Source organism: Larus michahellis, chromosome 2, assembly GCF_964199755.1.
Source record: "Larus michahellis chromosome 2, bLarMic1.1, whole genome shotgun sequence".
NCBI lineage: Eukaryota > Metazoa > Chordata > Aves > Charadriiformes > Laridae > Larus > Larus michahellis.
This window is the reverse complement of record NC_133897.1, coordinates 97,671,316-97,743,404: the sequence shown is the minus strand read 5'-3', so window position 1 is coordinate 97,743,404 and position 72,089 is coordinate 97,671,316. Positions and strand designations below refer to the sequence as shown.

The following is a 72,089-nucleotide window of genomic DNA, read 5'->3' as shown; positions in this document are numbered from 1 at the left end:
GTCAATCATTTCCCCAAAAAGGGGTAGAGAGGTGGGGGGGAAACAGTTTGCTTTGTAGTTAGTTAGAGGCAATAGAAGTTCACGCAAGTTTTCCTTTTAGATTTCCCCTCCTTTTTGGAGGTGACTGCAGAAGCTGGAGAACAGGCATACTTAACAGTTTCAAGCCTTCACGTGGGCATCTTCACTAGTAAGGTGGACTTCACAGTTACCGAGAGGGTCTCTGCTGAACCACTCTTTTATCATGAGGGGAAAATACTTCACAGGCAGCCCTCTGAGGCCACTAGGTCTGCTGCCGGCTTTTCTCCACCATTCCCAACCTCCCTGCTTCCATCTGTTTTCCAAAATGTGCTTTTGAGAGGTGAAAGGGGATACTTTTGTCTGTGTATGTTGCTGTCAGTGGTCACAGTAACAGCTGATTCCACAGCATTTAAAACATGGTGATGCCAGTTGTACATTTAACAGCATTCAAAGCCACTATTAGGACATTTCTTTTGCCAACGAAAAGAATATAAATGCTCGTTCAGACAGCTTTGGAGTCAGGTGTGTGACGTGCTGGATCTGAGAAGAAAGCATTTCATTTTCAGCCCTGTCAGCCAACAAAGCCGCACTGAGCTTTTCCAGTCCTTCATATCCCAGAAAGGTATTACACTGAGCTAGCGACTGGCCTTGGAGAAGGAAGGAGTGAAACCCAAGAGCGGAGACTGACACTTTGCATGACCCTGGCTCGACGGAGCCGCTAGCATGCATCAGCTTTGCCAATAGCTGCAAATGGGTTCCTCTGGAGCCAGCTTCTTGCTTCATGTAACACATAAGATTATAACCATAACTAAACTAAACTTCAACAAGTTAGGATTTTTGGAAACACTTTTGATTCACTTTTACCCTCTGAAACCCTATTGCTGTTACTGCTGAAGAGAATCCAGCCGTTGTCTGAGCAAGAGTTCTGGCTTATTTTCCAATTTATTCCTAATCACCTTGGTTTCCTTCGGTTTGTTTTGAGAAGAAAGAGAGGAAAGTAATGTTCACAGGTGCCAAAGCACCTCAGTTTCTGGAGGACCAAATAATTCCATGACTCCTGTTACTCCTCTTGGACAAGTACGAAAGAGCGGGGTTGCTGTGGGGAGAGAGGTTCTGGCCTGGTAGCCCATGCGCTACCAGAATAGCCAGCAGATAGCAAGATGGTAAGAGAGAGCAGTGGGCAGCTGTCAGGAGCATCAGCCTTTTATGAGGGAGAGCAGTGAGCGGACTGAAAGGGAAGAACAGTGTGTTTTGTGATGGTGGGAGAGGAAGGACACAGGCAAACATAGATGTGGGGAGAAAGGTGGGAGCTTGAGGTAAGCAAGGGAACGGAATGGGAGGTGGGATTGTCTGGTCAAGAAAACATGACTTTCACTGGAGTTATTTGTCTGTCTTCTAGTGCTACTAGAGCCAAGTCATCCTAGTAGGTTTCCTCCTCAAAATTTTGAAGCTTCCCCATTAAAACTCCCCAAGAAATTTATCTCACAGAGACACTAAGGCTTCCTGAGTAGTGATACTCACCTGACAGAACTCCTCCTACCTTTTCTTCTGTAGACTTTCATTCTGTGTGTTGGTCCACTTATCCCATGGTCCTTACCTGAGAAAGACTTGACCCTTTTGAATGTGTCAAGAAAACACTTCCAAATTTGGTAATCAGTTATTGATCCTGATGGTGTTCTGTAATGCATTGTGGTGTTGCCCATAAGATAAAACTGAAAAAGTGGGTGTTGGTCTCTTCAAGGCCTTGGCTCAGTCACCCTACCCCAAATAGTCCCTCTTGCTGAGGGACTGTGCTGACGGCTTCCATGCAGGGAAAGTCTCTTCATCAGATAAAGCAAGTGCAGAAGCTGGGTGTTAGCTCCTGTCCCTCACTAACAGGACATGGCTAGAAGGGCACAGAGTGTTGGGTCTGTGCGCAGCTGGAGCAATAAGCAGCAAAAATGATTAAAAAAGATAAACCATACAGGGGGAATGAAGTGATGTTTGCCCTTATCTTATGGTGCAGCACTCAAACACTGCGTAGCCAGATCATGGACTGCCTGCCTGGGTTCTCACAGCTTCAGCTTCAGGGTCTTCCAGCACCTCAGCACTGTTTGTAACGCTTCTGCCTGGGTTTTACAAATAAAACTGTTCTGTGACCTCTGGGGTTTTGGCACCTTTTGAAACTTTTTTCTTTTAATTTTATATTCCTAATAGGTTAGCATTGCCATCATTTCTAACCATGCTTCCTAAAGGTAAAAATTCTGCTTTTATTAGGGCAAGTGCCAGAACAATATCTTGACAACCTGAAAGCTCAGCTGTTTGTGACTGTTTCTTCCAGCACAAACTCATTTTGAAAAGCAGGGAGGCTGGCGAGAGTAGCCGTCTTTAATTTTCTGTCAGCTGCAGAATCCTATTGCAAAGATGTGGTAACAGGTAAGGGCAACAGCAGAGGGAAGTCATCTCTTGGACAAAGAGGGTGTTAAATGTTTCCAGACACCATATAAGTGGCAATTCCAGATACTGTTTGCAACGACTGCTTAGAGTGACAGCTATGATGCCACCATGGTGAATGAAAGCAGATGCATCTAATCATAAAGCCACTATGTCCGCTCCAGGAGAGTGATCACAAACACTAAAACTTCTTTCTAAGCATGGTATACTAGTAACAGACTGTTAATAAGTTTCTTTTACTTAACTCAAAAACAGGCATTACCAGTTAACAGACATTTTGTGATACTTGTTTTAAGGGTTTTTCCTTTATTTCAACACGTTCTTCCTATGTAAGTGAAGAGAAGAATGTAATAGAATTGAATTTCTACCACATTTTAGGCAGAGAAACACAGTGGGTGAAAGAAGCAGGTATATGTGCTTTTATCTGGGAACTAGGCAAGCCATTTCTCAGCTAGTTCTGGTTAACAACTAAACCCGATAAAATTATAGGGACAGGGGTATATTGTGGACAGCCTCCTCCTGAATGGAGGTCACTTTTTCTGACGTGTAGATATTCATCAATATAGTCATGTTGTTGTCCCAAAGTACATCAGGGTTGTGCATTAAAAGGCCAGTGTTTCTGTGAGTTTTGGGAGGACAACACTGGCATGGTTCCAGATTTTTAATCACAGCGATGCCATGCCTATAAATAAAGAAACTGAACATTTTATTTAGAGAAGACTCAAATGATTATTGGTATGGTACCAAACCTTCATTGTAAGGACACTGGAATTCATTTAAATGAATCTTGTTTAAATGACTAAAATGAGCATGCTTTTAAAACCGCATACAAGGTGCTTCTGAATGTTGCCACTAAGACTGCAGACTGTGAGTCAGGGTACATCTGATTTTTTGTTAAAATGTCAAGAAAGGAAGAAGAGGGATGGTAAGACAGGAAAAAGAACATCCATGGTTGCTTTGCTTAGCCCTCGGGACGTAAACCCTTTAGCGTATTGTTCTGAAAAAGCTTTCAAGGGAAGAATTGACCTCATTTGTGACCTCTGTGACCCTCAGTGATAATCACAGGGCTCTGCTCCTTCAATCCGCTTAAAAGGTAGCAAAGGCTTGTTGTTGTAAGACCTCAGGAGAAAAACATCTTTCTTTCTTCTTTTTTTTTTTTTTGGTGCAAAACAACACAAATGGTAATGTGTTACTCCCTGAAGGATGGGGTGTTGACACAAGCACCTATCTGCACCGTGGGACGGTGGAGTGTTGCGGGAGCTGAGGTTATATTCTTGTGTTTAAAATGGGAACTCGGTCTTACGTGGAGATAAAAACACAGGCTGTTCCCCAGGCTGACCTCTGTAGAGCTAAGATTTTATAAACTGAAATTAAAGTGAGCGCACCCTTCTGAACATGATATGCCATTCTTCCGCTTCTAGTCCGTTGCAGTTACGTCGATGAGGTGTAGCTACTGTAAGCTGCTGGTTGTTTCCCATAGTCTGAGGACAATTTAGTCATTTACTGGCACAATGGACCTTAAACAGAAGACTCAGTCTTTTAGAGTTAAAGCTTGTGAGCACTACTGAGCACTTCCATTTCCTCCTTTCAAATGTATGATCGCTGCTCAAAGCCCCTTGTGGGAAATTCTTCATCCTTTTTTATGTGAGCCTACTAAGAAGATCCTGGCCTGAGTCCATCATCAAGTTAATGTATGAGAGATATGATTTCATCTGTCTAATTTGTGTGCCTGCAAGAAGTCATTTTCCTAGGAGTACCAGAGGCAGTTCTAGGCAGCCGTACCTTTAAGGCCTGTGCTCCCTAATTTAAAGATAAAGAAAAAAAGGCAGTTGGTGGCAATTCATGCCTTAAAGCTAGTACTTCAAAGGACAGAGAGAAACCTTTAGTGTCATAAGTCTCTCAGGACTCATCCCCATGTATAATACCACGTGTTTATTCTTGAAATATCTTTTACTTTATATGTATAAATATATGTAATTGCTGAAAGGGTGAAGTTCTGTGGACTTCAGATAATGAAGCTATAAAGAAACCATAACACCTAGCATTCACATTATCACCATCTCAAAGTGAAAAATACATAAAAGAAAAAAAAATAAAAAAGCTGCAAATTTCTCTAAGTCTTGGCTCAAAAACTAGCTCTGGAGTTTTTCAAAGGCTTCTACTAATAAAAAGTTTATATAGCTTTTTTTTCTTCTAGTAAGTTCTCATTTCTTAATGGCTTTATCTTAAGAGGCAACTGTTAGAGAGCCTCCACCACCCTCATCCTATGGGAAAAGAGATGACTGCAACCTGAACTTCCAGCCTCACATCGTCACCAAACGCCAGGTGTTGTGAAATGAGCCGAGTGCATTTACGGAGCATTTGAAGACTGCGCAAATAGAAATGAAATAGCTGAGTGAATTCAGAGAAACAGCCCTGAAAAAATGATCCCCTGCCCTGGTCTTGACTGAGTCCTGCTAATACGTGGGGCAGGAGCAGGGTGGGTCTGGGCCAGGCAGGACCCGTACCTACATCCCCAGCATCGCCAGACTGCAGCTCCGGTGGGCTGCTGGATAGGACCCCATCACTGGGTGAGGCTGATGCTGCTGTTCTGTGGCGAAAGAACCAGGGGGACCTTATAGCAGCCTTCCAATACCTAAAGGGGGCCTACAGGAAGGATGGGGAGGGACTCTTTGTCAGGGAGTGTAATGATTGGACAAAGGCTAACAGTTTCAAACTGAAGGAGGCTAGATTTAGACTGGATATTAGGAAGAAATTCTTTACTGTCAGGGTGGTGAGGCACTGGAACAGGTTGCCCAGGGAAGTTGTGGATGTCCCATCCCTGGAAGTGTTCAAGGCCAGGCTGGATGGGGCTTTGAGCAGCCTGGTCTAGTGGGAGGTGTCCCTGCCCAGGGCAGGGGGGTTGGAACTAGATGATCTTTGAGGTCACTTCCAACCCAAACCATTCTGTGATTCTATGAAAGCGCTCCAGTCTCCGTTCAGAGAAAGCTCAGCACGCGGGTTAGCCTTAACTTACCCATCCTCCTATTTGCAGCAATCTAGACATCCAAACCTTGGCTGCAAAGGCTCCGTGAGGAGTTAGCGAGGCTGGGTGTGATGCTTGAGCTGGCTTGCTTGCCTGTGACCCATATAAACTGCAGTGTCAGCATTCCCGCAGCACACAAAGCTAGAAATCACTGTATCTCCTTCTAATGAATGTACGCTCTGTCCACACTTGGCAGGTTTCTTCAGTTCTGCCGGTTAGACTAATAAAAGATATTATCTCTCTCTGTGAGTTTTACCTCGCTTATATCCTGAGATTATCACGGCTCTGCCACTTGGAGGTCAGATGGAGTAACTCTTTGGGATTAGGTAAAGCAACGGTGATGTCTGAAGAAATAACTTGAGAATTATGCTCTTAAACCAATATAAACTTTTAAGGCGAGGGAGTGGGTCGCTGACGTGCCTTTGCAGTCCCCGGGTGTGCTCTGTTTTCATTTAGTAACACGATGCACTGCCAGAGGTTTCCCACCAGTGAACCCTTTGGCATCACGCTACACAGTGTTTGTCCCTGCGGTGCGTGCTCTGCCCGGTCTTGGGCAGGGGCAGTTGTTTCTTTTATAAAAACCTGCCTATTTTTGCTAGGCTTTGAAGGAAGCCAGTCGTCTTAGAGCAATACCAGCATGATCTCTTGAAAGCACTTCGGTGGACTGCGTAGGACTTTGAAAGCTATTGTGTGCATTTTTTGTATGGATTTTGCCTCTCTCCACTTCTTACTTGCTAAATCATAACAAATCGAGGATTGTGTTTCATACTCTTTACCGACTCGGTCATATTTTCAAAAGCTATTTATTTTTAGTATAAACAAATGAAACAACCTGCCTTGCCTTTTCATATCTACAACCCCGCTCACTCCTATGTTTGCAAAACACTGCAGCAGCCTAACAAAATACAGTGTGTGTTGTTTCATTCTGCGACCCAAAATACTCACCCATGTCCTCTAGCCCAGCCATCCCAGTTTGCTGCTTTTGGCTATGAGCGTTCGATGCTTTATGGTTGTTAACTATTGTATTCTGTATATGCACATTATCCTGTCCACATTCCCTTCCAAGGCAGTTTCCTCTTCCTTCATCATTTTCCTGCACCTTTTCTATATTTTTGGTTTTGTTGTTTCCTCTTATCCAGCACCATTATCTGTTGTTTTAAAAAGCAAAAACAGCACCTTGCTTCTAAGATTTTCTTTCTTTTTCTTTTCTGGTGCATCTCTGTTGGATTTAATATTTATGAGTCCTCTTTTCCTATGTTTTATTTGTCATATTTCGTTTCTGAAATAACCCTGGATCATGTCCATTCCAGAGGACATGTGCTATTTCTGTTGTTTTTACATTGCAGTCTTGTTCGATGCATTTCCCACTTCTGTCTTTGTCCACTTGATCTTTAGCAAGAAACAGTAGTTTGCAAGAGTTATGGTAAAGATTCAGCTAAATGCCCACTATTATCTGACTAAGAAAGGGTTGGATTTCCAGGCATGTTCTTTCATTAGGCAGTATGTCTCAATATTCTGGTAAAAGTCCTTACGGTACAATGTGTCATATAAATGGCATCCTGCTTTTCCCTTCCATGCCAATATTTGTTATCCATAAAAAAACCCACAACAAACCACCCAAAACACCACCAACACCAAAAACCCAAAAGGAAATCAAAACCAGCTCTCAGTGAGTTTAATGCAAGTTAGCAGTAGTCCAACCTCATACAGTGCAACAAGTTGTAATGTCAGCTTGAGGATATGAAGGTTTCTTGCAGGAGTGGTTTCCTTTGAATTGAGTTAGGGAGTTGGTGGCTAAAATCACTTACCCTGAGTTACAGTGAGTTGCAGAGGTCTAAGCCACATTCAGTGTTTGGAGTCCTCTGCATGGAGAAGGCCATAGTCAGATATCAGGTTTCATTGGTGTCTCTCCGATCCTCTCCATTTCTTAACATTTATTGATATATCAATAAATTGGTATATCAATATAAAATATATTAATATTGATCTCTTTGAGTTACCAAAACAAAGCCCACGTTTCAAACTTTTTATATATGTGTCACAAAACTGCTGGAGTACATAGAGTCTACCAAGCATGTGTAATAAGTTAGGAGAGGGAGGAGAAGAAGGAGGGAGTTGTCATCACAAATACGTTTCCAATTTGTCCATTAATACATACAGCATTTTGAGAGATTTGTAGTAAGCATGCAGACTGAAAAGTCACACCAACTTATACAGAAAACTTTGAAATATTTTGTAAAACAGTTGTGAGCTTGAGTTTGTAAGCGGTGGGAAAGTTAGTCTCGTACCAGCTCACAATTGATTGCAGAGCAATGGTGTTACAAAGTCTGTAGATGTAAGTCAAGAGGAATGATATGGAGGCTGCACTTGCCAGAACTGTTTTACTAATGAATTCTGAGCAGAAAACAGATCGTTTTGTAACACACAAGCCCTCTGCAACTTCACTTAAGCAGTAAAAGCAGAGATCAGTGAAAGGAATGACTGAGTCCTAGCTATCTTCCATCCTGCGTCATTTGCACTGGTGATAAATGAGAATGAAACTGTCACAGTTTGGATCATTCTGCCCATGCCTCAGAGCTGCAGCAGGTAACACGGGGTGTGATAGACCAGCAGTTTCTGCACCAGACATTTACATTCATTACACCTTGCCTTGTGAACTGTGCTTAATCTTGGAAGTGGGATCTCTGATTCTGGATCCCTGTTTCCAGAGAGGTGAGGTGCCCTAGGAAATAAAATTGGAGTTCCCTGTTCATCCTCTTTGTCCCATTCAGTTACAGGGACCAAGAGAAGGTGAGGTGCAGTGGCTTTCTTTTGGTTTGTGCTGTATAGCCCAACCAGACATGCCAGGAGATTGAAGCCCCCCACTAGCAAAATGCTTACTGGCCTTTACTGGTGGAAGGGGCAGAAGAGGGGCATGCCATGCAAGCGGCATCGCGCTGACCTCGGCGAGACCTGGGGTCGCTGGAGAAATTTGCAGAACAAGGCTGAAAGTCAGCACATCCTTCCCCCTGTACTGTGGGACTTATGTGTGGCGGGGGTGACAGTGGCTGTATGTGCAGGCTGGTACGCTAAGTTTGCTCACCAGGTATCTAAAGATTTTGTAAAACTTGAAGGCTTCTGGGTTTCATTCCAAAGTACGTTTCCCGTATCTCAGGGCACAATTTACATTTATTGACAAGTCTTCTTGGGAGAGCTGAGTAGAAATTGGAAGTGCCTTGTGAGGACAAGAGCAGTTTCTCCTCACCAGAGCCCAGGTCAGGGCCAAGGCAGCCAGAGGAGATGCAAGCGGCTCAGCCTGAGTGGCTCTGCCCGGCTACCAAGTGACCAGGCAACCGGCCTCCCCTCTGTCGGGGCCGCTCTGTCCTCCTTCCGTCACCCCACGCTTCCAGGGAAAAATAATTTCATACAAATTTGAGAGGAACATCCAGTTAATCAAAACACAGCAGGCTGCCAATGCAGCCTCAGCAGAATGGTGCTATCACACACCGTGGCACTTTCAATTCTGCTGCTTCATTCTCTTGACAGAGATATTAACAAAAAGAGGAAACGGGCTATTACCGTGACAAAGGCTTTGACAGCGCAGGGAAAATGGCATGTTAACTTGTCATCAGGCAGGCTGGAGCTGGCTGGTAATAACTGTGCTCCCCGCTCTGTGCGACTCACGGCACCCGAAACCTTCCTCGCCGACGGGTGGGTTTGTCTTGCTGTGGAGCAGGGCATGTCTTTTCCATGCAGCGATACCCACCTGAGTGCTCAGCCACAGCAGCCGAGAGCCCCACAGGCTATTAAAAGACCATCTTCAGTCTGTTTTGTTTCAGATCTCAAACCCTCCAGGTTATATCCACTGATGTACGCATCGAGCAAGTGAAAAGTTACACTCAATTTAATGGACAGTGCTTTTATTTTACGGGGCAGTCGACTTGCACTGCACATGTCAAAATACTGTCACCTGCTTTTATTGCGAGCAGATGTTGGAGTGTGTTTGACTTGGAAAAACCCAGGAGAATCAGAATTAGCTACGTTAATAGAGGTCATTTGGTAAACTGGGTGTATTTTAGTTATTTCAAGATCTAAGTCAGATGGCTACAAATAAAGATAAGTTTTCTCTGGGGCTCTAAGAAAGCTCTGGAAGAATGGCCATTCCTCCGGTCGTTTCTCCCTGTTTGAGTCCCGCCAACGATCAGCTTTTGAGAGGCCGCTGTGATTGCTCTCTCGGATTCCCACACCATGGGTCAAGTGCTGTAGCAGCAGCACGCATCGTTAGCTCTGAGGCAGTGCCTTTGGCTAAAGGTGCACTGGGCAGCACCTCCCCGACCGTGATCTCGTGTCAAACCGCTGCTGTTAAACTAGCCAGAAGATGAGCAATTGGACAGTATCCTGGCCAGCTTTCAGTTATGACTTTAATTGCTTTTGCTGTTCTCTGGAGTCCGATGTCCAAAATAATTTTCCGGATCTCTTCTCTCCCAGTTTATTTAGGTCCTGAATCCCTTAAGCCAGGAACTTCCTTTCAGCCCATGGGCATAACTGGGCTCACTGTCTTCTTCATCGGTGTGAAATGTAACAGAGTCTATCTTTGTGTGAAGGTGATGTAAATAGAAAAGGTAGACAAGCCTACGGATGTTTATCATGCCTGACAAAGCAACAGAAAAAAAAAAAAAACGTTTATAAGCTCATGTTCATTGGAGGGTGTCTGGTTACCCAATCTTTTTAAGTGATTTTTCTGGAAAACAGAGCAAATGTAAGCAACTGGTAAGTCCCTTTTTTATTCTTTTCCCTTAGTAATGGAAGTTGGTTTGATTAAGTCAACCCAAGCCAGGTTGCTGGCCAGGCCCTCTTCCCCCTCCTTGTATTCCTGCTTCCTCTACTGTGCAGGCTCTGATGCACAGCTGGCCATCTCAAGACATGGTTCGCGGAGCTGATTTCTCTCAAAACAAATCACTGGCCCCCAGCTGCTTGTTCCTGACCCCAGAGCAGCCCCATGCTAATGCTAGCAGAAATATTTCTGTGACCAGCCAGCAGACCAAGTTGGGAAACTGATCCAGCTGAAAAATAACCAGGAAAACATAATGCGTTTTTCCCCCAGATGAACCAGTTTCCTAATCTGAGGTGCCGAGCTGCTGCAAAAATACATTTACTGGAAGAAAACAGTACAGGGAGAAGAAAAGGATCATTAGAGAAAAGGACAAAGTGAAGCTGAAGACGTGCGGGTTGAGCTGCGTCCTTGGAGCTAGAAGCAGATCTAGGCTAGGGGAGAAAGCAGGGCATTGCGACAGCTCTGGCTCATCCCGGGACGTGAGGGGACTCTCCCACAGCAGCGCTGTGAGCAGACACAGATCTCATTGGGAGACCTGGTAATAGTTACACGCTCGGGTGCGAGGTCTTCAGAGCAGCTGTGGGTATGAACAGGGAGATGGTGATCTCAATTAGGATCTCTACATAACACTGCCTTGTCTCCGTGTCACCGCTGGGGACTCCCAGCTGTGGGCTTAGGGAATTAGATGCATTAGGACTCCCAAGGACTCCTGGAAGAGAGGAGGCTGTGCCGTGGCTCCCGGCTGTGGCCAGCCAGTGGCTTTTCTGCTGTCCCCGGGGTGTGAGGGAGAGCTGCTGTTTCTTGCTAGGGCACACAGCTGTTGGTTTCAGTGTGGTTTTTCAGGCTGCGAAAACAGATAGGAGAGGGAGGGAACACGATCAGAGAAAGGTTTTTGAAAACATAAGGAAGGAATAGGAACAGCCTTTGGCACAGATGGGAGGAAATGCTTCCATCTGGAGAGGAGTTTGTCTCTGCCATTAAGGTCTGCTGTGGTGCCACCACCTCCCTTCTGCCCCCAGAGCTCTGCGGGGCAGCACGGGGTGGTGGGTGTTTGGCTGCTGGCCACGGCGTCTCCTCCCACACCCTCGGTGCCCCGAGGACTTCCCGAAGTTTCCATTAGCCCTTGCAAGGAGCTTGGGCTCGCAGCAGTTTTGAAAAAGGAACCAAGTGGCTGAAAACTAGGTCTTGCCTTCTTTTGGCAGCTGTGCTGGCTGCTGGTCTTGTCCTCTTAATACCACCCTACTCCACCCCGACACAACTGTGGCTGAGGCAACGACGTCCAACCTAACAATCAGAAAGTTCCTGCTCCACGTTTTGTTAAAAAAAAAAAACAAACAGAAAGGAGAGAGCTAAGGTTTGGCTTTTAAAGTTTTGGGTTTTTTCTGAATGTCACTCTCAAGAAGAAGAGAAAGTTTAACTCAGAGGTAGAAAATGTTAATGATTGCACAATTACACAAATAACAAAGTAGGAGCCCATAAGATGTATTATAACATGAATGCTTATCTAGAAAGTATGTCACGATCGTACAGGAAATCTGCCTATGGCAGAGTATTTTCCCAGACTGCTAAAATTCAAGAGATAACTAATAGCGTTTTCTTTTTATCTAGTGTTTACTTATACCATGAAAATAAAATATAGCACAGACAACATTGACTGTTCAGAAATATAGCTACAGCCATCAATATAGGAAGAAAGATTGGTAGGAAGCTTCTCCTTCCTTGAATGTGACCTTTGAGTGGCTGCAAAATATTTAGCGATGTTGACACTCATGGTCACAGTGAAGCTTCATCGTGAATGTCTTCTGGAGATGAGTGAAGCTGCTTATGATTCAGAAATATTATTTCAGCATATGATAGGTGCTGTTTCCAGACACCACATCAATTACAGCTTTTCTCACAATAAAGGTTTTCCTCACAAGAAAAAGCATAAAGACTACACAAACCATCAACCGAAAAATAAAAAGTCCTTATGTTCTGAAAAAGAAACGACAGTGTCAAATGACGAAAAGTTTACTGGGGAGTTTTATTTTACTCTGGATGAAAGGTTTGGTTAGGTATAATAAATGCTCTGCTAGCAAGTATATTCTCTCGGCTTTCCTGCTGACACTGTATCCCCTATTTTACTTCTCTGACCTTCAACCTAAAACTTCGTCTGTGTGATTTTGCCTTGTTCTGTAGCTGCTTTAGCTTGTTGCAGAAACTCTGCCTATTTCTGGTTAGCGATCCTGTGCCGCCTGCAGCAGGGAACACAATCAAGGGAACACGATTATGTGGGAACACAATCAAGCTTTCACCATTTATTTATTCTTTTTCTTGCATTTGTTACTGGCCCTTTCTGTATAAAAACCAATTTACAAGTTAGTCATACAAAACCTAAACTTACCTAAAGTTGTTGAAAGAAATTGCCCTGATGGCAGCGAGTATCCATTGTCCTGCCCTGCTGACTAAGGGTTATTCATCGCTGCAGGAGGGTGTGAGGTTCTCAGAAGAAAAGGAGACGCCGCTGCCTGCCACCTCCGCCCCAGCAGCCACTGCCAGAGGCCTTCGGGATGCTCATTCCAGGTGTGTGGAGGAAAGTTAGACTCGTAACAGCTATGAGACGCTGTAAATGTGGTGGGAATATGGCCACGTGGCAACAGGAAAGTCTCTCCCCTCAGGGTAGTTTGCCAAGGAGGAAAGCGGTGCACAGAATTGCTGGAGCTGGCATCCACAAGAAATGTCGCTTTGAGGTATGCCGTGAAAACCTGAACGGAGCAGCCCGCCTGTCTGCATATCAGTAAATAAGCAATTAAGGTGGATTTTGTTTTGATTTGTGTTTGGGGTTTTTTACACAATCGGTGCATCTACAAGGGCTTGCGTGCTGATGGTCAATGAAGCTATATTTACATGATTACTGAAATTACTTACTCAACGAGAACGCAGCCTAACCAATTCATCATGGTTTAAATTTTAATTCAGTGGAAATGTAACCTCTGGAAAACACTGTTCACATCTATAATTAATAGATTGTTGTGCACCATAGTTTACAATTTGATAGACTTTCCTCAAACTCCGTGAAGCAGTGTTTCATGTTATCTCTTTCTGAATTCACAGCAGTTGTAAACAGCCTAGCTGGTTTTGCACAGGGAGGTTCATTTGCAGGGAGATGCAGATCCCGTTTACTGTTTGCCGTCTAATACAATTTAGGCACAGCAGCACAGCATTCCCTTTTTCTCCTGACAGTGATTCTCCCTCCAAAATGAGGTTCTGGCAGTCTGCTTTCGTACAAAGTAGACTCAAATGTAATTATGCTGCTATGACAACTTAGTCTTATGGCACTCACACTCCTTTTTCTTCTCATCTTTGTAGTGCTGCTATGAGTAGAAACTCATTCTGTTTTTTCTTCTTCCAGTATAAATAGAAATGCACGTCGATGAATTCTAAGTTGTACTGGTGTGAGGTCGGGGTCAGCCCCTGTATATCACCCACTTCTCTCTTTAAAATGGGGGAGCGAAAAGCAGGAAAAAAATGTAAGGTGCTGGGTCCCCCAGCCCCCACAGTGCGTGTTGACCACCCCATCCACACATCTGCGTGGGGAAGGAAACCTTCTCTCTTTGAATCTCCATGATCATGTGGGAAGAAAGCAGCCACAGCCACATCTCTCCCCTCCTCACCTTCCCTCAGGAATAAGCCGCATCATTCCCTCAGAGCCCCCCCGTGCAGCGGTTAGGCCTTGCAAAGGGCTCCTGTGCATGCTCTCACCCAGGCTGCCGCTGGGGCTGAGGTGGCTTACGGCATGAGAGCCAGTTACTGCCACGCGAGGAGGCTGCGTTGAAAGAGAAAAACACCCAAACCAACTTTTGTGGCCACTCCACAGTGCCTCTGACGGAAGGCAGGCAGAGGGTCTGGGCTACGTATGGGAAGAGCCAGTGAGGGGAAGCTTTCTCGAAGGGCTGCACTGGTCGCTCAGGCTGATGGAGAGGTTTGCTGCTCCGGTGGGAGAACATCATGAGAAATGTCCGATGGCTGAGGAGTGGTCTATGGAGAACGGGCACCCGCCTTCTGTTCCCTACCGCCTGTATGGTGTTCTGAACTTGCTGTCTCCTTCTGTGAAAGCAGAACCTGTGTGCCACAGGTTTTAGCTTCCCCTTAGATCTTCTTGTCCAGCCTTTGAGGCAGGCAGTAGAAAGTGTCTTTCAAGGGTCACTTCAAAATTCGGAGCCTGGTGCAGGCACGCTAATGCGGAACGCCTAGGGCCAGCCCTGAGGGAACATGTGGTTTTGTCATCGAGACATCTACGCTAATTGCTACCAAGGCCAGAGGTTTTCCATGGGTTTACCTTTGATGAGTTATGTTCAGCAAAAACTGTAAGTGTAGCCAAGATAACTTAATTTGCAGTGACACCCAAGGAGCTGTGGAGAGGTGCCAGAGGGGTGATAGAGAGCATTTTAGTTTCATGTGGCTTCCTGAAGCTCCCCAGAGCACACTGAAAAGAGTCCAGCCTTTTTTTTTTTTTCCTTTTTATTTAAGGCGAAAAATATTCCCTTTACAGCTGTGAAAGCAACTGCATAGGCCAGAACAGAAGGTGTTTGCGGTAGAAAGACACACAGGCTTATCCAGAATATTTTGACCTTTTTTTTCCTCCCTGAATTCTCCAGGGAGGAGAGGGGCTGGCATCAGATGGCGGGAGAGAGACCCAGGGCTTCTATTTAATTTCTTCCTTCTGACCCGTGCCCTGGAAGAAGTAGGTACTTCTGTTCGCCTGACGTCCTCTCTGTCACTTAGGCTGAGACCTGAGGTCAGAAGAAGACCGTTCCCAGTCGGCATGGCTGAGACCAGACCCGGGGAGGGGCAGGAGGGACTCTCTGGGTCACCACCTCTGAAACAGGCCCTTCTCTGGAAGCGATGACCCACTCCTTACCAGCTCCAGAGCCCCTATTGCCCCTCACCCCCACTATGCTCCCTCTCCCTCCTTGATGCCAGGTGGTCACCTTGCAGTGGAGGTGTACTTCTCCAGCTCCTCCTTCCCCACTTCACCCACCCAACCTGCCATTTTCAGAGCTGGGGGTAAAGAGGGTGAGCACACCGGGTCTTACAGAATCACAGGCCACCTCTACAGCCACCTGGGGCGCTGCAATACAGCCTCAAAAACCAGCTAAGGAATAGCAAGCACTAATGGTGAAGAAGTTGTGGGCCTGTGTAAACCGTGTGGATTGTCACCTTGCCTGTGCAGGGCGGTTTCTAGGTATAACCTTCCAAAGCCCTGGAGCAGTGGTGGGACCTGGTTCCCCAGATGAGGGAACCGTGACAAAGGGCTACAAAGATGATTAGGGGACTAGAACATCTCTCTTATGAAGAAAAGCTGAGAGACTCCGGTCTTTTCAGTCTGGAAAAAAGAAGACTGAGGGGGGATCTTATCAATGCTTAAAAATACTTAAAGGTTGGGTGTCAGGAGGATGGGGTCAGGCTCTTTTCAGTGGTGCCTGGCGACAGGACAAGAGGTAACGGGCACAAACTTGAGCATAGGAAGTTCCATCTAAACATGAGGAGGAACTTCTTTACTTTGAGGGTGGCAGAGCACTGGCACAGGCTGCCCAGAGAGGTGGTGGAGTCTCCGTCTCTGGAGACATTCAAAACCAGCCTGGACGCGTTCCTGTGCAACCTGCTCTAGGTGACCCTGCTCTGGCAGGGGGGTTGGACCAGATGATCTCCAGAGGTCCCTTCCAACCCCTACCATTCTGTGATTCTGTGACAGCCACAGTGGGTCTGGACCTCTTCTGACATGCTCCCCCATCCCGAGTGCTTGATTCTGGGTGATTCTGGGTGCTGCAGCACTTGTGTCTCCTTCCTTGGCTTGGCAGCAGGGTCTGTCAGCATGGGCATCACCTACATCCAAGGGTGGCCTGGAGCCCTGTATGTCTGGTAACACCAGACACAGAAAAGCTGCTTTCAAAATGACATCTGGAAGCCCTCTCCCTTCCCCTCTGCCCCTGCCTCAGAAACAGAGAACAGACACCACCGCAGGTGTTTTTCCCACATCACTTCTGTGGCTTTGAAGCAGCAACCTCAGAGATGTCTTTTCTGTGAAGAAACACCTCCTTTTCCGCTTGCTTCTTGACATTTCCATGGGTGAACTGAGAAGGTTCTGGCCTCTATTTTGATCAAATACCACAGATTTCGTGTACAGGCTGGTTGCCCTGGAGCTCACGAGAGCATATGAGAGATTTCTTGTCTGAAATAGAGACCCAAACTCAGCACTGACTTCACAAACACTGTTTCTGTCTCAAGCCCCACATTTGCTTGCGCACGTGTTTCTGGTGAGCCATGATGCTGTCTGCTAAGCACCTCCTGGCTTTCTCTGGTGGGTGGCTCTTTTGCTGTCTTGCTGTCTAGACTTCTTGTGTCTTGCAGACCAACAGTTTTTCTGAGGGTCTCACAAAAGCCAAGGCAGATCCCTGACAAAGTAATGTTGGTTGTGGGACTTGTCTATAGCTGAGTGAGATGAAACTGGAAGGGGAACTTTCTGTGTGTTGCCATTGCCCTACTGGTAAAACAATTGCCAGCTATGGCCTTCCTGCTGTAGAGGTTCCTGGGAAACCTTCCTGGGGCAAAGACTTAATGCATCTCCATGCACGTGGCAGCTGTTCTCCTCTAGGCAATCAAAATGTTCCTGAGACGATTTTATATCATGCCCATATTCTGCCCAACATCTCTCCCCCGTCTTGCGCATACTGCTCTCTATACCCCCCTGTTCCCAAAGGATGGCCTGCTGAGCACCAGTCTGCTTTACCTCTCCTGCAGTTTGTCCTCAGGTCTGAGGGTGCTTGTCCTGGTGCACGTGAGGCCTCCCAAGTCAGGATCCATATGTGCCTCCACTCAGTAGCAGGTCACTGCTGTGCTGCACGTCAGCCCCGGGCACTGGCTGCTTGAGCCTGTTCGCCCATCTGGCTTCTTCCTCAGAAGTAAAACCCCTTCACCTGCTTCTGTCTGAGATGAAAACACCTGAGCGTCTTCATTACTAAAAGTAAGCCATGTTCACAAGAGAAAAAAAAAAAGGCGTATGAAAGCTTTATGTTCTCACAGTCTCTATTCTTCCACAGTGAACTGTCTTGTGCCATCAGTCACATCCCCGCAGAGAGTGCAAAACAATGCCCAGCGCTGTCTCTTGTATTTACTCTGTGAAGATGCTAATGACTGTGGGACCAAAATGAACTGGGTCTTCCCTGAGGAGACAATACCATTTTGTTCTGAGAGACAGGTGATAACAGATGGGATGCATGTGCATTTACTTTCTTGTGTGCGCTTCTCATTTCTTCTTTCCTGTTTTCTTACAGAAGCAAAGTTAACAGTCACTTATACCAATTGATTATTGTCGGCAAGACAAATATTCCCTGTTTTGAGGGTTTCATAAGAGAAGAAATGGGAATCACACTCTTCCCTGTCTCTGTAGCTCACATCACAGTCTCTCAAGAAGCGGTGGCTTTCTTCCAGGTGGTGCTCATACTTCATCTTAACAATAGCAATTTGTGATCGATAAATTAGAAGTCAAGTGATTCAGCATCATAAAAAGAGTTTGGACATCATTGAGATTCTTGTTTCGTTCCCTTTGTTGGCTTATATAGTATAGTAGTTGAACAAACAATGTTTCCTGGTTCTGATTCCATATTAGATTCTATGGCTCTGTATTTCACAGCTACCATAAAAGTAGGTACAGCGGTGATGGGAGCCATATAAGTACCTCAATAGATGATAAAAATATTGTTGCTAAGTCCTTCAGGGTATGCTTTGTGAGACAAGACACTTAATCTAAAGAATAAGGGATTGTTAACTTTTACTATATAGCATATGCAATAGTGCAATTTATTAGTCTAGTGTTCAATACAGTAACTGATGTGCTGTTTAAGTATTTTTTTTTAAAACTTGTGAGATAAAAGAAGTTCCCAGACTTCCTGCCTCAGTTTTCCTGTTTGCAATATGCGAACGCTGGTGCTGCTAAGTGAAAGTGCATGTATAGCACATATGTAACGCACAGGTGAAACGTGATTCACCTATGTCCTTGAAAAGGTTTGGGTTTTCCCCGGATCAGTAAAGGACTGGCTTCTAGTTTAGCTACAGTCCCGTAACTGCAGAGAGTGGACACTGCTTACAACACTCCGCAGCTGCTGCGTTTGGGAGGGTGCAGGAGAGCCGGTCAGGGCGACACGCACCGTGGCACTTTTCACGCTGTCTGTAACAATCAGTTAACAAAGCACTCTTGTGTCGATGTCCAAAGCCGTCCCCAACAACATAACCTGCGGGAAGGACCGACACAGTCCCTTTTGGTGTTTACACAGGCCCTGAGGCGGGCTGGACCTCACGCGTTGCCACCTGTGGTCGCTGGTGTGGGGAGCTCACTGCGGCCTGGACAGCACACCGACGAGGGGCAACCAAAAGACAGAAAAGGAACATAAAGGAAGGAAAGAAGGTGGTGTTACCACCGAGACGATTCGGCAAGCCAGTCTCAGAGAGCTGTGCATTCACTACTTGCCATATATAATAGTAATTAGTAGAAAGTATTGACAGCCTTTTTTTTTTTTTTTAATGTACATCATCCATCACAGTTTTTTATTTTTGCATTTACACTCAGTTTCTTTTTTAAACTGAGTATGAAATGACAGGTTTAGCCCGTAGCTGCTTTCGACGTGCTGGGAGGGGAGGGTGCTATTTCTTTACCTTTCCACTGTTTGAGGGAAAAGCAGTCGTTCTTTACACGAAATCTGCATCAGTGGCAGCTTTTAAAGATTTCCTTGCTTGATGTCTGGATTCAGTTTTTAAAAATTTTGAAGTGCCAGCTTTTTCTGCATAAAAGCTGCTTATCCCTCAATTGCAAGAACTTCAAACAGTTTGCTGACAGCACCTAGACAGCCCCAACTGAAATTGCTTGCGATGGTTATAGCTTCTCTTGGCAAGTGGGGGAGATTAGGAGCAAAATCCTACGGTGAAGAAGATCGTTACGCTCAATTCCCTCTCTGCTGTTGATCTCTCCACATCTTCAGGCACGATCGCCACTTTCCACACGTCCCCGCCTTGCAGGGCGCGTACATCGCCGCTGCACAGATCCATCTGCAGGAGCAGCCTGTCCCTCTCTGCTCTCTTCATGTTGGATCCCGACGCAGCCAAGAGGCAGCCTGGGCTCCGCGGCAGCGCTCACACGTGCCTGGTGGTTGTCTCACACTGCTTCATGCTAGCTTGCAAAGCCAAAGTGGCTACTTCACGCATCTCGGTGTTTGACATAAATTCATCCCTCCTCCATGCCTCCAGAGTAGGAGAGGAACACAGAGCATTTATGCTTTGTTAAATCGGCACGACAGGCAGTGAGATGCATTTTAATTATTTTCATCTGGGTGTGTGCAGCATAGAGGGAGAGTGTATTGATTTTTCTGTTTATTTTCCCACCTCTGAATGAATAAATGTAGAACCTTTACTCTATATGGTACTTGGAGGTGTAAAATTAAGATACATGTTGATACCACCCCCCTGTTTGCTGGGATCTGAAAGGGAAAAGCCACTACAGGAACAGGGCCCTGGAACAGTTAGGAAGCGGATCCCTGAAACTGCAGCATCTACAGAACTCCTGAGTGCCTTTGGCAAGACGAATCCAGCTGTCTGTGTACACGGCCAGCTGTAATACCAGTACCAGGGTCCACAGCATCTCTGTCTCTCCATCCATGCCCCATTTCTACCAGAATAAGCAGAGGCTGTGCAGGTCAGTGAGTCTGGGCAAGGAATTTATTACTGAGGGGGTTTGAAGGCAGCTTTTGGGTGCAGAGCTCCACATATTAGAAGAGAACAAGGCCTGAACTGACATAACACAATTTCAAGCGGTAGTTGCTGTGATCCTGCTGTGTCTTACCAGCCGTTCGGCAGCTCAACTCTGCACGCACGTGCAGGCAGTGGGTATCAAACAAACATTGCAGGCTCATGGCAAGCCGTTTGCCCCCTTTCTAACACAGTGCGAGCACTGTGTGTCTCAGGAAATGGAAACTCCTTTCTAAGAACTGGCTCAATCTCAAAATACTGTTTGTATGGGTCCCCATTTTAGGAACCATGTTTCCACCTGGCTCACGGGGAAGGCTTCTTCACCCCTGCCGGTGGAACCCTGATAGGCAGCTTCACAAACCTCATGAAAATTTTACTTAGCAGGCAGACTAAGGCTATCACTGAGCTCAGAAAATATTTTTTGAAAGGAAGGAAAACATATCTTCTTGTTTTTGTGCTCAAGCTGATAGGCTAGACTGAGAACAGCTGATGGTCCCTGCCTGTCTCCAAGGCCCCCTGCAAGCTCCAGCAGCCTTGCTGTGAGCTGTTGCTTTAAACCTGGAGGAAAGGAGCACCTGCAGCCTTTTGGGGCTTATTTTATAACAGCTGCCCTTTGCTGGGGCTCTCTGTCTTCCACCTGGTCGTGGTTGGGTGGAGGACTCCACCAACTTTCTCCCCAGCAGCCCTTTGCATGGCAGCGTGCTGGGAAACCTTTGTGAAGCCCCTTAGCCCTGTCAGAAGGTAAAGATTTGTAAAGCATCAGGTCCCACTGTGGTCCTCTGCTTCATCTTCCTCTACCCTATGCGTGCTATGGGGTCACTGGTGCGAAGGTGGGCCCACGAGCAAACCCTCCTTCCCTTTCCCCCCCTCTTTGCCAGCAGCCCCATATGCAGGCATCCACGGGCACAGCTGTGCCAGTGCCACCACAGGGGAAATCTCTGCGCTGGCAGAAGATGGTTCAGCAGTGGCTTTCCTTGCCAAGCCCCCAAGCGTGCCAGTCACTGGTGGAAGCTAGGTTTTGATTTGCTTTGCCTCTTTTGCTGCCAACTCAACATATGAGATGGTGGTACTTTTTGTCATATGTTAGTAGTTAACAAACATTATGTGCGTGCTGTAAGAAAAATCCTGCACTGAAAAGAGATAGTGCGTTATGCGTGTCTTCCTTTACAGCACCCTTTACGTGATTGGGGTTTTTTTAAGAAGCCTGTGGAACTGGAGCATAACAGAGGAAGAAGGGACAACAGAGAGGAAGATCTTCGAGTTCGTGGCTATCAGAGCAAAAGGCGAAAAGGTAGGATTGCATCTATGTGGCTGTTAATCTTTCACCCGCTCACACTGGCTGGAAGGTAGCTGTTGGCTCAGTTTGTGCTGCTGCCCATATGCTGTCATTGGACCCTCACTTTCTAAAGGTGGAAGGGGACATTAGAAAGCTCCAGACGATCAGGGAGATGGGAGCAGATTAAGGCAGGCTTTAGCAGTCTGGTACTCCAAATGGCTTGGCTCCAGGCGAGTGAGAGAGGGGTCGCGCTGCTCTGCAAGCGAGCTGGCCCTCGCAACCCCTTTTCCCCACCCCAAAGTGTCACTGCCTCTTTGAGACCAGCCCAATGTCACCACCACCTCACATATAAATACATGAAGAAGAGTGAAACCTGGGTTTCTTTGCTGAAGCAGCTACCTGCTTAGTGTTTAAAACCGTGGTTCCATTTCCATGGTATTATATGGCAGCATCATGACCTTTAACAGTCCATAAATCAAAAGCTGTCAGTTTTTCCCCTTCTGCCATGAGCCTTGTGATTCTTGCTGTGTGTTTGAGTTTCTTGTGGTTAGCCGAAGCTTGCTTGCAAATTTTTCCGGTTTAGAAATGTCCATCATTTCCTGCGCTCGGGAACAACAGAGGAATGCCAGCCAAAGCAGGCAGCCTTTCCACATGGCTCCTCGCTCGTACACGCTGAGGGTGCTCTTGGTAAACAGGGTCACTGCCTCTCCCTCTCCTGAAGCGGACCATGGCGAGACTCCGCTTTTATGCCTTTCTCCTGATGGGAGCCAGGGATTGGGAGGCTAGAGGGGGAAACTGGCCCCAAAATGTTAAAAAACAAACCAAACCCCAAACAACCGAACAGAACCCCACGATTTTTTCTCCCGTTGTTGGGGAAAAAAAAATTATTTATATACTTATGTGGAAATTTTCCGATTATTGTTATTATTTCAGCTTGTAGTTGGCCATGGGAACGCTTCCAAATAAACCAGTACTCTGGGAAACCTTTTGTTTTCCAGAAAGGCTGTTATTCAAAAGCAATTAACATAAAAACATTAAAAATTGTCTAACTTCAGAAACAGAAGAATGGAGGAAGGAAACGTGAGAGTGTGTGTGTGCCTGCGTGGGCAGGAGGGAACGTGGCAGGTCAGAGGCAGAAGGGGGAGACCAGGGGCTCAGGTCGGCATGTGGATGAGTGGAATTGCCGAGGAGGGTCGGGATGGGGAGACCACACACGCATGGGATGCGGGAGCAGGGAGGACAGCTGGGGGGCTGCGGTCACCACGGAGGGTAGGACAAAGCCAAGGAGAGGTGAGGGGGCCCTGGGCAGCAGGAGTCCCAGGAGCGAGGGTGGAGGTGCCTCAGTGTCTCTCTGTTCTTCAGGCCAGGTGTGAAGTTTGTGTTATGTGTTTTGGCAGCTCCGAGTGCCTGTTGTGATGAGGTGCAGCCGTGGTTTCAAGACCAGGCTTGTCCTCTGGCAGCCTGGCGCAATGTTCCCAAATTGCCTCGCTTCCCACCATCAATGCTGGGCGAGGGCACCGGCAGCTATAGTGTCGGTGGTTTTACGGTGCAAGTTTTCCCCACCATTTCTCCAGTGGGTTTCGAACCAGCTGGCTGATTTCAGCCTCACTTGAGGGGGCAGAGGGTCGCTAGATATTAAGGTACTGCCTAGTTGTGTGGAAATGGAGGTCGACCAGAGGGAGGTCCCAGCTGCCCCGAGACAGATCTCTCCGCCTTTCTCAAAAGAGCACAGCTATTTTGAAGTCTGAACTGCACCATATGCAGCCTGAATAAGGCACTTTCTTTTGCAAGGGGGGTGCAACGGCTGTAAATTTACAGATTATCCTTTCGACCTTTCTATGTGTCTTTCCTCCCCCTGATTTTCCCTCATCTCTTACCCTGCTCATGTCCACACGCGTCGCGCTCAGCCAGCCAGAAACGTGGAATAGAGGTCAGTCCTCCTCGGGGAGGAACCTAGGGGACTCGGGAGGCAGCCAGAGGTAACATCACAGGCAGGAGACCTGTGGAAAGGAGAAGCAGCAGTGTGAAGGCTGAGGTCGCTGGGGATGGGAGAGATGGAGTCGCTGGGGTGGGAGGGAGGGATGCAGAAGTTGATTAAATATCCCAACCCCCCCATAATTCCTGAGATCAGTGACACTCAGAAGAACCTACCTGCGTCCCAGAAGCATGTTTGAAACAGAAATCCACAAAGACCTTTGCTTAAATGAAAGTCTGAAACGCGAAAGCTTGTTCTAAACTAGACAGTGGTCTCATGCTCTGAAAAACCCAGAGCAATGGGGCGAGAAGCGCTGCCACAAAAAGGCAAAAGGACTGTGAGCAGCAGGGCCGGCAGAGCTGAAAGCGGCTGCAAAAAGGCTCAGGGGAGCACGGTGTGCCAGTGGCACGGGAGGACGTGCCTGGGACTGTTCTCCCGCTGCAGAAGGTGGATTTGCAGGTTTTCAGGGCAGTGTTTGTGTGCTGGTGTTTTCCTGCAAGCCTTCCCTTCCATTTAAAGTGCGGCATAAACTTTTAATAGATCGTCAGTAGCCGGTGCCACAGGGTGCCCCCACTTCCATCCTTCCGTCTTGTTTCAAGATCAAATTTTAATTGAAACAAGATGTGGCAGGCAAGATGAGTTTCTATAAAAAGGTTCTAAAATGTCATCTTAAGAGGAACGTATGTGACCCAGTTCAAAAACCGCTATGAAGAAAGGAAGTGTTGAACACATAGCCCCATTAGACCCAGGAAGGTCTCCTTGTAAATTGTGTTATTCTTTGGCAGATATTTATTTAGGCTGGTTCCAGCAAATGATAACATATTTTCTGCTTTGGTGCCCAGTAAATGTGTTTTGCTAATAGTTTCCATTCATATTACACTTTGTAATGTCATTGAATTTGTTGCACAGATAATGCGCACTCTTACTTGTTTCTTCTTCTTTCACAATTTTTAAAGAGTTTAATTTATGTAATTTATTACCTGGTAGGCAGAAGAGATTTTGTTTGGGTTTTTAATCAAATCCTCATTTAAAATGTGTAATTTTTCATGATACAATATTCCAGGATGACCATATGATTTATCTGAGGAACCATTTAGAACATGGTAGAGGTTGTCATGGAGGGTTTGAAACCCACGTAGGGTGTTCAAACTTCCAGTTTGCATTTATGTAACACCGTATTTAAGTCGTCTGAGCCTCCCGAGAAGATTACCTGGATAAGTAGCAGAGGCAGCCAGGATTCCACTTTTGTTGTTCAATCTCTTCTCAACATACGAAGTGCTCTCAAACAGCCGGTTATGTAAGTCGAGGTTTGGCGAGGTTGTATTTTTCAGTACTTGACTCTCTGCACTGCATATTTTCTCGCTTGTTTTTTATTTGCCGTGCTTTCTGAGGGGTTGTATGTATCATCCTTATTGCTGAAGCTCTGCAGCAGCATGAACATTTTGAGGAAAATATATATTAGGAGTGTAAACGTGTTTTCACTGTAAAAAAAATATAAAGCTAAGCGTGGCTAAAATAAGAGCCCAATATACATTTTTTTTAAGTATGCTTATGCAAGTTTAAATAAATGAAAAATAGACTTTTAAACATTATCCATATTCACTGAGCTTGACACAGTGTTGCTGTAGATAGTGGGCACTCAGAGCCAACTGCCATCTAAAGACCAGTAACAACAGTACTGTGTTTCTAGGGGTGGTATTCAAATGGACCACTCCTTATCTGTGCCGTGAAGTTAAAGAAAACTTTACCCCATAGAGCAGTGCTGGCTGTTTACGTACACGCCGCAGAACTCCTCAAATATTTTGAAACCTGTGTTAGATCTGCGCAAAAGCCAAGTAGTTACATGACACGAAGGTTAAGAAACAGCACGTTCGCCAGTCATAAATGCAGAGTGCAGGCCTTAACATTCAAAACATAGGTGCCTTTTCTTCTTCTCTCCCTCCCCCCCCCCCTTTTTTTTTTTTCTTTTAAAGTTGACTGGTGGATTTAGACATAACGCTTACCCTAATGGAAGCTGTGAGCTTAAATATCCTAGGCAGTCTCTAGCGTGAGAAGTCACAGAGCTTGTATTACGAAATGAAATATAAAGCTGCCTCAAGCCACAGACAGCAAGCAGTTTGTTTTGATAAGGTTCTGGGGACAGGCTGACAGTTTAGTTCATTGGCATTTCTATTGCTTGAATTTGGGCGTTAATCTTGCTATCTAGTGGACACATCTTAAAATGTGTTTTAAAACTTGCTAGCCTGAGTGTACGCCTAGCCAGGGTGTACAAAAACAGGATAAGGGGTTGCGGTGGTGAAGGGGAAAAAGAGAGGTCCTCTGCCTAAAAGCACGCGGTACTTCTCCTCTGCCTTGAGCATTAGACACATGTTCTTCAGTAGCAAAGCATGGAGGATGGAAACCTCAGAAGAAAACAGCATGCCTGGCGCAGGCCCCCGGTTTGGCTTTCTCACCAATTTGGACACTTCTCTCTGGGCACAACTTCAAAGGGTCTCAATTGCTTCCACCTCATCGTGGTTCTTTGTGGTGGCAAAAAATGGGCGATAGAGGAGGACTTCTGGCTAGGTGAGGCCCAAAGTTCCCAGGAACCGAGAAGATCCACAGGCTCCTGGACCATCTTATGCCCTTTACACACCTGAGTGCTGTACTTAGCCAGCCACACCATGACAGAAATCAGACATGGCCCATTCATCGAACCAGTAAATATGTGAAATAATATGAGGTATGTGCCACACAAAAGTAAGCATCTCTGTGAACCTCCAAGTTAGTGTTTACATTTGAAAGCAGTAACCGGAACAAAACTGAGTCCTGTCCGCACTTTCTGCAAGAAAAAGCTCAAAGCATATGTGCACAAACCAGGACTTGGAGTAGATGTGCTGAGTGAAACACCATCTAGACAGGTCTGTCTGCAAGTGGAGAAAGAACGTGGGTATTTTGAAGTCTGAACTGTATGTGTACAGCCTTATATGAGGTACTTTCTTTTCCAAGAGAAGTGAAGACTCCTGAATTTTCTGAATTTGCCTCTCTCCCTGTATCCCCTTTCAATGCCTTTTTGATTTTTTCCAGACAGTCCTGGCCTTTATAGGAATTTGGTTAGGGAATAGAAACCATATTGTTTAACATGGGTGACCAGTCACACAGCATATTTGAATCCTGAACAAAAATGCTTGGAGATATTGGTACCGTTCAGCAACCCATAGGCAAAAATTGCTTTTGTTGAACCTCTCCACTACATGGTTATAAGAAAAGACTGTAAAAAAAAAAAAAAAGTTATCCGTTTGTGGTCAGAAGAAGTATCAAGTACAACAAATTACTCTTACTGAATACTTCAGTTACTGTACTTGGCAGTGAATTTGCTTTAACTCCAGAAGAGCACTGCAAATGAAATCTTCATCAGGGATGCAAACCAGTTGTGCAATACTGGGCTTTCTGTTCCTCATGCCATCGTCCTGCTCCCCGTCCCAGATTCACTCTGCCTCCCAAGAAATATATTCTATTGAGGCAGCAGAAAATTTAAGGAGCTCCGACCTGCAGAAGCCAGCATAGCAGCTGAGCTATTTGGGATGAAAGCACCATGAGACAACGGCAGTTCCAGCAGGATTTGGCTCGGGGATCGTGTGGAAAGCTTTTCCGCTGCCAGACCAGTGATGAAAAAAGAGAGAGGGGGTGAGGGGGACACGAGCTCCAAGTTGTGAATCACCCACCCGTGTTGGCCAAGGAGGGTTCGAGCCTGCGGATGGAAACAGGAGGGAAGCGACCGCTGAAGCTGAGCTCTGTGGACTCGCCCCCCTTGCTCCCTGCTGGGGAGAACTGTGCTTTTTTTCCCCTCTGAGATGTACCTTCTCATACAGCATTTACCGTTATTAATTGGAGTGTTTCTCTCCACCACCCTAATCAAACGGTGCTGACATTGCAGAGTCGGTGGTTAAGAGCGACGTCTGACGTGCTGGCCAAGTCAGCCAGAGGACTGTTTGCCTCAGGCCTGGCGAGTAGAGGTCTCCGTCTAATTTTATTCAAGATAAAATGATTAACGGCAGTGAAGCACGTGCAGACTGCCCAGAAAAGGAAGTAGCCTCTATCTTTGAGAGAGAGCTTGACTCTTGGCTTTTCCCCGCCCCCCCCCCCCCCCCTCAAATACGATTCAGTTTTGACCTCTTTCTCCCACTGGAGCAAAATACCACCAAGTAAAATATGGCAATGAGCACATCGAAATGGGTGTTACACCAAAAATCAACAAGAGGTGAAAAAAAATGGCTGAGGAAGAGGAGATTAAAATGAAAACTGCATGCATCCTGAGATGTCCCTCGTTCTAGCAAGTACATCTTTCAGCCAGCTACTTTGGAAGTGATTTCCTGCAGCGAAGGACAGGTACCCATCTGGCCCTGCACCAGACCAACCGTCCTGCAGCCGGAGTCAGCCGGCAGTGGGATTTTGGCCGAGACTTCAGTGGCAACACACATCAGCCACAAAGCGGCTTCCAAGTCGTAATTTTCCTCAAATGTGGTACAGAAGAGAGATTTTTGCCTCTCCCTGTAGTTGTGGGCTGGGCTGATTTATCAAGAAACGCCAGGGAGCTGCGCAGGTACCCATGGAGTGAACTTTAATAGTTTGATTCCAGCGAGGGGCCTGCTTGTCACCCTGTTTCCTGGTCCCTCGGGAAACAACCGGGGAAAGCAGGACCCTTGGCAGCAGGCTTGACCCCGTGTCGCAATAGATGGGGCCACCTGTGTCTGTGTCACTGTGGCGGCGTCCAAGCCAAACAGCTCACTTCCTGGAGTCCCCGGCCGGAGGGGAATGTCACGGTGCGTCAGGGCTTGGAGCGGAAAGCGGATAGCGCTGCGAGGAGCACACGCTGTGACCGGCTGGGATGTAGGCATTGCTCCTGCGAGCTAATGGCAGCAGATGGCTCGGTCCTCTCCTTGACGGCAGGAGAGAGGCAGGGAAGCCGGAGGGAGGGGGAATTTTTCCCCGGAAACCTATGTGTCTGGCAGATATCAAGGCCAGCATTTGCGTGTCCTGGGAAGTTCAGACGGACACGTTCCACCCCTGGTTCAGCCCCGGAGCTCCCCAGCTGCTTGGCGGGGGGTGGGTTTGGCGGACAGTCCTGCGTCAGCCTATTGCAAGTTTAAAAAAGTTATTTTCGCAGCTCTTCCCCCTCTTCGCCGCCCCCTGCCTTGGCACCAAACCTCTGGTTCATTTCTCAGAAACTAATTAAAGCTCTACTCCACCAAAGCTTGGCCATCATAAAAGTCAGGTAGAAAAGCATAATGGTCCATATAATAAAATGGATTTTCTCTATAGAAATATGCTGCAGATCGGATGACAGTCACGTTTCTTTGTATTTTCTGTACTTCTCCCTCTTAGTGCACACACGTTTCCCCCGTGCTGTGGTGCCCATCACCACAGTTTGAGGCAGCCCCCGTCACCCGGGGCTGGGCCGGGGCAGCCGGTGTCTGGGACAGGAGCTGGCCTCTGCATTCCCTCTGTGTGGGGAGGGAGGGAAGAGGGACGACATGCCCCTCTGCTTGTCCAAATCAGCATATAGGCAGTGATAGCTGATGCTAAGGCACACTGAAGGAGCGTGAAAATCTTTTCATACACAATCACCACTACGGCATATGCAAAATAGTGGCTTTAATGAACTACGCTGGCTCTGGGTGAGGGGATGAGATTATGCAGTGCTTTTGCCTGCCCCCTGTTCTCCCAGCCTGGCTCCCTGCGGGATAATTTCTTTTCAAGGTATGAACGGAGATGCCGCAGCCTTCCTCCAAAACTCAGTAGCTGGCCGATTGCTTTTTCAGTGTGAGTGTTCAGAAAAACATTCCTAAACTGTGGTGTCTCCAGAGGTTTGTGGTAAGAGAACAACGTTAATTTGCCCAGTCCAGAAGCAGAAAGATGAAAAAAGAGTAAAATACGCTGTGTTCTTTGTTCCAAATACCTGGAATTAGTGTCCTTGTTGGAGACAAGTGCCATAAATGGCTTCAGTGTGTTTTTTTCCTCTTGTTCATGGAGCAATGCGGTATTGCTGCCGCAGCACTGATGCACTGTACAGCACAATCCACCTATTTTCACTTTTTAATGAGCAGTGACTCTAATTACTGTAGACATTGCATTGGGTGTACACCCATGCTTTATTGCATTTTCCAAAGGGGAGTGTGTCATACCAGCTTCTGGAAAAGTTTGGGATAGCTGCCTGTGTCATGGAAAAATACGACTTGATTAACAGAGGATGTAGCAAGCCAAAGTAAATACTATAAATGTGTAAAGCAGTTAAGGTGGTGTAGATTAGTACATAGGAAGGGATGCGTAAATCTGAGTGCTTGACATGATTGATTTTTACGTCGAAAGGGAAGTCGTTGTGTCACTACACTTTTAGTTGCAGGTCCCTGCTGGCGGGGTTGGAGCTATCTCAATGTCCTGCTCAACTCAAAAATCTCAAATATCGTGAAGAGTTGGGCCTGCGTTCAGATCTTTCCTGACTTGTAAATATGGAAGGATGAGTAACGAGAGAGGAAAAACGAAAATTTGGAAAGCGTGCCCATCAGCAAAAAGCGGTGATGTGCGCACATGACACCTCTTGGTCAAATCACATACCCCGTGTTTAAAAAAGAAAAATCACCTCACGTGAAAGGGAGGGGTGGTGGTAGCTGAGTAATGGGACCATCTGAGAGGCAGGAGGAGCGCTTTGCAAGCCTTTGGGTCTTGCCTCAGAGCTGCTCTTACCCCTTTTTGTGTTGCTGACACACACAGCTGCAATAAAGACATTGCAGAAAAGGAAGCAGGTGAAAAGCTGCAGTTACTTCAGTCAGTCACTGAGACACATCCAGTTCACTTGGTTACTCAGAAGGCATGAATTATCATTTTCTTACCCTGTCATTTAAAGACAAATGTTTTACAGCACAAAACCCATCATTATGTGTACATATATAAAAAAAAAAAAAAAGGTGTTTTGGGGTTTTTTTACTACAATCATAAGACTTTTAGACTTGCTAAGAGGTGGGTCCAACTTGTGGTTAAATCCTGCAGACGATAATCTTGCTGATCTCAGGATTTTCCAAAGATTAAAATGCAGATGTCTGGATTTCTCAAAACCCCACGAAACTTCAAAAACATTAGACCCATTTCACTCTTCCCCAGATATCCGAGATGGCCATAAACCGCTTGAGCGTCCTGGCAAGATTTCCTGTAATAGACAATCTGTCGAATAGCTCTTAGTTGCTTATTAGCAATCTTAGGTTTTCCATTTTAGCAAACAAAATCAAAGTTTATCCCTTAGCTTTTGCTTAACTACGCTAAGTTATTTATAAGGTGCATCCCCATGCGTGTATGCAGGTGCCATAGTTTTTCCAGTGGTGCTGTTTTTATAACGGAGTACCATTCAAAACGTGCACGTTGTGTGTGGGGGGGTGTTCCGTATAGAGATGTATATAAAGTCTGAACCGGGACAAATAAAGAAATCTCCCAATAAACCCTCACACTCCCGTGATGGTGATCACCCTGCCACGCTCAGTGCTGCTGCCTTCAGGAGCCTGAGGTCGGGACCTGCCGGCAGCGCAGCCCTGGGTGGGGGCTCCTCTAGATGAGGGTTTGCGTTAGCTTGATCAAATGGAAGCCGTTACCCGGAGATAAGCCTGGAGTGCTCACGCAAAGTTCCTGGCGAAATCTTTCCAAGGCATATGTTTACGTTAAGGGTTTGTACATATATCTACACTCAGGGTTTGTAGATAGAGTTACAGTGTGACAAATATCCCTAATCTAGACAAGTTGGCAGGAAAGAGACGGTATTAGGAACAGAAGAAAGGCCCACTTGCCTGCTTAAGTGAAATCTGGAAGGTCTCAGTGTGCGCATGTGCCTTTTCATTTCCTAAAGTTGTTTTAAGTTTCTCAAGGAGAAACTGGGAGCCTTGGGTGGCCATACAGTTCGAGAAACAGAAGTTTGCGTGCTGTTGGAAAACACTTTGTACATTAGGATAGCTGGCTGGCTCCGTGGCAAGCCATTTTTGATTTTCTGGTGAAATCATTCCATTTTAAGCTTTGCTTCAATCTCCCTTTTTGACAGAAGGACTGCTGTAGAGGATGCTTCTGGCTTTGGCCCACCCTGGCGTTTCGATTATCCTTTTGCCTGCCTTTTTGGCAATGTGGGACGTTAGCTTTCCTCTTGTGGTTTCAGCCTTTCTTCTTGCTTTTCCACTTGGAATTTTTCTTCTTCTAGTGCTTCTTTTCTGTTTTCAGTAAGCAGTTTCTGCAGATCTGCAGCTGTATTCTACTGATTTTCTGTAAACACCTTCCTTTGATTAACTTTCATCATTCCTCAGTCCTCATTTTTAAGATGAATATCACAGGGCTGTGGTGGTTTGAGGGGTTTTGCTTGGGTGGTTGTTGCCTTTTTTGGAGCAGGGAGGGGAAGTGGGAGGTGGAGGGAATCACATCTCCCAGGGAAGGTGCTGTTACTAATTATGCCTTGGAGATTATTTCTTAGTGGCTCAGATATAATTACTACTTGATCAAACTTGTATGTGCTACTTAGGACAAAATAAAGCCTCTCCTTCTGTATGACCCAAAAACCAAGCTGTTGCATCAAATATTCATTTTTAGGGGGTCAGAAAACGGCATCTGTAATTCTTAAGCATCCTAAAGCCCCTGAACCTCTTCCCACAGAGGCCACCCCTGCAGCCCCGCTCCTGCCAAAACCTGGACACCTACAGCCGGCACAGAGGTGTGAAGGAGGACTTTTAGGAGACCTCTTACTGCTGGATTCTGGTTATGGCTTTTAAGAACTGCTTAGAAATATATGTTGTAGGACAGGATTTTTAACCTTGTCCAGTGTCTTTTCCAAGTTTGGAAAAGCTGGAGGTAGACGGTTGTGCTAAATAGGTCATGAAGGTAATAGAGATGTGGCCTGAAAGGCAGAGAAGTTCTGTGAGAATGACAAGAGCGCCTCTTGTCATTCTCTGTCTGCCCTTGAGTATTTTTTTTCCTCCTCTGATCTCATGCTTGCACCACTTCAGATCCAGTCCTGGGAGCAATACCAGGTGCCTCCTGGTGACAAGACGCACGTGCTATGTGAGCTGGTCAGATGATATGGGTGTTGAGTCAAAATCCACTGAGTTGGTAAGACTCATTCCCAAGTCTTCAGAGAGGAGCAGATCCCCAAAAGGGGATCTGGATGGAGTTTAGACAGGCTATGCCCAAACCTGCAGTCCTCCGTATCCTCACGCAGCTGCTGACTGGATCTTGGATGGTTACCCAGACATCTGAAGCTCTTCCTTTGAGCGTGCCCAGAGACATGTCAGCCTCAACAGAGCTGAGCAGCTCGGTGCCAGCCTCCTGCCCACGTTCTGTCCTCCAGCAGCAGATGCAGTGCTCTTCTGCATCGCACTCTGCAAAAAGGCTATTGTAGGCTATTGCCTTTGTTGGAAATACAGCCAGTACAGGGATGATGCTGCAGCTCCTGCTCTCCTTATCCAACCGCCCAGGGTGAGGATGCTTCCCCTGGCCCTTTGATATGGGCTCAGTCTCCTCTTTCACCTAACAGATTCGAAGCACCTCTCCCATTTTCTGGAGAGTGTCCAAACTACCAGGGCTGTATAACTTGTTTGCAGGGGGTGCAATCCCATGACTCGTAGGGTTGGAGGGATTAATCGAGAGACTGGTAAGCGCAGTGAGCAGAGCGTGTGTGTGAAAGGTGGAAGAGTAGGATTCTGCTCCCTATTCCAAAAATCATCCACGTGGCTTATGCGTGTTTTTTATGAAAGGTATAAACAGACCTTGGGGTGAGCATCGCTGCCCAAAGACTCCAGAGAGGTCTGTGTGTCCCAGTGGCATTGTATATAGGAAATGTACAGGAAGAATGGCTTTTGCACTCTCTGTCCCAGTGTGACCCTTCAGAAGGACATCTCAAGGCCCACGGAGAATTTGGCTTCCAATTCATTATTAGTTAACGTGGAGACAGATGCTGAAATAAATCATTTGGAGGGCGGGTCACAGTGGGGTTCGACATGCCGTTTCCCAAGGGTGCAGGAAGCATGGGGCCGAACCAGGGTACTGACGTGAAACATCTCGTACTTCACTAAAATAGTGGTAATAATTCTCAATTTCCAAAGCTCGTGGGAAGGGCTCACGTAACACTGTAAAGGAGTTGCTGGTACTTATTTCTTAGCTCTCTGATTTTGTACAGCCTGGTACAAGAGATGAAGCATGACAAACAAACAAATTCTTGGTTGTTAGAGGCCAAAAATATTTGTTTGATTGTGTTTTACCATCAGCTTCAGTAACAAAAGCCCGTTTAATATGAGGAAAACAAGGCTTGTGCCTATTAGCTGCTGTGGCTTGTGCACAGGAGACTGATGACAGCCATTGATTCCACATCACCAGCTATGACATACCTTCCAGAAAAGCACAATTTGAAGTAGTGATTTATGCTCTGTTTATGTTCTTTATTCCAAATATAAAACCACCATAATGACATATGTGTTATTTCAGAGGGGTAAGAATCACCCACGGTGTGTTTTATAAATGATTTCTCTTCAGCCTAGCCTTATATTGTCAGGGCAATTGCTTCTGCAGTCCCACTTCCAGTCCTCTCACCTTAATCAAAGTCCAGCTCTTGCTGAAATTCTGGAGATTTCCTCTTTATTAAGGTTATTATCAGCCCCCACGCTGCCTCTGTTGTCTCCCATGCAAGAACTGCTATTCAGGCACGCTCCTAGAGGCTGCTGGCTCTTTCCAGTTGTTTGAAAGTGGGTGCCTGCTTTTTGGTCCTGAGCTGGCAGGCAGACTCCCACCATGAGATTGCCCACACGTATTCATCCCCACCGTGTTTGCCCAGCCACCAGGTGGAGGATGGAGCTGTAGACACAGGACAGGGGAGGCGCACACCCAGTCAGCCCTCCCCTGTCGCGGTTAGCAGCCACAACCTGAAGGTTTCACACAATTAATCCCTCTAATTGTTTGGGTGGAGTTGAGACCACTGGAGCCCTCCTCTGTGTGGGTGGGGTCACTCCTTCACGCCCTTCTGTGAGCACGCAGGGGTTTACCAGCATCCCAGTTGTCTAAGTTGGAAGGTCAGAGAGGATCTGGGCTGACAATAATATTAAAAGATGCTTAATTCTGTCCTCTCTACATTGTCTTGATGCATTAGTCATGAAACTAATGACCTGCCACACAGTAGGTAGACAATGTGTGTGTCTATGGTGTCCTTTTAGAGGCACCTCCTCCTCCTGGGAGAAGACAACCAACAGAAGCTGTCTTGTAAATCTGCTGTCCCTCAGGATAGAAATGGGATCGCAGACGAAATTCAAACATTCCCTTTTACCTTTTCTTACCCAGCGCCCAACGCCCACAAAGTACTGACCCAGCAGGCCAGGCCTGCACCTCTGCTCTTAAGGCTTTATTGGTGTAGGTTTATCAGATCTGTACAGAGGAACCGAACGTGCACGGACACCAATTTATTGTGATGAGGCAGGAAACACTTTCTTCCCATGCATGGGTAGGCATCTGTGTTCAGAAATTCCAAAACCTGACGCTGAAAACTTGCTTGTGTGTGACCTGCGCTGAAACAGAAGTACCCACAGGAGGGGCACCTATTCTCCTTTTACACAAACTATGCTTTGGATTCAAAACTCGCAGAGAAAAGGGACACTGTTCACATGTGCTGTGCACGGTTAGCGGCTTGTAAATGATTTCTCCACTTGAGAGAAGAGTAATTTTTGCATCCCAGATTTGGGACAGTGGAGAAGACTTCAGATAGTCCAGGAACCAGATGCAGTTTGCTGGGGTGCTGCGCTGGGTATACTGGAGTCAAGTAACAGAGCCACAGCAGCCGGCGTGCAAGCCGCTGACAGGAGCTCTTGCCCAGAGGAGAACACGCTGGCAAACACGAACCACAGCCATCCCCCAAACCAACTTACTACTTAGTCCACTAGTACTACGATTTTTATGTAGAGATTATTGATTTTTAGGCTAAGGCGTCACAAAAAGCGATGCTCAGTACTTAACACATGTGATCTGATAGGTGATAAACTGTGTGCAATTACACAAGCACTACTTACCAGTAGTTTAAACAACTTTTGTTAGTTGTTGTTATTCTCTCTCCCAAGAGATTATTGCTATTGCTGTCTGTAGGCTGTGATTTACAGTAGTGTAATCGTCTGAAAGCACCGGATTTGTCAAGATTCTCAGATAATACAAAACCAAGTCAAGCAATACTTACAGATACCAAATGGACTTAAAAACATGTTTCCCTTACCTGAAGATGTATTATTTTATTATGTGCCACCCATCCACTCTCCAACAGGCAGAGAAAAGTGGTTTTCAATTGGGGGGGACATACTAAAATGAGAAAAATACAAAGGGATTTCTGTGAATTATACTATCAGTGGTAATCTTAGTGTGACTGAAGTGTTCAGTTACAATACGGATACCTCTTGACTCTTCTTGTTTAAAAAAGCACTGCCAGGTTTTTTCCCCAGAAGCTGACATCAAGTCTGTGAAAGTCCTCTTCCCTGAAGTGATTCAGAAAGAAAAACTAGGTGCTATTTTGTCTCAAGTATGTAAACCATGTACATTGTTAGAGGTTGTAAGAGGCCTTAAAACCCGTTGGTAAGTTTTCTAGTAATAAATGACTGTTGTATTAATAGCCCTTCAGGAAAAAGACTGTAATTGTGCAGGGAGTTTTGAGCTTTTTTTCTTAACAGAGCGGACTTAACCTTATACTAGTTAATTTTTACTTTTGATATTCTCCACCAGTAAAAAGCCCTCCCCTCTCCTTACCTTTATTTCCTTGTGCTTTGGTGAGGTTTAACACTTACAGGCCTCTGCCAAAGGAGGTCAAGGCACATCTCCCTGCATGTGCCTGCTACTCCTGTCCATGGAAGCCTGTATATAGCAACTCCACAGGGATCCAGAACGCTATGATTGGAGAAAGCAGGGAAGCACGGGACAGTGAAATGCGAGGGCTCCAAAATGAGCTGACCCAAGGCCTCTCTGAATTGAGTTTTGCCACTTTCCAGGACAGGGAGCCAAAGTCGTTCCTAGCACAGATGCAGCAGATGGCAGGGCTGGGGCAGGAACTTTCCACGGGTCGTACAAACCAGAGATGACTACTCAAGGCAAGAGCCCCGGAGCTCCAGCATCCTGCTCTCCCATCCTCTAGAGAGGATGGGAAGAGGGAGGCAGCAGCTGCAGCTGCTGAGAGCTTCACTCCTCTCATCGCCCCCAGCACAGCCCTTTCCTCAGGACCAGCTGGCCCCGAAATCCTACAGCCCCAGGCCACCCTGCCCCAGCTGCAGCGCAGCATCCCAAGCACAGAGAACAAGTAGATCCACCCAAAGTGTGGGGGAAGCACAAGCTACTTCAGTCTCGCCCCACAGTAAGCTGGAGGGGACCCCCCCATCCCCAGTGTTTGCTGGACCAGCAGCGTGTGGGGGCAGGTAGCTGCACAGGAGAACAGGAGCTTGGCCGCTGAAGAACATCCTCATTCTTTCTGAGGGACAGGACAGATGAGGCAAGGAAAATATGCTTTTCCGCCCCACAAAAAGACTACGGACAAAGCTTTGCCAGTTGGACTGTACCTTGTGAGTTGCTGGGCAAGCTCATTTCCCATTAATGTCAATGGGATTTCTGTGGGAGTTTAGCAACCAGCGTGCTGTGAGCTGTTACAGGGCAGACGGAGGGGGATGACAGGGGAACATATTAATGCAAATGCACGTGAGGCTGAAGCCATCCGTGGTCTGTATTAACACAGGCAGGTGATACTTGACAGATAGTAATGGTTGTACTTGAACAAATTAGTCCTCTCCCTCGCTGCTGGCTTTCTGCTTTACAGACGTGCCAGTTCTATTAGTCAAAACACATTCCCCACAAGTCTGAAATGGTATTCATCACTGCTTCTCTTTTCAAATGCCTTTTCTTTTGTCCTCTCAGCAATTTAAATTCAACTTATTTATGTATATCTAGATAACATCCCTTAAGTACTTTTGAATATAAATGTACTTCTCCAGTTTCTCTTCTTCTAAAGCTGTCAATAAAACATACTTTAAAACTACTCCGTGACACAGGCGAGCTCTTCACTTATCCCTATTTTCTCTTCTATATAGTGAGGGCTGTATTGCTCAGTTCTCTCATAGGAGGCACTGACGACAGCAGCAGGTCCACATGCTGTTCCCAAAAAGAACCTAGTTGGACTGAAGGATGTCGTACATGTTGGCTGCTAGAGCTTTTCTGTCCTCAGCTTCCTGCAAAAACAAATTTGGTTTGATTGTTCCACATAGTAAACTGTTGTTGATCAATATAAGGCTGAATGGTGCTGGTGGCTGACTCATCACTCTCGGCTTGGCTACCGCACAGCCGAATGAGCAAAAGTGAGGTACCACCGACTGTGAAAAAAGGGCCAGTAGCTAACAAAGGAAGAAACAAGGACGGAAAGAAGAGGGAATCTAGCAGCCATCATATGGACAGAAAACATTGAGAGAAGCGTCACTAACGGTTTTGCCTAATCTAAGCTGTATTTACTTTTCTGATGGCGATTGATTCAGTAGGACACTTAGGGTTTTGAAAATGGCATGCATAAACACTGCGCGGTAGAAATTAGCTGAGAAGCAACATCTTAATATACAGTGCAGGAGCGCGTGGAGCACTTCTGATGGTGAGGGAGTCTGGGTTCCTAAACAGTCATTCCCAAAGAATGTTAAAAATATTTGTGGGAGAGAACAAGCTGGTAAAAGGCGATTTTCTGAACTACTCTCTGCTTATTTAAAGCATAAATGATCTTATAGCAGTTCTATGTGTTTTCTTTTCATATCAGTGCTAAGCTTATCTTATAAACACATCTTCAGTATGTAAAGTAAGTTAAAAAACTTCAATTCTAAAACTTGGATGCAAAGAGAATGTGGCTTGGATGCTTGCTGGCATGAAGAGAGATATCCTGTCTTATTCTTTTTTGTTCTGTGATACAGTTGTAGCATTATCTGGTATCCAGGGCTTTGAAGGATCTATTGTAAGCATGTCAAAGACTTTTTAAATTACTGTGCTTTTGTAAATATTAGATCACAAAAAACTGAGGAACGAGTCCCACAGACTTTCATTAAACAATGTATGCCATTATTGTTTCTCCTGTTTTGGAGTTGAAATTAAACTAGCGTTAATAACACTGCATATTTATTCCTTCAATGAGAAAAAAAATAAAATTGTTCTAATTATCCTGTCTATAGAAATGGCATTCAAGGTGCAGCTTAGACGCTAGTCACTGCTGAGTGCTGCTTGTGCAGTCAGAGAGAAGAGGTGCCTTGCACAAGATCCTGATATCCATGATGGAACTTGGGTGAGACAGGACGGCTGCGGTCACTTGTGATTACCGCCTCACCTCCTTAGTGACCTGGGCAGCCTAGGACTAACAAGCTATGGGACAAGTCCTTCCACCCGGCAGTTTTGCATACAGGAAGAGAACATTCCCACTGTTCCCACAGCAAGTGGTAACTCGCCTAGCAGCCTTTCTGGCTAACACCCGCTGGGTTCAGAGAGATAAGGGAGGTAAGCTGTGCGGTTGGAGGCTAGGAATGGCAGAGCCTGAACTTGGGAGTCCACATTAACACCTGACAAGAGTCTAAGGCTGGGACAAAGATGCAGAAGTGGGAAGACAACAGATCAGCAGCATGTCATACGGAAGAAGACAAAAAGAAAGAATGGGCAGAAAACCCTCTGCCCCCTTGCCCCTAGACTTAGTTTCAGGACATCATGGTCATTCTGATGTCGGCATGTACTTGTCAGCGCCCCCAGCAAAAGTCCAAACTCCCCTTCAGTCTCCTTCCCCCAAAGGGTAACAATGTTCAGTTGTTATCCATTACTCTTCTGGTACCTCATGGTGCAAATTTAGTGTCCTGATTTGGAGTTCTCACCTTGCTGAAGGCTATCTGTGCGCCAGAACGTCACTGCACTGTGGAATTCCTGCTTTTTTTAGGCATCATTTTTAAGAAGTCTGGGAAATTAGTACTATTTTGTACTAATACTGTACTAACTAGCAAAGGTAGAAGAATAGTCAGGTTGTGAAAAGAAGCACTCAAAAACTACAAAGGGTCATGATTAAGAGTTATCTGGTCATTTGATCCTGCTGTACATATTCATTAGGATATTTTAAAAACAAGTTTGAGTCCAACTTTATTTATGGTGACAGTTCTTCAATGCAAATATTTGTGTGAAGCTGTTCATTTCCACAGTGCTCAGTACCATAAACAGCCATCACAACAGCAGCACTTGCTAGGTATTTTAGCTTCATTTTATAGATGAGACAAAATTCTTCATAGCCAAGCGGCAAGCGCATCTGCAAAGCAGGTTTAGAAGTTGGGATATCTTGGTACCTTTTCCTTAATCCAAATGACTCTTTTTTCTGAGCCAGAGCAGTACATAAAATATACAGGGTGGAGATAAAATCCTGTCTCTACAGAAATTAATCTAACTTAAACATTATGGTGCAGATACGTATCCTTAAGGTCTAAGTTATTCTGTTCAGCAAACCAAATTGCTTACAAATTGGCAAACTAACAAATATCAGCATTTCTCGAAATTAAATCCATGTGTTCTTCAAATCCGTGTATTATCAACTACTTCCAGATGTAAATATCCATGGATAGTTTTAAGGAACCTCAGTCCCACAGTCAGTTTCATGATTCTCAGAATTAGCACTGTTAACAGGCGATATACGGCAATATTTTGTCTCTTCAGGACACAATACTTGTTGCTTTCCTTAGAGCCAGGTATCCTGTAACCACATCTGAAGGGAGCATCCGAATATAGGCAAATTCTTCAATAGTACTAAATCTCAACTTGCTCTGGGGATCTGTGTAATTTGCCTGAAAAAGAAACAATGGCAGAGACACTATTCAAGGAACATAGCAAAAGAGATTACCAAAAAAAGTGTCTAATTACAAGACCACAAAATAGTGAGGTTTTTTTTCCCAGTAACAGCGCTGCTGTTCTACCATGTGGCCAAAAGTTTGTACTTTTTTTTCCTTTCTCCTCATGTCAGAACTTGGGAGAAGTTGAGAGACCCCTATAAAATCACATTAAAAATGCATTAAACATAAGAGAGGGCTGAAATAGTTTCATACAAAACACAGTGCAAAAGAAATTCCTCAACTCTCTAAACTCACCCTAGCAACTCTGTGCCTTGTGCAGTCTCTCACAAGGCAGCTCTCCAAAGAGCCAGGCTGCTGCCAATAAATTACCCACAAAGAGCCTGAATTATGGGTGCTCTGATAGCTTTGGACTGATTTTCTCTTCCTGCATACAACTTAGCTTTTAATTTACTTTAAAGTGGTTGTTAAAGCAAGGGAGTCTCAGCTTATGGTTCTGTGACTGAACTGATAAGAAATTTGAACTCAGCGTCGTGCTTTGCTACAGACGCCTGCTTTCAGGATAGCAGCCTGGCCAGCTAACCCCGGGCTATGCTGGTATCCTCTGCTATATTTGGACGCTGGGTGCCTGGGAGCAGTGCCAGTTTCCTTCCATCCTCTCCCCTTCCTTGTTGCTACAGAAACCTTGAGCTCGGATGAGCTCAGGGGGCAGCACAGGAGGCTGGGCTGGAAGAAGGCGGGCTCCAGGGGATGGCCTCTCCACCTTACGCCTCCAGGACAATCACCTCCTGTTCAGCAATTGTACGCCCAAGTGCTGCCAAGGTTCTGAAAGTGTCTCCTGTACCCTTCTGTAACAGGAGATGGTGGCAGGCTGCAAGGCATAGGCAGTTGAGAACCCTTAAGAGCTTGCTACTAAAAAAGAAAAGGCCAGGAAAGCTGGAGCATTCCTTCCATCCATGCTGTTGAAGTGCAGAGCCCTCTACCATTTTTATCTAGGAAAGGATCGGTTGACCACGGTAACAATCCAGTTAATCGTCTGGCCTGATAAGACTTAGCAGAAAATTATGTGTAATTTGTAGCTTGTTTCTTTACAAAGAAATGCCACAAGGTTAAATGTAGTCAGCTAACAATCAAGCCATCAATTAATTTTCAAACAAATGGCAAAGTTAGGGCATTAGGAGTAAATTTATCCCTGGCAGTAACTTCATGCTTACAGCAGGTATAAATTTATTTTTATTTCACACTTTAAGTCTGGCCTCATGTAACAAAAAGCTAACCAAGTGGAATGCTTTTCAGATGTGCATAATCCTGTAATAAACTAGCCAAGCAATATCTGCAGTTTGTGTTGTGCACCAGTCTAGGTTAAAAATATGATGGAAGTTCTTCATTCTGATACTTCATAGTGGGCTGCACTGTTTGCACACACTAATGTACGATAACGACTCATTTACACCATGACTTCAGTCTGAAAACAAACTTTACCACTAGTTCAGCAATAATTAAAATGGATTAGTGAAGTGAAGTAAGGTGATTTTGCAAAGAAAAAACTCTGTAGTGTTTAGAAACTAAGTCAGAGGCCACAGATACACGTTCTTCAGATACAATAAATTAGTTATCTCAATCTGTTCTTATAGTAACAAGGCCGATCCATTTTCAGAAAAGAGAAACATAAACATTTGAAGGTTTGGGTGGGTTTTTTTCATCTGCTTTACAATAAATTACTCTGTTTTGCATGTTAAAATATCTAAAAACTCATCTTGCAAGTTTGGAAATAATAGTTTTATTTTACAGTGTCAATATAGTAGACAATAGCTTTTGAATTCTAGGCTGCATGACAAATACAAATTTGCTGCCCTGCTTAGACCATTGGTAAATTTAATTCCATTTGTGTTACAGAAAGAGGATCAGTAGAATTTAATTGTGGCATTTAATATAACTGCAGGTATACTGATGAGAGTGTTTTAAAACAGTTCTCTTTTTTTTTTTTTGTACCTGCTAGACCATTTAATCCTTCCCTAAATGAGTAACGCTAAGGAATTTATTTTACTTTTTTTTTCCCCATGGGGAATCCAGCATTCCCATAGAAAATATATTCTTACACAAATGCTTTCAGATTTTACACAGAAAATATAGGGACATTTTTCTTACACTAGATTTCTAAAATATTCTATTACCCCACATATCTACCTACTAGGAAATGATCTTGAGAATATATTTAGTGCTTCTTATGAAACCTTCCCAGCTTAGCAATTTAAAGGACACGCTGTCTCAGTTACCTTAATAAAAAAGATTTTTTTAAACACTGTATTTTTATCATAGTCTGGAGAAACCTTGCAGGCCAGGTAAAATAGGAAACTTGATTCATGATGTAATTAGAGGGTGGAAAATTAAGAAAAAAAAAAGTGGAAAGACAAAAATGAAACAAAAGCAGCACTCAATGGATTCATATAGAAAGGAGAGTATTTATACTGTTCCAGAATAGTTAGAGTACATAAACCACTGATGGAAAGAAGAAGCTGGTAAAGAAAAACTGAGGAACTGAGAGGAAGACTCTTATTTCCTATGGCAAAACTGACCCTTAGCTGGTAGGGACACAGTCTTCGCTCACATCTATAACCTACATCATGATCTCACTACAGGTGCAACCACTAACTAGTTTTGAAATGCATCAAAGGCCAGTGCTGGAAAGCATTACTTGGTTCCTTGGAGATGGGGCAGTGAAAGGGACTTACACCCTTATGCTTTCTGCCCCACATAAGCCCCTCACAGGTCAGAAATGTCGCAGCAACTCCAGTAACACCTGGTGTGAATGCTACTGATACTTGCAAAGCAACTTTAAGGGTAGAGGACAGGAAACAGATGAACATCATTAAATTACCCAGTATAGAATTTTTGCCAATTTTGGTAAATCTACTCATTATTATTTCACATGTCCACCTATCCCCCCTTTCTCCATCCACTGCATCTTTACATAGAGTAGGGGTACTTACGCAAAGTTCCTTATTCAACTGACCCCCCTTCTTGTCTGAAAACAAGTTGCTATTATATCAAAGCAATACTCTTGCAAGACTGTAAGTCTGCCTGGCTGGCGGGAATTATTTTCCCTGGGTTCGTGAGTAGTCTCTTCCATTCGCTGTCTGCCAGTTCATCGGCGAGGGAGATGTTGCTTTCCCATTCCCTCTTGCACACCAAGGGTTACCAGCCTCCATCTGAGCAACGCGCTCCATTTCCAAATCATGCTTAAAGGCACAGGCTGGAAACATGCCACCTCCTTGGTGCCTTATTTAAATGTGTTACTTAAAAAATAAAAAAGTCAAAGAAAACATAGTGCTACTAAATCAAGAACTCAAATGTTAGGATGTGCAGGATTACTGTTGGCGCTATAGCCATTCTTCGATGCTTTGTAATGTGTATCCACTATAAGGCAGTCCTTAACTAAGTGAGCACCCATTTCTTTTTCTCCAGGAGGACTTTCACCTAATCCAGTGTACAGAATGCAAGGTGCTGTACACCTGAACCTGCACTAACATAACAAATGTGTATATTGACAGGCAACTCTATGAGGTCATATTAACCCTGTGAGGTGGGCTACTGCCCCGTGGATGAGAAACAGATTAAACTGGGGGAAGGGACCCAGAAATTCTGGGCTCTCTGACAATACGAAGTTTTCATTATTGTAGTTACTTAGCGTAACCATTACTTAACCCTTTTTCTAGTCCAAAATACAACATTCCCATTCATTTCTATTGTAATAAATGCACAGTTTTCTGCAAAATAAATCACTGAGGGCTGAAGGTGAAAAGTGAAAAGATATGCTGTTACTAACACCTGGTTTGTTTTAAGTAAAATTATTCATGTCACATAGGAACAGTGTCAGCAGCAGATACAAAATTTTTGTTGGGCAGAATTCAATAACTTTACTCCTGTTTTGTGCCAACAGAATCTTTGGGGAATTCAAGTGCCAAATTGTAACTACCGAGACTTTTTGGAGCATGTGCAAATGTGGTTGGGTTTTTTTTCCTTTTCTTTTTCTATTTTCTTTAACAAAACTGTGTAAAAGAGCCCATCTGTGACACACAGGCTATACATCTGCCAAACTCCAAGTTCCAGCTCTGAAGCATGGGGGTATTTGAAATTCTCAAAAGCCCATGCCAAGTGTCTGTCTCAGGCTGATTTGTTTGAGGGAAAGTTTGAGAGCAATGATAAGAAGTTGGTTTTATTTAACCTGGGCCAATCAATATAATTTTGCCTAATCTCATTCTTGGAAACTGCTGAGCCATCTTTTTGAAACCTTCCCTAAAAGATAGAATGAAATAAATCAGCCTCAGGCAAACACTCAGCATGGAAAGTTTCAGTCTATGTGGTTAAAGCTTGGCAAACTTAGCAGTCATGGAGACTGTGGGCTACCAGCTTTCACTGTAACAATCTAAAGAATCAGAAATGATGGTGACCAATGCAGACTCTACATCTGAAAAAAAGGGTGTGATAGGGGCCACCTGGCAGGACAAGGTATTTAATCTGTCCTGACATCTATTAACAACCTAAGGATTTTGTCATGTAGCAACAGTATTTGGGGCTTGGTCCTAAATCACTGGACAACTTATTAAGCACAAGGCTGAATAGGAACCTCAGCAAGTACCTCTTTTACAAAAGCACACACCAGCATTATTTCACTGTGGAAAGTGAGATGCCAATTTTGAAGAGAAAAATAAAATACTTACCGGAAGTCCTGAAATGTCAGAATATTTCTTGGCAGGCTTAAAGGAAGGAGGAGCATCAATATTAAAATCTAGAGAGAAACAAAGGGATAAATCCAGTGTGCTATATACATTTAAAAGCATAAACCCAAAATGTAAATAGGTAACAATACTTTTTTAAAATGCTGCCTTTACTTCCTGAAGAAAGCACTACTTAACTAGAAGAAGAATTACCTCTGAAAACATTTAGCCTGTTAGCGCTATTAAATAACAGCCTGGTTCTGCTCACCTCTCTAATACGAGTTCAGTAAGCAGAACTGCCCCCCCCCCAGAAGGAAAAACGCGAGAGCTAGTTGAAGTGTGTTGATTTCTTCCAAGTCTTAAAGAATTCCCTTGCAGCCAGTTATTTAGAAAGAATAGCCATTATCATACGCATGCTGTATGTTAAGACCACAAAACATTGCTCAAGATTGCAGCTCTGAAATACTATAATCCAGAAAAGCAAAGTAATCTTTTAAATCAGTTAAATCTTTAAGCGTGTACCATTTTAAGCCCAGTCAATGACCTAGAAAATTTCTGAATGTTTAAACTAAATGATCAAAATTGCCATTCTTTGGTGCCCTTTAGATAGCAACTCTCACTCATAAACATTTTTAAGATACAGTTGGTATGTTTAAGTAGTTAAAATGTTTACAAGAATATCTTGTACCTGACTCATTTCTTTCCTCCTTCCTGATCTCCCTTGCATCTCATTCAGATACTACGATCAATTCAAATGCTCCATCCATATCAAATTTCTAACTCATCATCTCATAATCTAAAAGACACTAATGCCACAAACAGCTGGCTTTAAATATGCAATTGAATTTCTCTTCCCACCTTCTAAAAAAAAATCCTGTAAATTTACTGTTGCAAACAGAACATAATAGAAATAGCAACATCAGCAGATTGTCAGTTACAATAGCCAGGAACACACAGTAGTCTGCATTTTTCTATAACAGTTGTGTCTAAAACACTTCAAAAAATGGCAAGCTATTTTTGGATAAAGCACCAAGCCTGATGAAAAGTATATGCATATGCTCAATTCTGAAATGCCTCCACATGCTTAGGTAAAATCTGAGGATCACATTCTGCCTCCAGCTACGTTCAATAGTATCCTAGTTTATGAGTAGATTTGAAGTATATCTAGATTAAGACCACTGCTGTAACTCTGCTGCTGTAGCTGTACATCAGCTAGGACGGCTAAGCAGGACTGCTAATAGTGTAGTTTCAGCTGAACTAAACAGGGGATGTAGGATTTAAACCTCCCAAGAATCTAGGATAAGGAGCTGGATACAAAACTCGGGCTGAGGTCTAAGATACTGCAGGTGTGTGGCTTAGCAGAATCTATTTGAAAATAGTTCACATATAGCTAATCAAGCAGCAGCCACCCGTCAGAAGACATGTGGGCTGTATGCAGAGGTGACAAAAACCTGATGGGAATAAGGAGTTTCTGACCTGGTTTCGATAAATACGTTTCCTTTATTAAACCCTCTCCCCAAATGTATTTGAACTTTGTCACAACACTCCAAATTACTTGCTTCCCCCTACTTTCCACTTAGGGACGGTGAGTGTGATTGGACTAGTCTTAAATGTACTACAGGACCCTGTTCAAGCAGCATGCCGCATGCACTGATGAAACAATTTAGGTTTGTTTTAAAGAAAGTTATTTGTGTGGATTTTATTATTTATAAATACATGCAAAGCGTCTAAGCAGCTTACAGCTAGGATCATTTAGTTGCCATGGCAATGCCCTTTCAGAAGCAAGAATTTGTTTTAGGTTCTTCCAAGTTCTGTTCTTCTTGCCAGCTGCTGCTCCACCAATGCCGGAGTGCTAGAATTAAAAACATGGTGGTTAGAGAAAAAATAAAGAAAGAATACTATTTCAGAGCATGACACTTTTATTTCATAGTCTTTCTGATACGTCTCATCTTGTCATGAATCATTTGTTATCCTCACTTATTTCATCAGCAGGATAATATACTGTACACTTTAATCTTGGCTGCAAGAAAAATAAAGCTTTTTGGACTGTGTCAAAGCTACCATGTTTAGGATTAACTGAAGGAAATGAAGATCTGCTTTTTACATGGAAATTGAAAATCAATGTGGTTAGGTTTAGCCTGAGATTACAGGATTCTGTTTGTACTTCCCATAGTATTAGAACTTATTACTATGAAGTTGTGTCTAAAATTGTGATTACACGGCTAAATTTTCTCTCTCCTTTTTTATGGCATATTACAGGTGCCGCTATAGCTCTTTTACAAATTATCCATGACTGTAGAAAACACAACTGATCTTGCAAAATGTAATGAATACTGTGAGAAACTTTCTGGAATTTTTTTTTTTCTTGCAAAGGACAGAAGACAGAAGAATAGAAAAAAGAGTAATAAATAGAATGTTGGCTGCCAAGACAATTTTGCATTTTGAAAGGTACACTAATAGAAGGCTTGCCACGGGTACTATAATGGTAGTTTCAGTTATCAAATGTGATTGCTACAGAGTAATTTATTTATGTCCCTCCAGAGACAGAAGCTGCACAACATACTGTACTGCTTTTAAATGATCAAAGGACACAGATTTACAGCTTTACTTCAGAAAATAAAATGTTCTTACAATTGAGGAATTGTTATTTCTGTTAATAATTACTACCTGCCACATCAGTCTCATCAAAACTAAGCAAAGTTCTTTCTGCAAACACAATTCTGCTGTGATTGGTTTATAAATTAGCCTGTTAAATTGCTGAGAATGATAGGAGGAAGGATTCAATGAGAAAGCCTTTTTCTGTAGACATAAGATATATTCAGAAAAGATGCTCATGAGATGATGGTATATCAGGCTTTGGCAATGGATACCCAATATAGAAAGTACATGCAAATGTTTGCTCTGAGAGTAACACCTTAGTAATCTAGAGATCATTGTAAAATAGAGGCTGCTGGAATATGAGATGAAAATAGATGTACTACATAACTAATTCAAATTCATTACATGAATTTTCCCTCAAATCCTTGCATAATGACTTTTTTTTTTGCCAGTAATCTGGTTTCTCAAAAGGTTATTATGAACTTACGCCTCCTAGGAATGGGTCTGAGTATCACCTCACATACCTACAATCAAAAGGTAATGACTGCCAAGCCCAAATGAGCCAAGCTACCTCTGCACTAGTGAAGTTCGGAGAAAGCTGGAGCTAGGATAGGTGGAGCTATTCATTGCTCTACACAACTGTCAGGTCTTCTTCCCCTTCCCCATTGCCAAGGGATGCAAATTCTATTCAGGAAGTTCAGAAAATGGTAATTTCTTCCTCATTCTTCACTTTTAAGTCTATCCTCTGCAGTGAGCTAATCATTCAAACTTGGGCGTATTTATGAGAGACAGACGTTATTTGATTTATTTTACTCCTTTTAAGGCAAATTAGGATGGAAGGATACAAAAAGTCATCCAAATCGTTACTACCAGTTCATACTGACAAAAAAAGCTAGTTGAAACTCAATACATTTCTTCTCAAATTCGTTACTGTATTGGGGAGGACAATTTCATGTTTTCATTATAACTGTCTATTCTTTCTGCAGCAGTTGCCAAAGGCCCAGTACATTCATTATTATTTCAAGCATGCAGACATTAATATTGCCTCTTTGGAAATGGCGACATCCCTCTAAGAACTGAAGGATCAGCACGAGGCTTCTTGGCTATTTAAATCCTATATGGAAGCTACATAGAATGCCTCTGGGTGCAAATAAGCCCCATTTCTCAAGGAGTCTGGTGCTCACTGGAGGATTAGAGTGAGCAAAGTGTACAGTCATTTGAATGCCCCTCTTGTGACACAAGTGGTCTGCAAAGCAGACATAGAGCAACTTGCAAGTCAGAGATTAATTTTATACCGCCTGCCAAACCTGTGCTTAGTGAGCTGCGCGATGCCCGTTTACTCAGGTTTTATGCTGTGGGATACTGTGTCTTATTCATACAGAATGAAATCTGGGACAAAATCCTTCTTTCTAAGCACTGGCTTAGGACCAGCAGCCTGAGAAGTTTGCTTGTCTAGAAAGCATTTGTACAGTGTGCCAATGAGTTGGCGCTGGCACAGCAAGATAAAAAGATATTAAAAACAAACCCAGCAGTGACAGCATTACTAGCTGGAGTCTTCCTTCACCTTCTGCCCCAGTTTAAACGTCAGAGTGTTTTAGCAGCCTGTATTTCGTCAGCTGTCAGAGTTTACATGACTTCTGAGCGCCGGCAAGCCAGGCTTCTGGGGAACACAGAGCATTTACTTCTAAATCTAGCAATTACTGGAAGAACAGTCACCACAGGTCTGTTACGAGTTTCAGGGACCAGGAGAGGAGCAAAATGCCAGTTGCTAATGTCTCTCTGGCTGATTTTTAGTTCAGTTGTTTTGCAGCCTGCCTTGGCTGGGAACTGGGAGATGGGATTCCTACATTCACAGTGGTATAAATTATTCCTCTCTAGGTGTGGTAGTTTGTGAGATGCCACACCATAAAACTTCTGCACTTACCTTGATCTAGCAGGTTTTCTGACTCTGTTCCAGAACTTAATATAATAGTTCTGCCTCTGGACCAGTGCCATTTTCATGCTATAATATAGTGTGCACTTTGGACCATTGTGTGGCGGGGACTTCAGATGAGTTTCTTAAAAATTGCTGACCTTTTATTTGGCTGTTAAGCTGACTTTCTTAATATTTATATTAGCAATATGGTTAAACAGAATCCTAGTTAACGTTTTATTTGACGAGTTTAGAATTTCAAATTGTTAAAATAATATACTTACGATGAAGTTTGGATCTTTAAATGGTAACGGCTTGACGGTCGTTTCCACTGATCCTGTGCTGGAGTCTGTGTTCAGAAATTTGTTTTCATTCATGGCCTCTCCACCTGCACTCTGAAGGAAAAATAGAGTGTTATTGTTTGTTGCTCTGAGCAAGTTTAACTGAAGACCGAGCCGTCGACTGCATTATGTACCTGTTGCCTTTTTAGTCTTTCTATCTCTTTTGAATCTTTAAAGATGTTGCATGCCGGCAGTGGGGAAGTATGAAAGAGAATATTTGTCAAGCAATTTACAACTGACACATAAAGGGGAGGAGGGGAATAGAGTGACCAAAGGCTACTAAGTAAAAACAGTGTCAGGTTTATTTCAGTATTAATGAAAGCCATCTCTATAAAGTGTAAGACAGCATGTGAAAACAGAAAGAGCAGAAATGTACATTGGATTTGTTTCAGAATGCTTGGTATTAGAGCATTACCAGGAATATAAAAAATTTATAAAAAGTTTTTGTCAAGGTTCTAAAGAATAATTGATTAATCAGTTTATTCTCTGTATTTGGCTTCAATCATGCCTGAGTGAGGATTGAAGGGAAAAGAGATTTTATTATATATATTATTTTTATATACGAGCCTCACAAAATCTACATTAGTACTAGTTGCTGTTTTCTGTTTTCTAGGCTTTTCTTTATGGTTTATTTATTTAGTAGGAAGAGCAGCTGGAGGAGGTGTGTGTGTGATTGGAAAGCTAAAAAAGTTGTGTGTCAGTCTAAACAATTTCTGATAGTTCTGCATGGCTGAGTCCATGTTGGTTTTTTATTTTGGGAGTGCCCTGTAAGTCTCTACGCTACCAGAACTAGCCCACGCTACAAACATAAATGTTCCTCGTGAAATCCTGATCCATACTGAAGCCAATGAGAATTTTGCCTTTGAGTTTGGCAGTTCAATCAATAGGATTTCACACCTTGATTCTGTTTTCTTGAAGAACAAAAAGCTTGGCTAAAAGCTAAATCAATATTTACTGAACGGGTGGTTAGAATGTTTCTTTACCTTTAGACAGATAATACTTAGAACAAAAAAATGTTTTCCTGTGAAAACCTGCACTGCAAAACCTTCTGCGTTGATACAATACTCTTTCAAGTAGGAGAAAAAAAGGATCATTATTGTTAGTGAATTAATGGGAGTACCTCTAGAAACGAGGCTATATAGCAAAGGCCATGATTCAGCATATCCTTCTCCATGTGATTACAAGGGAAATGTTTGTATTCTTAACTACATGCATAAGTAATTACAGGATTAGGAGCTAGGCAAGTTGAACTCTTCTTTGGGGAAATACATCAGTTATTCAACAGTGCCTGTTTCTAACATAGCAAAGAGAGGTCTTAAATATTCAAAGTACGGTATAAGGAAGCATTCAAGTAAAATAGTCACGTTTCTAGTGTCTTATTAAAATATATGAATAGAGACATCTATATTCAAAACCACAGTCAGTCTTCTGTAAGCTCATAGTACAGGGGATACTGCCAAAATAACATTGGTGGAAGCAGCATTGAAGTCCGTAGCTCAAACGTGATTCTTCCCTTGCTGAGGACAACGTTAAAAGGCAGTGACTGCCACAGAAACAGAAGAAATGCAGATGGATGTTTAGAAACATGTGCATTATGTGACAGTGAGCAGAGAAAATAGTATTTTCAGCAATCCTGAGTAAAGTACCTTTATACAATGAGTTGCTAGGTTTCAAACTATATTCTTGCACACACACACTTCCAGCACTTCAGATTTCAGCAGCAAACATTAAAATCAATCTTGAGAAAGACAAAGCTTGAGATACGAGATTATTTTTGATGAATAATTTGTCTCCAGTACTGTTCGTCGTAAGTGTAAATTCTGTAAGTAGAGGAATCAGCACTCACTCTTCAAAGCATTCTCACCTTTTATTTGGTACCATTTGGTTGGTTTTAAATCCAATCCTACAGTTTTTTATTAATTGCTTTATAACTTTTGCCCCTTCAGTGATCTTCTCCTAAGTATTCTGTTGCTTATGAACCAGGTTTTGAGTCGCATTTCAACAATATCTTAAAACAGTGTCTAGTATTTTCACAGAATCACAGAATCTTCATGGTTGGAAAGGACCCTTAAGGTCATCGAGTCCAACCAAACAACCTACAATCTCTGTTACTAGAGCATGCCCTGAAGTGCTACATCTAGACGTTTCTTAAACACCTCTAGGGATGGTGACTCAGCCACCTCCCTGGGCAGGCTGTTCCAGTGCCTGACCACTCTTTCAGTAAAGTAATTCCTCCTAATATCTAATCTAAACCTCCCCTGCTGCAACTTCAGACCATTTCCTCTGGTCCTGTCATTATTTACTTGGGAGAAGAGGCCAACACCCACCTCTCTACAGCCTCCTTTCAGGTAGTTGTAGGGGGCAACTAGAGCAAGTAAACAGAGCAAGTAAAAATGGTTTATCAGTAAAGGGGAAGAAGCTTCCTTATACATATAGTTCTTAATTTCTGCAGCTGGGTACATTTACACATTACACTCGCTGTCTTCAGCAGGTTTTTCCATGTGCATTCAGTGCTAATCCTGCTGGCACACTGGGAAGGAAAGTAAGGAACTGTTCCTGGCAGGACAATTCCCGAATGTGAATTCTACACGTCATTTCGTTTCCAGACCAAGCCCTAGGGGATTTCAGGTATTAGTGCTGCTAGGGGTTGGGATAACTCACATTACAGGCCAGATGTTAATTTTGTTTGTGCTGGTATCCCTCGCACAGTGGCTGAGGCAGCAGGATCTGGAGCAGCAGCTGATGCTTTTCTGGTCCATGTGGACATCCAGCCCACCCTCCAGTCCCACTGAGATGTAACACCAGCAGGAGCTTCTGGATCTGTCATGGACAATTTGAGAGCAGTGGTTGGGTGCAGGCTGAGGTGCAGGACTGTAAAGCAGCTTGCATACCATAGTGGTATGCAATTGATACCGGGACTTCAGAGCCCTGAAACTTCCCTGACTGGGAAGCAAACAGGACTGAGTACTATGATCCCAGTTAAATGCTGGGAACTGAGATAAAGACATACTGTACAGGCATGCCAGTTCTCTCCCTCACTGCTTGTGTGAGAACTCTGATTTTTAGCAGTAGCATTAGCATTATGGAAGAAAGATACTGAGCTAATGTACTTTTCTTTCTGGAAAAACATTAAAGAGTTGAGTAGAAGCACTGCTTCCAGAATAATGTGCTACTGCACAGAGGAGTGAACTCCGGCAAGCACAGACCTTTGAAATGCTCTTTCCGTGCAGCCTGCAGAAGTCTCAGCTGATATCTTCAGCAGTTTTTCAAGCCAGAAACTAAAAGTGTCTCAACAATCTACAAATTGGTCCAGCCTATGTTTCAAAATGACAGGATTTAAAGCATAGGAATCATCATTTAATCTTTTGGGTTTGTTTTTTGAAAGCTTTTTTAAAGGGAGGGGGAAGATGCCAAATGAATTTTAACCAATATGGATCTACCTTTGTACTGCAAAACCCACGTTTCCTGAAAGCGAATAATACAGTGATAATACAAAACATTATTTACAGTGTGAAAGAAGATTCCTCAGTGAACAATTAGCGTGCAGTAAGGTAGTCTTTCACTTTTAACATTAGTCAAACAAATCTCTCCCAAACGTTCTTGTTTGCTTGGTCATTTAGTTTGGAAGATAGCTCATTCTTCCCTGTCATGTGCTGGGGCAAACAAACAGGAATGAATTCAAATCCCCTTTGTAGTCCTAGGAAGCGACGGCAGTCTGGTGAGCAGAGGGAGGAAGCGCCTGTCACCAGGGAACACGTATGGCTCAATGTGTGCTGTAACCCCCCGTCACGTGTGGGGCAACTTCCCCTTCCTGACACAGTCACAACCAGTCCCCGGCACATTTTCTCTACCCAGCCAGTCTCTCGGCTAACTCCCTCGCCCCCAGCGTCCTAGCTCAATCCCAAACACTTTGCAGAAGGGCTACAAAGTGTAACCGTGGGCTGAAACTCTTGACAGCTCCTTCAAAGCTTCTTTTTAACTGATCTTGTAATGTAAACATCCTTTATGGGGAGCTCAATGTACACTTCAAGGAGAGAGAGAGTGAAACAGCTTTTAATGTGCACTTTATAACTGAATTGTGTCTTTTAAACCGTGGTTTATGTTAACTAGGGCTACCGAGAATTTGTGCTACAGTAGTCACTAAGCAGTCTGTATTACTCCATAGGCTGTTGAAGATAATAACAATAAAGATTTTGGAGTGGCTTTACATGTACTGGGTACATCTGCACTGGCAAACGAAGGTGTGATTTCAGGAGAGCTGAACATACTTACACTAGTTTTACCCCAAATAACAATAAAAACACTGCCATACAGACTGCAGCTAAACCATCAGTAACTATGTTCATCCTTTCCCATCGACTCCTCCCCTGGCTGTTAACCTCTACAGAAGTCCATGCTGCCACCACGTTTCACCACCCTCTCCCCTCCTCCTCCTCCCCCCAGTACCCTCTTTAACTAGGCGTAGAGCAACCTTGACTGGAATGGCACATTTTAAAAGTTGTAGACGGTGGGCCAAAGGCTTCTTATAGGACCACGTGTGCAATTTTACTCCCTCTGTAAAGTTGTGTTTATGTACTTTAGCCGAATATTAATTACAACCGCAGTGTGACAGGTTGGCAACCTCTCTTCCTCCTGGGATAGAGCGGAGCAATAGTGAGGGGTGCTGCTCCTTTTTCGCGTTTCTTTTCACAAGACCGTCTATGGAGTACTCAGTGCATCCCAGCTGGGTGGGACGCCATCCTCGCCGGTACCTACTGGGACTGGGCGACAGTCACTAAGAGGGGAAGCTGGCTGAGGACTTCACTTGGTCAGGAGACAGCACAAATTCGAGAGAGAGCAAAGACCTGTGGCAAACACTTGGTAGTCCTAAGAGGTTTCTTGTAAGAGCAGCCAAGTCTGGGGAGGAGACCTGAGCTAAGCTTTGCTACCGTAACACTGGTTTCTTTTGCATAAAGCCAAACCCCAGGAATGAGCCTAGTTTGGACCCTACTGTATTTGCCGTCTGTACTGGGAGAAAACACACACTGGGAGGCTGCCTGTTCACATACTACTTTCAATCTTAGGTTTTGGTAGTTCTATTAATTTTTTCAATTTATTCTGTTCCAAATTCCCTACCGCAGATGTATTGGTTTTCACATGATTTCCAAAGATTGCTCCATCTGTCTGGTTTTATTTAGGGAGAGGACAAGCAAAACTTGTAGACCATGGAAGATGAATTCTTTGTTTTGGCTATTTCTAGGTAGAATCAGCATTGTGGGGTTTGGGATGGGTGTCTGTGATGGGACTAAATACCAGGTGAATTAGCTTATTATGAAAGTGCTTGCCTGAATCATCTTTTTTTTTTTTTTCCCCTCAGCGAAGATTAAAACTGCATAACAGAATAACATCTTAAAATATCTTAAAAATATCATTTCTTATCTATTTACTTTTGGATTATATTCTATAATTATTTAGAAAATTATATTCTTATATATTATATTATTTCTATTCTTATAGAAAATTATATTCTATAATTTTCTTCATTATTTTAGACTAATAGGATTTTACAAAATATAAGGAACATAAAAAAATACGAAACATAAAAGTCAAAATGTAAATTTGTGCATTTCTGGCATCCTATCAGTGCATACCGTGCATGTCATGGCTTAGAAAAAAAATGTATTTGCACATCACTGAAGGTACAGTATGATCTTCAGTGGCCATTTTTTCCAGATTTTACAGCTTTACATGGTAAAATATAATTTAAAAATAGAAGCTAAACTGAACAGTGTTTTGGTAAAAAAACCCTTAAGTGAATAAATAAATTCTGTAAGAACTGGAAAGGGAATTTCTAGTTTAAGGGAGGAAAACCCAATACTGTAAACACTTATTTTCTCTGTTTTCTTTTCTGCAAATCATTCATTAGTTAGTGAATTTTAACACTCTATTGAGTAAAGCAATCATAGATGAAGGTGATTACATCTGTAGTTTTTTGGTTTGGTTTTGCTCCTGCGTTCAGTATTCCTGGCACTCTGGCTTTGCCATAAAGTGATTACTAGGAGGTTGTAGGCCACTACTGAAAAGTAATAAGAGTAATAAATATAAAATAAAAAGTAATAAGAGGGCTCTGGTTCTAAATCAAGCCCTCACATTTTGCCCTGAACACACAATTTGGCTGCAGAGGAACGCGCTTGTCTCCAACCTTTGTATGTGAAGCTCAATAAATAGTTTAAATTACTTTTACTTAGTTTGGGCAGCTGATTTTCATAATCACAGTAATACCACAATGACATTCTTAATTTCATTGACATAGGAGTTTTAACTCAGCCTCAATGATGGTATATGTCTAATTATTCCTATAGGAGGTTACTTCTAAAGCAGCAATATCCAACTTGCAGCAACTTAGTCAGCTTTTAGCTGTGTTTAAGTTCTGTGACAGCCTGATGAACCTGTGGCATGCAGCCAGGGAAGAAAATGGTAATTTATAAAATAGATGGGTAATAGCCGTATTTTTACTAGCAGCCAATTACAATGAGTGAGAATGCCATGTGGAAACAGAGCACAAATGTCACTAGATGACAGCAGCGATGATACGAGCAGACTTTTCAGAATTGGGAGTAGACTTTGAATGTCAGCTATTTAACAGAGTTCCAGCTAATACTGCTCATACTGGAACATATATAAAGCTGTTTGATTAATATATTAGCTCTCACTGTATAACAAGCCTGGTACAGGCTCTTGCACATTCTGAATATTTAATTCATTTAACTTTGCATGATGACATGACAGGAGCCATTAAAACTTGAACACGTACACTCTGGCAGACAAAAATACAGCTCTTCACATTGCTGGGAATAATTCACAGAGAAAGGTGTCAGAATTAAACGTGCTTAAGCTCAAGTTTAAATGATAGCTAAAAAATTTCTCATCACCAACATTATTAGCATAGTGTATTTCTGAGAGCAAACTCACTGAAGACTCAATAAAAATGTTAAGACTGAAGAAACAGCACTCTCTTGAACAAAATTAACTCTTTCCATGTCTGTGACAGAAAGGTTTGCTGGAAAGACATATTCAGTAACAAGTATAAACATGTTTTAACCATCTGGTTGCATTTTACTGGTTCTTGGATTTAGCAGGAAAAACTTTTTCCCTCTTCCTTTCCACTCACTAAAATGAAGCCCAATACAATTTCCCCATCCTCTTCTCTTTCAGTACTCTACTGCGGTGTAGAATTTTAGGAACATTCTTCCTTCACAGAAGGTGCTACCTTATTTTGGGGTAGGACAAAAAAAAATCAGCTTGAAAATGTACAAATGCCAGGAAGGAAAAAACCCTAATCTTGCATATTCACAGCAAGTTTTGTTCCACAGGGTACTGAAAAACTCTATCTACTAAACAAAAAAAACTGAGTAGTAGCCAGCTGAAACCAGGTATTAAGCACAACGCAGATTATTGTCCTTGATTTCAAGCAGCTAGTAGGGTGGGCAAGAGAGTCAAGCGTACAGCGTAAATTGGGAGTAAATCCATTTAAGTCAATGGGTTTCATCATTGCCAAATCATCTTAAAAGACAATGTTCCTGGAACAGGTTTCTGCTTCCATTGACATCAAAAGTAAATCTCCCAAATGTCCAACTACAAAAATATTTTTGTTTAAATTATGACATTGTCCTCAGATGCTGCTGCTGCTTTCACTTATAAAGAAAGCTGAGGGAGGGTTGTTAACAAAAACTATAACAACACAAAGCTTGAAATTAGATTGCTGAATTGTTATAATAATAGTTTATAATTCCAATTATATGCTGCTAAAAGTACTTCAGCTGCTTCTAAGCTTTTCCCAGAGGACTTCTGAGTCACGTTGTCAAACCACTCTTCCGTGCAAGACTTACAAAATCTGCCCTTCCTAAAGCAGAAGTTCTTCCCCTCTAACTTGCTGAGTATTTCTGCTGAGCATCAAGAGTTAATCAGCTATGCAAATTAACTCCAAACACACGACTAAAATTTAGAAATAATCTCGCCTGTTGGTTGGATAAGAGGGATGGGGGAGGTGTTTGAAGCAGGACAAGGAAAACATTTCAATTGCAATCTAAATAGATAAGGATAATACATAAAGACACATAGGCTGTCTAGAAAGGAATCTGTACACTATGCTTCCGAACTTTTACACTGCTGTTCTGAGGTGAGTTAAAACATCTTATATTCAAGCTGCCTTAGAAAGGCTGAATAAAATTTTACTCATGCACTAAAAGATTGGACTGTCACAAAGTGATGGATGGCTTTTCTACGTTCTCTGTAGGGCATTTCAATACCATAGACTCCAAGTGCTCTTGATTAAAAGGCGACATTCTCATTTAGGGTGCCGTCACTGCCTGAGCTTCAAACCATTATCATTCACCTGCACTGGCGCTTCCAGTGACAAAATACTTACCAAAATGTATAAAATACTAATTACTTTAGTCACTTTGATAGAGGTATAAAACACCCTTAAGCAAAGCTCTATTATACTGTGTGAGGGTTTGAATTCAAAATTAAAAATGCAGCCAAAGGGAGAATAAGATTTTAATTACATTCCCACCTCTCGAGCATTTCTTGAAAACCTAGGGGAAAAACAGCTAGCAATTTCATGACACAACTCCTCTGTTACTACTGGTACTGCTCACTTAAGAAAAAAAAAAAATCCAGAACAACTCAAATTTACTTTGTTCTTTTCAAAATTATTGACCTTTCAAACACAGAAAGAGACTAACAAGCTTCAATAAAAATCTCTGATTTCTTCTCGAGAGATTTCAGATGCCAAACATGTTTTTCCATTTAAAAACTTTCAAGCACTATGATAGACAAAGTTTTATAACTTACAGATATTTCAAGGAAAAAAAAAAAAGACTATTTTCTGTGGGGAAAAGCCTCAAATAAAATGTAATTGGGACACAACTGTGAATAGCTTCACACTATCCGAGAAAAGCTTGGTTTAATTTGCATTTGCCACAAAGCTCCCTTCGGCTTAAATAATTGCAAAGGATCTCTCACTTTCAGATTTCATTTGGTGGATTGAGACTATTCCTTGTTTATAATGTTTGACAGTTTTCTTTATTAAGAAAATTGTAACTTGGACAAATTCATGAGCTAAATGTCATGCTGAAGCAGCTCTGGAGCTAAAAAATTCAGTATATATGGAATGAAAAAGCACACGTTAGTTCCTACGGTCACCAAGGGTAAAACTGAGCCCAGCTAACAGAATATTTTGATTCCCCAGGAGAAAAAAAATCTTCTAAATTGATGGGCCTTAAGGCTGAAAATGGATGGAAGCATACTAGCAAAAAAGGCAAGAGTAAATCACAATTGAATTTGTATAAAAACTGCCAGTACATTCCCTTCTCTATCAGAAAAATTCAGTTCAGTCAAGGACTTTGGCTAAACTGCTTCTTGAAGTTGAAAAATACATCATTTGATATAGAACAGTTAAGGGCAGAATATTTCAGGATAAAAGATTGGAGGATTACAATATGCTCATGCGCTGTTAACATTGTAATGCTGCTCAGGGAGCATATCAAAATACCTCTGTCGAATAACAGGCTTCAGCTAAGGCAGGAGAAGGATCCAAGTACATTGATCCGTGCGTGACTGAACCAGGGACACGGAAAGCAAAAAGATACCGGCTCCTATGGCTGACATGAAAGGAATTCCATTCTGAAAAAAACACTCAGTTTCCTGATTCTAGTTTATTCTGTAAAACATTATCCATTTTGACGGGAAACAATGTTTGAGTAACAAACAAAACCAAAATAACATTTCTTCAAGGAAAGGCAATTAATTATTTCTGAGTAAAGACTGGATGTATCTGTCTTCCAGAGCTCCTATTCTATCTATTTTTCTTTGGAAAAATAGACCTGAATTAGAATAGTCAAATTTTACATTCAGATGTTATGCACTAACTGGTAAACTGATACAGAAAACAAAACTTTATTTTTGCATTTTCCCTATTTTTTTTGCACATTTTAGCACTTCCTTCTGTCTGTCTTAATTGTCAGTTGAAGTAGATAAAAATTCTATTCCTATTACGTTTCTGCTAACTGCACCTACTGCTGCCATGATGCATTAGTAAATACCAGCAGTCATACTGCAAAGGCTTAGCACTGCAGTCTAAAGTTCCTCAGAAGGTTTTTCCACTTGTGAACAGGTATTAAGACTCTCATACCCAAACACAATGTCAGAAAGACAGACGTTAAGTACAGTGATGTATGGAACATTCCACTTCTAAAGCAATTGAGAATAAAAATATTCTTTGCATGAATCTTCACAAAGTTACCAAAGGCATAATGTATCAGAGAGCAGTAGTTCTATCAGATGTTTCAAAGGTCTTTAAAAGAGAACAAGAAAAGAAACTATTTATTAGTTTTTAAAAATCTTCACACTACAAATGTAATCTTTATTGTCTGCCTCATATTATGGGACAAAAAAATATGGCCGTACATGCCCTGAATACTACATCCACTTTCCTTCATCCAGCAAACTCGACACCAACCATTCCTGCTTTGAATAGCACACCAGGTCTCCCGTGCTCAGCAGAATTTTAAGTGCATTATCTTATGGATACCCACATTTAACTGGATAATGAAAAAAATCTGATGACTGAACCAAAATAAACATACAGCAAATTCTAAATTAGATGAAAATAAGGTGATACAAGTATCTACTGTAGACTATTTTGAGGCTGCTGAGGAGGAAAAAGGAGGAGATGGTTGTATAGTGATGTTAATTTCAAGGCAAATTTCTGAAGTGTTTCTGCAGAAACATTTGTACAAGTAGGTGGCTGTTTACTCAACTGTAAAAGTTCTGTGGCCATACACTTCACCCTGATACTACATATTGAAGTTGAGGAACTGCAGCACATCTGAAAAGCACCAGACAGTTCAGCATTTTGCATATAAACTTGTATCCCAACTGCCTTTTTTGCTGGAGTTGACAACAGAACAGAACTTGACTTTTCCACTACATTAGAATTAGTGAAGTTTTGGTATCACGTCCACGATCGTAGGTGAGAGGGAAACATAGCATTTAATATTTTGCAATGGGTTTAACAGGATATTTTAAGATGTTTCCCCCAATGAATTATTTAGCAAATAACAAAATACCTTTTGGACAGATGGAAGGGAGGAGGATAAAAAGGGCAATTCTGTCACTGCAATAAAAGGCAATTCTGGCTGCAACAAATAGATTTAACAAAAATTAAGGAAAAAATGGAATTTCTGACTTGAGAAAATTTAAGGTCATTAATGTGAGACTCAAACTAGCATTGCTAGTTCTAGGCGATGTAAACAAAGATAATCAACTTAACGAATAAGGACTTTCCAGCTAACTACTTTGGTTTGAGGAGTCTGAACACGCTGTGCACATGTCAAGGAAAAATGGCCTTTTCCTATTCCAGTTTGTTGATTTTAAAAGTTAATTTCACTGTAAGAACATTGTGCTGTTCCTCCCAGGGAAAAGCAGTTCTACTAAAACATAACCATTGACACAGCGTTGGGAGAATTAATACTGGCTAAATGTAGTCATTGAGTTTCGGGCTTCATTAATATACTATGGGGAAAAGTACCCAACTGAGGTACCCAACTATGGGAGGAGTGTACGACTGCTTGTCTAGGGAGAGGACACACCCATCTTCATCACAGAAATCAGACAACTGAAATGAGACACGGTTAACACTGAATCATTGCGGCTGGAAGGGATCTCGTGAGGTCACTAGCCCTCCTCCTGCTCAAAGCGGGGTCAAAACTGACCTTGGACCAGGCTGCTTAAGGGCTTTGTCCCAGCCGGTCTTGAACACCTCCACGGACAGAGATTCTACAGCTCTCTGAGCAACTCTCCATCTCCCTAGTTAGAAATCAATATTCTCTAAAATAGAAAATACTGGTTTTATTAACAAAAAGCTGTTTTGGTCATGAGCAGTCATATAACTCACATTAATTGCTGCCCTAATTTCTGCATGTTCCATTTCAGCATTATTTTGCTGTAGCCCTGATGGTTTCAGGGCATAAATGTAAAAAAGTTTCTAGGCAGAGGGGTCATCTTTTATTAAATGTGCCTGTTTATCTGGAAAATTAAGACAAGTTTCTGGATGGACTGCACACCAATACATCACTGACTCAACAGAAAGACTGTTTCTATGTCACATAGCTTTCACACAGTTTCCTACAGGGTTTTAACCCCTTCCTCCTTTCTCCCAATTGATGAGAACTTTCATAGTACTCTCTCCCTTCCCTGATTAACGTGCTCTGTACTCCTGGGATGCCACTAACCTTTTCTTCAAAAATGGTCTACTTGATAGATACCTCACCAAACTGTAAGCAGTTGTTCTGTATTAAGCTTGGCAAATTACTGTCTCATGTTCAGATTTGAAAAAAGACTTGTATGCTTGAAGGCTTATTTGATTTTTCCAGATGCACCACCCAAGTGTCACTATCCATACCTGTACACCTTGTCTAATTTATGCAGAAACTATCTCAGCCTTTTCTGCCCTTCTCATTCTTTCACTAACTCAGAAAAGCATAAATCTGAGGAAGCAGTAAATAAGGCTGTCGTGATAAGCACATTGCATCCTTATGAACACAGGGGTAAGTAGTGCTTCAAGCATGCCAACACTGTAAGGGCAGAAAAGTAAAAAAAAACTGACCTGCTTAAAACTGTGTAGAAGGTTTCACCTCTAGGCCTGTGGATGTTTGCAAATGAGGTATCTTTTCAAATTATGTCAGATTTTATGTAATTCACATATTAGGCAGGTTGTGCACAGAAACACATGGAAGTGCAATATTTTGTCTGTTTAATGAAAATTAAGGACATATGATATACAACAAGTATTTTTTCTCTGTTTAATTAATGATAAAAGGACAGATATGATACAAGAAGTCTCTCTTCATGTGGTAAATCCTAGAAATATACCGCAATGCTTTACAGAAGGATTTTTCTCTTATTTCCCCAAAATGCTCCTTACCCACAGCAGGGTCTTGTAATCAGCAAGGAGAATATTTTTTCTTGAGTCAGTCAGCACTTACATCCCGGGACAGGATGATTACAAACCATGTAACTACAGATATTCACCCCTCCCAGACTGATGGACTCTACAGTTTAATCACATATTACTCAGAAAATAGTTTCCTTCTATCCATTTCAAATTTGTTTCTGGAACTAACAGTGATGCATTTTTATTACAACATAAATGCATGTTATTAGATGGCATGACTATATAGCTTTTTGGCTAGAGTTTTAGAAGGAAAAGATTTCTGATCCCCTTTGCACAACTGTGTATTTTGCATTAAAATTATCATTAGAAAAAAGATGTAACAAAAATACCTAAAATACATAAGTAGACGATTCTGACAACTGTGTTCAGTAACAGACTATGGAGTCATTCTCTTTGGAACAGACAGAGCCTCCATCCTCGGCTGCAGAGGAGAAAACATTTCCATGCTCCCCTCCCACCACACCAGACTGGATTCCAGCGTGGTGGTTAGGGTGTGCCTCGGGAAAAAGAGGGTTTGAATCCCCACTGGCAGCAGCAGGAACAGGACTAATTTCAAGTGGAGGACACAGCACACGCTTGTAAGGACACATGATAAAAAAAGCAAGTTATCAGTGCTGTGTGACTTCTGTTCTACTTTTGAAAGAAAGGATTTAATATCTGCTTTCAAAAAGGAGATGCTCATGGTTCTGAATCCCAAGTGGAAAGAGTTCCCCATATCTTCAGGGAGAAGTAGAATTAGGACTAGTCCATAGTATTTCCTGATAGCTTATTTTGGTGGCATCTCACAGAGCTTTCTGGAGGTTGTCGAATCAGTTCTAAGGTACTTCACCAGTATGACAGCTGAAGCTGTTACTCTCCAGGTCTTGCCACAGGCAGGGACACTGGATCTACTGATGAATCAGATCTTGAACTGCTCCAGTGTTCATTTAATTTGTTACGGTAAACTAATGCAACCTGCAGTTAAGAGTATCTAAGCTCATGAAACAGGTCGCTTATAGTGGAAAAGTCATTTTCCTTGTACGTGGTCCTGTTTCTTCCTTGTGCTACTTCCAACACCTGTTAGACTTCCCTGTGAATCGGCCCAGTCCACCAGTGCAGCAGGAGACATCACAACTTCCTGGGAGAGGGGCAAGGTTTGGTAAGTTACTCTTCTGTCTGATGACCTCTATCAGTGGCTGAGCAGGTCTGGTGAGTACCAAAGCTGCCATGGTGCAGGCAGCAGGAGCATGCAGCTGAGACTTGTGGAGGTGGGTGAGAATGAAGAAAATAGGAGGAGACTGGGACTCTTTCTTTTTGAGCATGAGAAGCTAATAGATTGCCTAATTGTGCCTCTTAGAAGTTGCAGGTGTGCTTTGCAGTGAGACAAGACATGCTGTTCACGGATATGAATTCTGCTATGAGGGACAGGTATATTTCACAACATGGAGTATCACAACTTTTATGGCTTTCTGTAGGTCTAAAGAAATAGCCAATGACTCCATTCTGTTTTCTTGGAATGCTTAAAAATTGTGTTCAAAACCCTCCCAGGCTACCAAGTTAATATTTCTATTAGCCTTTCTAATCCAAAATTAAATACATTTATATAACTACTTACAGCTTGCTAAAGCAAGAACTGAAGTTATTACACAAGCATTACAAAACTTTACGAAAATGTGAAAAACGGTCTGACACCTCTTCAAATCTGCAATATCTAGACAGTTAAGTTATTCTAAGCTTTCTTTTGTTAATATGAACCTTTTAATGTGCTAAATGGATTCTGAGATCGCTTTTTCAGAGCACTACCTCTCAGACAAAATGTCACGCTCAAGTACATGGATGCAGTGTTTTAGATTGCTCTTTCTCTTTCAAAAGTAACCCTATTTTATCTCCTTATGATAGAAGCAGTGCACCATCTTTATTACCTCTTCTAAGTTTCTTGCATGTATATTATGAATCCTGAAATTAAGCATGATCATAGTAAGACTCTCCATTTTCTGTTAGCCAACGCAAAAATTAAAATTCTCTACTAGGATAAGGACAGAAGTATAAAAAACCATGACACCAGCACACTGACACCCGTAGTAAAAGTCAATACACATATGCTTTTGCCTTTCTACAACGTAACACATCTGTGTTTACTCTAAAGCTAAAATCTAATCACATTTGGTTGGGGGGTTGGTAATTCTCTGAGACTGGCATAGACTGTTATGGAAATTCACATACTTTTATGATTGCAGATCATCTAAAGCCTTCAATATGTGATAAATGTCAAGCGAAGTCAATTCTTAGCTCTCAGTTTTGACAGTTTCCCTTTTAATCTAGATTGCTCTATAAAAGCAATTTCCTTTTTTAAAAAAAGCTAAACTTTAAACACACATAACTTTTGCCAGATTTCCCCACAAAATCTGTTAATTATCTTTTAATTAAAATTTCTCCCCATCAGGGACTGGAGGGATTCTGGTTCTTTAACAGATTTGACTTCAAATGTGCAAGTGACAAAAACCGGTACCTCAGGATTATCCTGGCTCTCATTAGTGGACTGCCTGAAAATAAGCTGTTTTTTTGGGAAGAGTACAAAAATCCCATAGAAGAAGAGATACTTAATACTTCAGCTGTTCACTGTCTGCTTTGTGGCAGAAAGTATCTTTGTGGTCACATGTTTGAAAGGATTAGGAGATGTAAGTGGTGACCCTCTGAGTGCTTCCTACAGAGAACTCCAAGTTTGGAGGATTTTCAGTGCTCCATGGTCTGGTGACGTGCAGTGCGATGCCAGAGTATGTTACCTACCTGTGGGATAGCTATCCCAATTTAAACACTACCTGCTAAAACTCTTGTTAGGACATGGCAATTTGTTTTGAAATGGCTGTTAGTTTTTTAAGAGCCAAGACTCTTGGGTAGGGGTTGTGAGCAAGTGTGCAAGTGGCTGAACTTGAAGAGCTCACTTCAGCAGTTCTTATCAGTAACTAGCAATCTAGTATCTATACTTTATCTAATACAAGTGTCATTTAAATAAATTTAACTAGGTTTGAGTTAACATCCCCAGGGACCACATTACAGCTTTTAAAGATATTGTTCCAGGCAAGCAGTATTTTCAGATTGGCAGTTTTCAGATTTTCAGATTAAGGGCTGAGAGATGGTAAAAAAAAAAAAGTGTATTCTAGAGCATGACGTGATAGCTTTTTAATAAACTGGCAAATACATATGTACTTTTATCTCCCTACTGTCATGCTGTATCAGGGTCCTGCTTTTTCAGGTCTTTTTCAGGGCAGGAGGACTGGTAGAAATGCAACTTGTTTATTACATTTCCAACTACAAAAGAAAATCATACTTTTCTGTTTAGAAAGTCTTATACAGAATAGTGTTATAATTAGAGTAAGTTTTGTGTTATAGTGATTGGAGTAAGTCTGAAAACAAGGTCTGAATTTATAAGTAGGTAATTTTTACTTTCAGCTCAGAAAGTTTCTATACTGTGATGTACTAGAGGAGGTACTTGTCCCAGAACACGGTGAGAGCAGCAGTTCAGCTCAGTGGTTGTAGTGGTACTCACCGATTCCATAGTTAAACTCATTCTCCCTAACCTCATTTTTCAGGAAATTACAGCCAGATCAAATGGAGTCTTTAAAACAAAGTTATTTTAAAATTGATTTGATGTTTTCCTACTTACAGTGGTAGGCTTGGTAAAACAGCAGAACAGGAGAACTGATTAAATTTACTGATGGTTTAGAGTCCAATTCCATGCCTTTTATGTACTAGGGTAAGCTCTCTGTCTTTAGTGGACAGCTTCTGAATACATAACAGTAGCCATGTTAATATGTATATATTTATGTGTTCTTGTTGAACATACAGCTGTCTATCAGAACAGTAATCCAATGATTTTCAGTTTACGATATAAAACATCATCGTTCAGTTACATTTAAATTAAAAATGGAGTTCTAAGCATACCAGAGTCGCTCCTCTTATTTTCACTCTGTGCATGAGAGGAGCTTATTTAGGGGGATGATAACTTTAAACCATTTTTATTTTTGTATTTTCTAATATTGTTGTATAGCTTCTGTTTTTAAGCACAGAACAAGAAACACAAAGTGTTAAGTATACATATGAGAGCTAGTTACATAAAATGAAGGTTGCCAGTAGCACTGCTGCAATATTCACAATTAGAGAGAAAATCAATATATTTAATAATTTAACTCTTAAATACCATTGCAGAAGAGGAAGTTCAGGCTTTAGTTTCTAAATGGTACCAAGACCTGCTGCTGCTACAACGATAGAGAGAAAGGAAGCAAAAAGCATTCGCTGTGTATCTCTGTAGTTTACAAGAGAGTTTACATCAATTCAAAATGTAAGACAAACTATGATGCAATTCTCAAAGTCATTTACTATACTTCATCACGCATGTCTGAAGTTGTTTCACAAATAATGTAAGCAAATATGCTTTTACCATAATATTTAGCATAGTTTCATTCTTTAATTGTCCTCTGACAAAATCAGACACTTCTACTTTTTTTGTCCAAACCATTCTCTTATTGTCTTTTAAGCTTGCAAGCTGTCATGGGCAAGCATTTTGTTTCATCAATTATATCTTTATGTTGAATACATTCTTTTAAAAGCTTCCTGGTGCTGTATAATCTATAAAAATAATGGTGTGTACATTAAGGGAGAGGAACTGGTGGCATTTTAAGATCAGTGTGAAAGATTCTCTCCCAGGTTAAGTGATAGTAATTAAAAAGACAGGAGACCTGGAGACAAGTCTGCACAAGAGCCAGCGATGGATCTGAACCAGCACCGCAGCTATTGGGAATCATTGGGCAAGGACATCTAACTGAATAATGCTGTGTAAACCACTAAACGGCATTGGTTTTGACACATGAATGTTACCGTTTAATACACATAATAATCCTCAACATGAAAAATCTGCTGCTGCAGCAAAGACTGACGTGTTTCTCAGTGTCATAACTGCATGGGAGGAATAATTGTGTAAGGCTAATAAAAGTGATGTAATCAATTTGCAATCATGCTTTCCTGTAAACTCACTTTTAATTTCACATTTTGTAAATACAGGCATTATATCCCAAAAGCATGCGTCTCCTTCTGTAGACATGACTGACAAGCCCTATGTGCAATGTGCTTCCAAAACAAACATGACTCAATACCTTTGGGTCGTAACTCATACAAATGATGAAGATGATGTTTCTTGGTAATGTTCCTAAAGTGTATCATAGAGAAAGTAGCAATTTGTATGTTGGAGAAACATAATCAAAACTGGGTTTATAAAAATCTGTATGCTGTGTGGTAATTGTGCCTTCTTGTAGGATACACACAGTTACTCAAACTAGTTGATCACATTGCTATACTTAAACAAATTTGTTATATATAAAATAAACACATTTTTGACATCTAAGGTTTTACCAGACCAGCGTGTCTTTCAGCGTGAGCACTGTGATAGCTACTTGTGACATAAAGCACGCGAAAGAAAAACAAACGATGTGATTTGTGGAACTTACAAAATCCCCTTTTTGTTTAATTTCACAGTGATGGAATCACAGATGTGGATAAGTTCATGGCTGGCACAATGTGAAGTGTATTTTCATGTTGGCCAGGCACAAGGCTCTCAGCAGAAATTACCAGTAATATAATGGGGAGTCCCCAGATCCTAAGCTGACTCCTGCAAGTAGTTACAAACCTCTTGGCAGAGATCCTCTTACCTCAAGTTTGCTAATTAACCAAGGGAATAATTCACTATTTCTCTTTCTGTTTCACAATGTCAGTTTATTTAAAATAGAAACCATTTTGTGCTGAGCTATGGCACGAAATATGTGTCGCACGAAATATGTGTCTTCCGAAAGGCTGAAAATAGGCAGTAAAAGGCTGCTAAAAAGGGGTTAATTAGGAAAGTGAACAGTCAGAGCAGTAACAAGTGCTACCTCCAAACCTGTGCTGGAAGTGGTGTGTACTAAAGGTATTAACCTATCAGACTGCCAGATGCATGTTACTTGTTTGGAGTTAAAAATTAAAATAAAACAAAAATCCCACAATAACTGGATACTCGGCATATAATATATTCAGCAAAAATATTTAAAATTCATGGATGATCTAGTCCCTGATTGGCTGAGCCAATTCAAGATCGGATAAATTATAAAATAGAGCATTAAGGGCTTGTTGACTGGCTATACTCTGAATAGGTCTGCAGACTAGAATTATCGAGCATTTCATTGTGTCACAGCTTTCCTAAACCAGAAAAAGCAGATTACTCAGCAATTAACTAAGGACTTTATAAGGACTTCCGGAGATCGAGATTGAATAAGGTACTGCAGAAGAAAGTGCCCAACAATCAATGTTTCTCCCTCAAAAAATGCAAAGCCCCCATTTAATTTCTGTTTGAACTGGCTCGCTCCAGAGCTAGTCAGCAACAATGAATGTGATTGCTAGAAGATCAACGAGCTGTTTCTTGTCCGATTCCTGAGGTTACACATTTCCTGAGACTCATTTTTTACTTTTCCTTATGGAATTGATCTGCACTGCTGAAGTCAGTGAATGTGTACACTGACTTTGACATAATGTTGAGAAATTACTCCTTCCTCCACTGAAATCACTTGTGAGAAGAATTGCAAAAACTGTTTATCACACAGTATCAAAACCCAGTTTAAGAAATCATGGATTGTCTCATAATACTGGAAACTGTCCGCAGGCTTAAGTTTGGTGTGAGCTTCAGAAAAGTTTTAAAGGCTGAAGGGTTTGGGGAAGGTGTTTTTAAATAGAAAAGATTTTATACGCATTTAAATATATATAAGTATATAATGGTTTATATCTGCATCCGCATATACACACACGTGCACACATGCACAGAGACATCCTCTCCATGCTGGAAAATCCAGACTGCTATCTCTAGGAGACCTTGAAAGAGTTGTCAAACATGATCATGCTAGGCAGTAACTTTTCACAGTTGCGGTGCAGTTTAGTTTAGTGCATTAAGCACTATGGTTCTTACTCCCTCTCCTAGAGATAAGCCCACCAGAAAAGGAAAAGGAACTATGTAACTGCCACAGATTGAAAACAAGCGTTACAAGAGCATCATTCAGAATGAGGAAGGGTTTGGGTCTGTGCTCTGCCGTGTGCACAATGGCTTTTAATTGCCTGGAGAGAAAATCTGCTGAAAAATGCAGAAGTGTTCCCCTCACCTGATGGCTCATGTGAAAATAAGCAAACTAACTGGCAGTAATGAATACTTTGTAGCTATGCTACTGTTATAGTTCATGAAATATTACTAAGAATAATTTCTGAGGAAAAAAAAAAAAGACAACCATTTTTTCCAACCCTTTTTTGACCACTTCAGCTACCAAAATCTTTCTAAAAGAAGTAATCCAAGACATATTGCATCTAAAGGCTATACATATGTCATATACACACTGACTCTGAATCTCTTCTGGGACTTAGTTTTGGAGCATAAGTTTCTACATCGTGATCAAGGGGCAGATGTCGCCAGCTGGGGATGGGTGTGTGGAGCTGCACAGTGCTGTCACACGACGCAGAAATAGAGGCTGCACTACCCGCTGCAACTGGGGGTGGGCGGTTAGTACAAACTCACATCAATACGCCTTTTCCGTCCCCTGACCCTGTTCCCCACAACTCAATCTCTGAGGTTACATCATCATTTCACATTTAACTCCTAGTTCCATTTAGCTCAACTGAAAGAAGTCCAAAATGCAAAATTATATTTGAGCTGAACACAAAAGAACCCACAGCTGTTAAATTGTGCTCATTCGAGCGCTAATCCCTTGCTCAGTGACAGATCAACCCCAAATGAAAATCATCATTAGCCAGGCTTGTGCATGTAGGTGCACATACAGAGCTCAGGTATGGCATAATGTCAGGTACAAAGCAAGCTGCTGAGGGCAAGCTTGGAAAAAAAATGAACTGCAAGATGGTTCGATCAGAAAGTGTCAGCATGTACAAGGCTGAAAGTTTAGTGATTTTAAACACAGCTTTAACTGAATCTCGGTTAAGTGTTGTTTCTTAGTTACACACCCGATTGGAGACAGCATGAGAACTATACGACCAGTGTAGCTGTGTACACGGAGGGGACACAAGCTCCGCGCTACAGGGGGATGAAAGAAGAGGCCTGAAACTCGGCGCTCAAACGCCTGGAACGAAACTGCCCACCTGAGGGCCACCGGAGCCCCCCGGCTCAGCAGCAGCCGCCACCCGGCGCCCAGCCCTTCCCTGGGCTCGGCACCTTCCAGCCCCGCCGGGGGCGGGACTGACGAGGAGGAGACAGTGGGTAGAAGCGGTGGGAAGCCAGGCGGGAGGCAGCGACGGTCCTGGGGCCACTGAGAGGACGGAGGCGGCCACTGGGGACCCGACACCCGGGGTCAGGTAACAGACGCCCCGCCCCGCTCGCGGCCACACCCCAAGCATCTCCCCCCAGCGCGCGCGCGCCTCGCGAGCATGCGCAGAGGGGGACGGCAAGGCCGCGGCGGCGCATGCGCGCTACCCGCCCCGCTCCCATTACCTGCGAGCCGCCCGGCGCGGTGGCTTTCTTTTTCTTGGCGGGGCCGCCGGTGCCCGGGCTGGCTGGGCGCTTCTTGCTACGGGATGGGGCGCCGGCGGGGGAAGAGGCGACCGCGGGGGTCAAGCTCGCCATTTCTTTCCCCCCGCCGCCCCCGGCCCGAACGCGTCAGGAGAGAAAGCGGTTCCCCCCCCACCGCCTCCCCCGCGCACCCCCCCGCGGCAGCCCACAGCGGGCGCGAGGGAGCCCCCGCGCAGGCGCGGTGGCGGGCTGCGGGCGGGCATGCGCAGTGGCGGCCGCGCGACTCTTCCCTCCCCCCACCTGGCCGGGCTCTGTGAGGGAGGCCGTGAGGGGATGGGGGGTGGGTCGGGCGTCAGTCACGGCGGTTTGGTCACCGCTCACGAAGGTTTCCACCACGGGCCTGTGAGGCCGGTGCTTTAGCAGCTGGGGCGAAGCTGGTAGGAAGCAGCCCGCCTCCTCATTGCTTCCTTCCCCCCCGCCCCTCCGCCTCGGTCTGCGGTAGCCCGGGCCCCTTTTCGGAGGCCTGGCTTGTGGCGGCGGAGCTCAACGGCGCGTACCTCGCCTGGTTGGGCGGCCCCGGGCTGGGCCTGGTCCCCGTGTGCGTGGGAGGTGACAAAATGTGGCAAGCTTTGGGTTTGCTAACCGTAGTAGGTAGTGAGCGTGCAAGGGTGGGAAGGGCGCTGGCGCCGCGGCCCGTACCTCACAGAGGCTTTTGAACCCTGCAGCATGCAGTCATTTGGGAAGTGTAAAATAAAAAGCCGTGTAAGACTCAACTGACTACAAACTGTAGTTGGGGGACTTAGTCCATAAAGAGCACGGAGGACAGTGCTGTGTACGCAGGCCATTGCGGTGTTAA

General features: G+C 43.2%; 1 protein-coding gene and 1 long non-coding RNA gene across 2 annotated transcripts; one reads left to right on the top strand and one right to left on the bottom strand.

The window, feature by feature from the left end:
• Nucleotides 1-20,709: 20,709 nt before the first annotated feature.
• Nucleotides 20,710-26,065, top strand: LOC141739317 (uncharacterized). The gene is made up of 3 exons (XR_012585667.1): nt 20,710-20,807; nt 21,237-21,357; nt 25,675-26,065. It is a non-coding gene; the product is annotated as an uncharacterized LOC141739317 (long non-coding RNA).
• A 13,323-nt stretch (nt 26,066-39,388) lies between these two features.
• INO80C (INO80 complex subunit C) lies at nt 39,389-71,486 on the bottom strand. Its single transcript, XM_074576339.1, has 5 exons — nt 71,216-71,486; nt 49,677-49,787; nt 46,623-46,734; nt 44,886-44,953; nt 39,389-40,161 (listed from the first exon to the last, which is right to left on the bottom strand). Exons 1-5 carry the CDS (start codon nt 71,345-71,347, stop codon nt 40,030-40,032), a joined length of 555 nt encoding a protein of 184 aa, XP_074432440.1. The 5' UTR covers nt 71,348-71,486; the 3' UTR covers nt 39,389-40,029.
• Nucleotides 71,487-72,089: the final 603 nt, after the last annotated feature.

Coding starts and splice junctions, on each gene's coding strand:
- INO80C (XM_074576339.1), bottom strand. CDS start 71,347: ATGGCGAGCTTGACCCCCGCGGTCGCCTCTTCCCCCGCCGGCGCCCCA. Junction 46,735..49,676: donor TTAAAGATCCAAACTTCATC/GTAAGTATATTA, acceptor TTTTAATTCTAG/CACTCCGGCATTGGTGGAGC. Junction 44,954..46,622: donor GCAACTAAATGATCCTAGCT/GTAAGCTGCTTA, acceptor GTTTCTCTCTAG/ATTTTAATATTGATGCTCCT.